Source organism: Arachis stenosperma, chromosome 7, assembly GCF_014773155.1.
Source record: "Arachis stenosperma cultivar V10309 chromosome 7, arast.V10309.gnm1.PFL2, whole genome shotgun sequence".
Taxonomy (NCBI): domain Eukaryota; kingdom Viridiplantae; phylum Streptophyta; class Magnoliopsida; order Fabales; family Fabaceae; genus Arachis; species Arachis stenosperma.
The window spans coordinates 78,776,121-78,848,209 of NC_080383.1; the positions used below are offsets into that span (position 1 = coordinate 78,776,121).

General features: G+C 40.7%; 1 protein-coding gene and 1 non-coding gene across 2 annotated transcripts in view; both read left to right on the forward strand.

The window, feature by feature from the left end:
* Positions 1-6,099, forward strand: part of LOC130939976 (uncharacterized) — a 16,439-nt gene extending 10,340 nt beyond the window's left edge. Inside the window, exon 2 of the mRNA XM_057868037.1 lies at positions 5,716-6,099. Within this exon, the coding sequence (XP_057724020.1) occupies positions 5,716-6,099 (384 nt within the window). The remainder of the gene's footprint in view (positions 1-5,715) is intronic.
* Positions 6,100-49,284: 43,185 nt separating this feature from the next.
* On the forward strand, positions 49,285-49,388 carry LOC130943166 (small nucleolar RNA R71). Its single transcript, XR_009071696.1, has one exon. It is a non-coding gene; the product is annotated as a small nucleolar RNA R71 (small nucleolar RNA).
* The last annotated feature ends 22,701 nt before the right edge of the window (positions 49,389-72,089 follow it).

Consider the following 72,089-nt stretch of genomic DNA (forward strand, 5'->3'; position numbering starts at 1 on the left):
TTGTTCTTATATATTTTCAACGGTGGAGTTTCTACACACCATAGATTAAGGTGTGGAGCTCTGCTGTACCTCGAGTATTAATGCAATTACTATTGTTCTTCTATTCAATTCAGCTTGTTCTTGTTCTAAGATATCACTTGTTCCTCAACTTGATGAATGTGATGATCCGTGACACTCATCATAATTCTCACCTATGAACGTGTGCCTGACAACCACCTCCGTTCTACCTTAGATTGAGTGGATATCTCTTGGATCCCTTAATCAGAATCTTCGTGGTATAAGCTAGAATTGATGGCGGCATTCAAGAGAATTTGGAAGGTCTAAACCTTGTCTGTGGTATTCTGAGTAGGATTCAATGATTGAATGACTGTGACGAGCTTCAAACTCCTGAAGGCTGGGCGTTAGTGACAGACGCAAAAGAATCAATGGATTCTATTCCAACCTGATTGAGAACCGACAAATGATTAGCCGTGCCGTGACAGGGTGCGTTGAACATGTTCACTGAGAGGACGGGACTGTAGCCACTGACAACGGTGATGCCCAACATACAGCTTGCCATGGAAAGGAGTAAGAAGGATTGGATGAAGACAGTAGGAAAGCAGAGATACGGAAGGGACAAAGCATCTCCATACGCTTATCTGAAATTCTCACCAATGAATTACATAAGTATCTCTATCTTTATTTTATGCTTTATTCATATATCATCCATAACCATTTGAATCTGCCTGACTAAGATTTACAAGGTGACCATAGCTTGCTTCATACCAACAATCTCCGTGGGATCGACCCTTACTCGCGTCAGGTTTATTACTTGGACGACCCAGTGCACTTGCTGGTTAGTTGTGCGAACTTGTGAAATTATGTTTAGACCATGGTATTGAGCACCAAGTTTTTGGAGCTATTACCAGGGATTGTTTGAGTTGTGAAAAGAATGAATCACAATTTCGTGCACCAATATCCCTCTTTTGTATAGTGTGTTGTTTATGATAGTGTAGTACTGTGCCTCCCTTTTCAGCCTCTTTGCCTCCTTTTCATCTGTAGGGAGTGCTTCTGTTTTGAGGTCATTTATTATGGGGGTCATCCATCCTTAATCCTGACCTATTATGGCTAGGACTTTTTCTTCTTCCGCTATTGACGGGTTCTGTAGTATCTCCTGGATGAGGCTTCTGTTGTTGTCCCCTGGTTTGGTGCTGGCTAATTTTGAAAGGGCGTCAACTCGGGCATTTTGCTCACGAGGTATGTGGTAGATCCTATATTCCCCAAGTTGTCCGAGCTGTTCTTTGGTTTTATCCAAATATTTTTTCATGGTCGGATCTTTGGCTTGGTAGCTTCCTGTTATTTGTGAGGTTATGACTTGTGAGTCACTGTAGATGTTGAGTTTCCGAGCTCCAACCTCCCTAGCCAGCTTCAAACCAGCTAATAGTGCTTCGTATTCTACTTGGTTGTTTGAGGCCGGGAATCCGAATTTAAGGGAGAACTCAAGTTGAGTTCCTTTGTTGCTTTCGATTATCACACCCGCACCGCTTCCTGTTTTATTCGAGGATCCGTCCACGTATATGTTCCACTCTATGGGGATTTCCAGGGTGTCTGTGAATTCTGTGATGAAGTCGGCCAGGTGTTGTGATTTGATGGCTGTCCGCGCCTCGTATTGGAGGTCGAACTCAGACAACTCGATTGCCCATTGTAGGATTCTTCCTGCTAGATCTGTTTTCTGCAATATCCCTTTTATGGGTTGGTTGGTCCGAACTTTAATGGTATGCGCTTGGAAATATGGGTGAAGCCGCCGGGATGTGAGGATCAGAGCGTAGGCAAACTTTTCTATTTTCTGGTAGTTCAGCTCAGATTCCTGTAGCGCTTTGCTAATGAAGTAGACGGGTTTTTGCCCATGTTCGTCTTCTCTGACTAGCACTGAGGCTATTGCCCGGCTCCCTACTGCGAGATATAATATGATCGGTTCTCCTTCTCGTGGCCGAGATAGGATAGGTGGCCGTCCTAAGAACTCCTTGAAGTCTCGAAAGGCTTGCTCACATTCTGTCGTCCATTCAAACTATTTTCCCTTTCTTAAAGTAGCATAGAAGGGAAGAGATCTTATCGCAGCTTCTGCTAAGAATCGGGATAGAGCGGCCAACCTCCCGTTGAGTTGTTGTACTTCTTTGACACAGGTTGGGCTCTTCATGTTGAGTATGGCTTGACACTTTTCTGGATTTGCTTCAATCCCCCTTTGCGTGAGCATGAAGCCTAAGAATTTGCCTGTTTCTACTGCGAAGGTGCATTTTGCGGGATTGAGCCGCATGTTGTGTTTCCTGATAGTGTAAAACACTTAAGTCAGGTCGGATAATAATGTATCTTCGCTTTGTGTCTTTATCAACATGTCATCTACAAAAACTTCCATGATTTTTCTGATGTGATCTGAGAAAACTTTATTCATTAGCCTTTGATAAGTAGCTCATGCGTTCTTGAGACCGAAAGGCATCACGATGTAACAGTAGTTTGCTTTTGGTGTTAGGAACGAGGTCTTTTCTTGATCTAGTGGATACATGGGGATTTGGTTGTACCCTGAATATGCGTCCATGAACGAGAGATACTTATATCCTGATGAAGCATCTACTAGAGCGTCGATGCTTGGGAGTGGGTAAGGGTCTTTTGGGCAGGCTTTGTTGAGGTCGGTGTAGTCGGTGCACATTCGCCACTTCCCATTTGACTTTTTCACCAAGACGACGTTTGCTAGCCATAGTGGGTATTTAACTTCCCTTATGAACCTGACCTCTAGTAGCGCCTGTACTTGTTCTTCTACAGCTTGAGCTCGTTCTGGTCCGAGTTTTCTTCGTCTTTGTTGTACCGGCTGGGATCCCGGGTAGACTGCCAATTTGTGGCTTATTAGTTCGGGATCAATGCCTGGCATGTCGGCAGCTTTCCATGCAAAGAGATCAACATTATCTCGTAGGAACTGTATTAGTGATTCCTTTGTGTCTCCTTTAAGGATCGTGCCAATACTAGTTGTTTTATCCGAGGTGTCTCCGATCTGGACTCTTTCTACTTCTCCTTCGGGTCGTGGTCGGAATTCTTCTCGCCTCTGAACTCCACTGAGCTCGATTGTGTGGAACTCTCCTCCTTCGCCTCGGAGGTTTAAACTTTCGTTATAACAGCGATGTGCCATCTTTTGATCTGCCTTTATTGTAGCTATCCCTTCCGCAGTTGGGAATTTCATACATAGATGTGGAGTTGAAACTATTGCGCTGAGTTGATTTAACATTGTCCGACCTATTAAGGCATTGTAGGCTGAGCTTACGTCGACCACGATGTAGTCTATCTTGAGTGTTCTGGATTGGTTCTCCTTTCCGAAGGTTGTATGCAGCGATACGTATCCCAACGATTGAACTGGGGCATCTCCTAGTCCAAACAGGCTGTTCGGGTACGCTCTTAGCTCTTTTTCTTCTAGGCCGAGTTTGTTGAAGGCAGTTTTGAATAAGATGTCGGCAGAGCTTCCCTGGTCAATTAGTGTACGGTGAAGGTTGGCATTTGCCAGTATGATCGTAATGACCATGGGGTCGTCGTGTTCCGAGATGATTCCGGATGCGTCTTCCTTGGTAAACGTGATTGCTGGGATGTCTGGGGCTTCCTTTTTTCCTTCGACGTGGTACACCTCTTTGAGGTGTTGCTTGCGGGATGATTTGGAGATTCCTCCTCCAGCAAATCCGCCGTGTATTACGTGAACGTGTCTTTCCGGTGTGCGAGGTGATCATTCAGATCGTCCGACATCCTCATCCCTTCTTCTTTTTCTTGGTTCGTCATCCCGATTAGCCAAAAACCGATCTAGCTTTCCTTCTCTTACTAGTTTTTCTATGACGTTTTTCAAGTCGAAGCATTCATTGGTGGAATGCCCTCGAAGTCGGTGATATTCACAGTATTCATTCCGATTTCCTCCTCCTCTTTTGCCTTTAAGTGGCCGAGCTGGAGGGATTTTTTCTGTATGGCTGACTTCTTTGTAAACATCTACCAAGGATACCCTAAGAGGAGTATAGTTATGATATTTTTTGATTTTCTCTCCAGAGCGATCTTCCTTTTTCTTGGATTCTTTATCTCGGTAGGCAGAACCGAACCTTGAGGCTTCGCCAAGTCGAGAATTTTCCTCCATGTTGATGTATTTCTGCGCCCGTTCTTGTACTTCGTCTAAGGATGTCGGGTATCTCTTTGATATAGATTGGCTAAATGGTCCTTCTCGCAGGCCATTTATGAGGCCCATAATAGCAGCTTCTGTTGGTAGACTTTGTATGTCCATGCATGTTTTGTTGAATCTTTCCATGTAGTTGCGAAGGCTCTCCCGATCTCCTTGCTTGATCCCTAGTAGGCTAGGTGCGTGTTTGACTTTGTCCTTTTGTGTGGAGAATCGGGCCAGGAACTTTTTGGCCAGGTCGTCGAAACTCGAGATGGATTTTGGAGGTAGGTTGTCAAACCATTTAATGGCTGTCTTGGTGAGAGTTGTTGGAAAGGCTTTGCAGCGAACTGCATCTGATGCATCAGTGAGGTACATTCTACTTCTGAAGTTGCTGAGATGATGGTTGGGGTCCGAGGTGCCGTCATATAGAGTCATATCCGGAAGTTTGAAATCTTTTGGAATTTTGGTCTTCATAATTTCTCTGGTGAATGGATCTTGATCTTTCTGAGAGCTATCCTCTGTGGATGGTCGAGTAGCTTTAGTTTTGAGATCAGCTTCGAGTTTTATAAGCTTATCTTCTAATTCTCGGCACCGCCTTATCTCCCGGCGTAGATCTTCTTCTTTTTCACGTCGATGTTGGGCTTCTTTCTCAAGTTGCTCCAATCGATTTTGAAGTGCTTCTATTACTCCTGGATTTGATGAATTTTTGTCTCCGTTGGTTTCTGGAGTATCTTTGAGTATTGTGTCTGCGTTTTTATGCGGCGTTCTGTCTTCCAAACCTGAATCGTGGTCGTTGTCATGGTCATCCGCCATGTTAATGGGATGACTTCCAGGTTCCCCGGCAACGGCACCAATGTTCCAAGGGTTACCTGAAACTGTAGGTCGATCTCGGACGAGATCTTCTCTGTTGGTCGGAGCCGACGTGTCTGGCAGGTGTACAGCGGCCAGAGCTGGTGTGTCCGACTTGTTGGACTTGGTGGTGGTGCTGATCCTTCGTCCCCGGAGGGTGGGGGGTACCTGCAAGGGACTCCGATGCTTAAGTTAGCAAGGGTATTAAGCAGGTATTGAGTAGAATCAGAGTATGAGTTATACTTGGGTGCTCAAGCGTATTTATAATGGTGAGATGTGGCCTCCTGTGGATAAGATAAGTTAATTTATCTTATCTTATCTTTTATCTTATCTTTAAGTGAGGTCATCTTTTAAGGGAACCGCCTTTATCTCTATGGGCTTGGGCTGCCCTTGGATTTGGGACGTGTTCCTCTATTTGGGCCCTTTTGTTTGGGCTTTTCTGTGGCTTGGCCGAGCTCTTTGAGAAGAGGTCGGGTTTGTCCTGACCTGAAGAGGTCGGTCGCTTTGTCTGTAGAACATCCCGGGTCGGACAGCTCGACCCAGGGTATGAACAGTTGCTGAATGAGGATTTTAGGAAGCACCTTACCACCAAGCCCGTGTAGACGATGTAAGAAATCCAAAATGTGGCGAGGGAGTATATCAATGATGAAGAAGTTAGCCAGGCCGTGGCGGCCAACAAGCGGCAACCCGCTTACAACAAAGCTTGACAGCCCGGTAGCGGGGAAAGGCCAAAGGAGCACTCCAAGGACGGAGCTCCGGCCAAGACCTTCAAGTCATTCCCTCAGGTAGGGAAGTTTACCAATTACACCCTCCTAACAGCCCCGATTGTGGAAGTCTATCAGCAGATTACCGACAAGGGCATCTTGTCGAAGCCCCGACAACTCAAGGACAGAACAGGAGAAAACAAAAACCTCTATTGTGACTTCCATAAGGGGTACGGCCACACGACCCAAGATTGTTTTGACCTGAAAGATGCTCTAGAGCAGGCAATCCGGGAAGGCAAACTAGTAGAGTTCTCTCACTTCATAAGGGAACCAAGGAGACAGGATCGTGATCGCAATGGCGATGACAAAGGCCGCGTAGTGAGGCAGTGACAAGAGCCCGAGGAGAACGGTGAGCGTGGTCTCACTATCGTGAATGTCGTGGTCAGTAGAGACGCGGCTCCTAGGTCCAAATCGGTGAGCAGAAAAGACGCCAAAGTATTAGCCGTGTCATCGTCCAATTCCACGCTTGCCCCAAGGAGGATACTGTCAATATCATTCAGCCCCAAGGACCAATGGTTTGACGAGCAGCCGAAGAACCCCCTCCCCCCCCCCCCATGGTGATCACAGCTAGAGTCTGGACCAGCTTGGTAAAGCGAATCCTAGTAGATACTGAAGCGGATTCGAACATCATGTTCCGTAATGTGTTTGATGCTTTGGGCCTCTAAGACACCGATCTAAAGACCCACCAGCACGATGTCGTAGGCTTAGGGGACAACTTCATCAAACTTGATGGGATAGTCTCCTTGCCAATATCGGTAGGAGAAGGACGAGGTAAGAGATCGATAATGGCGGAGTTCGTGGTCTTAAGAGACTCCACGACCTATAACCTCATCCTGAGAAGAAAAACTATAAATGAATTCGGTGCAGTGATTTCCACAAAGCTACTAATGATGAAGTTTGCTGCTGATGATGGGTTGGTGGGATCCATCAGGGGAGATTTGGAAACGGCGGTCGCTTGCGACAACGCCAGTCTCTCCCTAAGGAGGAAGTCCAAAGTAGCATCCAGGGTCTTCCTAGCCGATCTAGGGCTGCGAGTCGACGACAAACCGAGGCCAGAACTCGAGGGAGACCTCGAAAAATTCATGGTCGGCGACTCAGAAGGAAAGTTTACCTTCGTGAACAAAAACCCCTTTCACAATTTGAAGGAACTGTTCGTGGAGATGATCCGGGCAAACGGTGACCGATTTGCCTGGACACCATCCAACATGCCAGGGATTGACCCCCAGATCATGTCACACCACCTAGCGGTAAAGACGGAAGCTAAGCCAGTGGCACAGAGGAGGAGAAAAATGTCCAAAGAGAGAGCTGAAGAGGTGGCCAGACAAATAGCCGGCCTATTTGAAGTAGGATTCATATAGGAACTAGACTACTTGACGTGGCTATCGAATGTGGTCCTAGTTAAGAAGCCAAATGGGAAATGGAAAATGTGCGTGGATTATTCCGACCTCAACAAAGCGTGCCTCAAGGATTCCTTCTCCCTTCCCAATATTGATGCTCTTGTCGACGCGGCGGCAGGGTACCGGTATCTGTGTTTTATGGATGTGTACTCTAGCTACAACCAGATACCGATGAACCGGCTAGATGAAGAGAAGACGGCCTTCCTAACGCCAGGTGGAACATACTGCTACAAGGTGATGCCGTTTGGATTGAAAAACGCGAGTGCTACATACCAAAGGCTAATGAACAAAATATTTAAGGATCTTATCAGCAAGACGGTGGAGGTGTACGTAGATGACATCCTGGTAAAAACCACCAAGGCTAAAGACCTCATTAGCGACTTGGAAACTGTGTTTGCATCTCTTCTGCGGCACGACATGAAGCTTAACCCACTCAAGTGTGCCTTCGTTGTGGAAGCCGGGAAGTTTTTAGGCTTCATGATAACCCAGAGAGGGGTGGAGGCCAACCCGGAGAACTGTGAAGAAATCTTACAAATGAAAAGCCCGAGATGCATAAAAGACGTCTAGAGATTGGCAGGAAGTCTTACCGCACTATCTCGTTTTCTCAGAGCCTCAACCGCCAAGGCTCTGCCATTCTTCAACTTAATGAAAAAGGGAATGGCATTCGAATAGACCCCGGCATGTGAAGAGGCCTTCAAGCACTTCAAGAAGATAATTTCGGAACCACCTGTCCTCGAGAAACTTAAGAATGGAGAGGCCCTGTACCTGTAATTAGCAATAACTGAGGAGGCTTTGTCGGCAGTCCTGGTGCGAGAAGAGGGAAAGATCCAGCAGCCAATCTACTTCGTCAGCAAGGCGTTACAAGGGGCAGAACTGAGGTACAGCAAGTTAGAAAAACTAGCGTACGCACTCCTGACCTCCTCCCTAAATTGCGACAATATTTTCAAGGGCACCAGATAACCGTCAGAACGGACCAGGCAATCCGCCAAGTACTCCAGAATCCCGATTTAACGGGCATGATGATGACCTGGGCAATCGAACAATCCCAGTATGACCTGTAGTACAAACCCAGGCATACGATCAAGGCCCAAGCCATGGCTGACTTCCTGGTCGAGATAACGGGAAGCCTTCCCGAGGAACCGAGCACACAGTGAAAGCTCCATGTAGACGGAGCCTCCAACCAGACGTTCGGGGAAGCAGGGATCATCCTGGAAAGTCTAACCGGAGTCGTATATGAGCAATCGGTCAAGTTTGAGTTCCCGGTGTCCAACAACCAAGCGAAATACGAGGCCATTCTTGGCGGCCTAGTCCTAGCAAGAGAGGTCGGAGCTACCAGAGTAGAAGTGTGTAGCGACTCTCAGGTCATCACATCACAGATTAATGGAACATACCAGGCCAGAGATTCAGTATTACAAAAGTATTTGGAGAAGGTCAAGAAGCTGAGCCAGGAGTTTGACGAGGTCACGGTGCAGCACGTTCCGAGAGAGAGGAACACCCAAGCTGACCTCTTATCAAAGCTGGCAAGCACGAAGCCGGGAACGGGGAACTGATCTCTGATACAGGGTTTAGTGAAGGAACCAACGGTGGCCCTGCATATAACACAAGCAACCGACTCTGCCTCCTGGGTAGACCCAATCATAGATTACCTGGAAAGAGGTAATCTCCCTGGTGATGACAAGACGGCAAAGGAGCTACGAAGAGAAGCGGCCAAGTATACCATAATACAAGGCCAGTTGTTTAAAAAAGGGCTTAACCAACCCCTATTAGAGTGCCTGTGTCCCGACCAAAAGGACTACGTGTTACGTGAAGTCCATGAGGGGTGTTGTGGCCATCACATTGGAGGGTAGGCCTTAGCACGGAACCTCGTCAGGACCGGGTACTATTGGCCCTCGATGATGACAGAATCCAAAGAGTTCATGAAGAGATGTAGAAAAAGCCAGGAGAACGCCAACTTTCACAAAGCGCCGACAGCTGAACTGAGCCTGCTAATGGCCTCCTGACCATTCTCGCAATAGGGAGTCGACCTGTTGGGGCCTTTCCCGGTGGGACCTGGACAGGTCAAGTACTTGATAGTCACCATCGACTACTACACCAAGTGGCTGGAAGCCAAACCACTGGCTAGTATATTCTCGGCTAATTGCCAAAAGTTCACGTGGAGACAAGTGATAACCAAATTCGGCATCTCGGAGGTCATCATCTTAGACAATGGCACTCAGTTCGCTGACAAGAAGTTCGGAGAATTTCTAACCAGCTTGGGCATAAAGCAAAAGTTCTCATGAGTCAAACACCCCCTAACTAACAGCCAAGTCGAGGCTGCGAATATGGTAATCTTACATGGCCTCAAAAAGCGACTTGACTAGAAGAAGGGAGCATGGGTAGACGAGTTAGCCTCGGTCCTCTGGTCCTATCACACAACTCTGCAGTCGTCTACCGGGGAGTCGCCCTTCCGGCTCACCTACGGGGTAGACGCAATAATACCCGTAGAGATCAGTGAACCCAGCGCACGACTACTTTTGGGAGGAGTCGAGGAGGCCGTAGAAAACGACTTGGTGGATGAGGCTAGGGAGATGGCCCACTTCTCGGAGACGGCGTTGAAACAAAGGATGGCCCTGCGCTACAACGCCAAATTACTCAAGAGAGTGTTTGAACAGAATGACCTGGTCCTACGGCACAACGATGTTGGACTCCCGACGTCAAAGGAAGGAAACCTGGCGGCAAATTGGGAAGGCCCATACAGGGTGAAAAAGGTGCTCGGCAATGGTGCCTACAAACTAGAACGACTGGACGGCAAGGAAGTTCTGAGAACTTGGAATGCGAGTAACTTAAGGAGATCCTATTCCTAGCAGCTGAGGCACACTAGGTGAGCAAGCGTTCTACCGATTCATCTGGTTTTCGTAAGACCTGTATTGCTTTATGTTGGATTCTTTGCCCTTTGTTTATCATTACTTCATGATGATATTATTTGTCATTAGTTGTCTTCAATTAGCTGTTTATCGGTAATTCGTCATCTCTTGATTTCGTATTCAATATGTAAACTAATCAAAGTATTTTGCCAAGTAATTATCGCCAGAACGACACAGAATCCCGGGACTGATCACCCCGGGAACCTCTAAGCAACAGACAACACGGTAAATCACTTCTAAAAGGATAAAAGCCACGGCCTGGCTTCACTAATTACCAACAAAATGGTAAACAAGTATAAGCGAATAGCTAATTACAAACAAAACGGTAAGAAAACAACAAACGAGTTGATTGCCGATAAAACGGGAAGCAGTTAATTCATATACCGGCGAAATGACAATTGAGTTTACTAAAGATAATTGTCCAAAGATCTACATATTACAAAAAGCAAAAAACAAAAGACCACATCACGTTAGGCAACTATGGCAAATTTTATATCATATTGAAGCCCCGAATGTTAGCTTTTCAACGCAACTAAAACCGCCTCATTTGGACCTCTGTAGCTCAAGTTATGGTCGATTGAGTGCGAAGAGGTTAGGCTTGACAGCTTTACGGTTCCTTCATTTCTTCATGAGTTCTCCCACTTTGCATGCTTTTTCTTCATTCCTTCAATCCAATCTTTGCTTTCTAAACCTAAAACTACTTAACAAATATATCAAGGCATCGAATGGAATTAAAGTGAGTTAAAGTTAGCTATTTTAAGGCCTAAAAAGCATGTTTTCACATTTAAGCACAAATCAAGGGAGAATTGCAAAACCATGCTATTTCATTGAATAAATGTGGGAAAAGGTGATAAAATCTCCCAAATTAAGCACAAAATAAACCACGAAATCAGGATTTATCAAATCTCTCCACACTTAAACTAAGCATGTCCTCATGCTAAAATCAAGAAAAAAGCAAAGGGGTATCAACATTTATTCAATGCAAACTACCTAAATGCAACCTATCTACATGCAATCTATCTAAATGAATGCAACTACTTGGTCAAAATAGGTCAACTTCCAAGAACACATATATGAGTACAAGGGCTAAAGTCATAGCAATCAAATCAACCCACAATTGAATTGAATCATTGAAAGATTTTACAAACTTGCAAGAAAAGATGATCATGGGTGGAGACATGTAATTGAGCGATCGAACCCTCACCGGATGTGTATCCGCTCTAGGCACTCAAGTGTATAGGGTTGATTCACTCAATTCCCCCTTAATCATGCTTTCCAAGATTTGTTTTTCATCTAACAATCAACAATTATTTCATGTATGCATACAAATATCATGAGGTCTTTCCCATAGGTTGTAATGGGGCTAGGGTCAAGGTAAGGATGCATATGGTCAAGTGGACTAGAATTTGAATCTTTGATTAACCTAAGCTTCCCACCTAACCTATATAACAACCTATACAATTCAAAGCTAACCTAACTACCCATTCTTCACTTTTTCACACACTCATGCATTCTATTTTCGGTCACCACACATATACATTGATTTTTATTGAGCTTTACTTGGGGCATTTTGTCCCCTTTTTATTGCTTTTCTTTTTCTTTTTTTTTCTTTTGATATATATATATATATATATATATATATATATATATATATTTTTTTTCTTTTTGCAATAAAGTATATACAAAAGTATCAATGCATATGGTTTTGCCTTTAATTAACACATGAATATGTACCCAATTCCCAAATATGAAGATACAAAAACACCCTTTCGTCCCAACCAATGTTCCCAATTCTTCTCAAACTTGAATAATAAACACTCTCACTAGCCTAAGCTAATCAAAGATCCAAACAAGGGACATTTATTATTTTTCACTTAAGGCTTGTAATGTGCTAAAATTGAGAACAAGTGGGTTTAGCATAGGCTCAAAGTTGGTTAACAATAGAAAATAAAAGGTAGGCTATTTGGGTAAGTGAGCTAATGAAACAATGGCCTTAATCATATAAATGCATGTATACACAAAATAATGGGCATAAAGAATCAAACAAACTAAAGATCACAATCATAGAGAGAGAATAATGCACACAAGAATGAAAATAAGTGGTTATATGATGTAACCATACAATTAGGTTCAAATCTCACATGCTTGTGTTCTTAGCTCAAAAACATGATCCACAATTGTATAATTCAAGCAAGTTCTAAAAAAATTTTTTTTTAATCAATTGGGGTGCCCTATAGATAAAATCCTTGGAAAATATCATGATTCTGACTAAGCTTAATATATACATATGCAATGCAACCAAAAATCCTAAGAGACCTAAAAGTGAAATGCAAAAGTGTTGGGATTAGAAACTTGTTACCTAAAAACGCCAAGTGGTCGGATGACCTCCCTACACTTAAAAGTTTGAACCGTCTTCGGTGCATCCAAACATGAGCAAGGGGGTCCGGCGACTATCCTAGTTGCTACCTTCAGCTAGTAGGTCAACCGGTTGCTGTGTGTTCTTCCTCTTGCTTCCATTTTTGCTTATGGTGCATCAATCATGAAGAACAAAATAAACACTATAAGATGAGAAAATACAAAAGCAAGGAAGTGTGAATTGTTGGAATGAGGTAGATCACTAGAATTGAGTGGGTGAATTGGTGTGACATTAATGAGGGATAGGTGTGTGGGTTTTAAAATTGCGCGCGATTTAGAATACACACACACTAGTACAAAAATTTATGTCACAATTACACAAAAGAAAACATGCACTTCACTCATTCTAGTGTGCTTGAGATACTTTAAAAGACTTGTAGGTTAAGGCAAGCAAACAAGTAGTGAAGAAGCATAAAAGCATTCAAGCAAAAATCAAGCAATTGTGAAATTGGATAATGCATGGACATTGATTGATGTGTAAGTAAATTTGATGAACAAAATGGTATAGAGAGCTCACACATCAAACAATGACACATATTGAAGTTGTTGCAACACCTAAGTGACATAAAGGTGAAACACATGGATGCTATGGAGCTTAGGGAAAAGAATATAGGAGTCAAGATCAATCACATAGCAAACATGGTCTACAAAGCTTAGAAAGCTCAAAAATATGTCGCTAGACAAGCTTTCGATCCAATTTCATAATTCTACAATCTCAATGCATGAAATAGGTGGTATGAACAAAGGGTAGATCACAAACAAGCATCACCTAAAAAAAATGCAATGATAATATACAATTGCATAGCAATGGATGATGAATGCATGGTGGCCAAAACATGCAATTCAAAGAGGTAAGATGCATGAAGGCAATGTAACATGTACTTGGTGTTCACAAATGTTAAGCATGGAAAGTTCTAAACCAAGTAACCAAATATAACCTCAACAAAGAAATCCAACAATGACAATTAACAACAATGATGTTAAGATAACATCCTATTAAAAATGAGCAGCAATAAACAGTAGACAAGATTAGTAATCCAACACTTATAATGGAAAACAAAAATTAAAATAACTAACTAACTAAAAGAAGTGGTGTTACATGATATTTGACAGTATTGGATGATGTTTGAAGGGTGGAAAGAAAAGAAGAGAAGAGAGAAGAAGGGAAGAAATGAAAAGAAGAGAAGAAAAGAAGGTGGGTGAAACAGGGACAATCCACGCGTGCGCGTCATGTGCGCGTAAGCGTGTATTGATGAAATGGTAGCAACGCGTACGCGCAAGGTAAGCGTGCGAGTCGATGGGTTATTTCGCAAACGACACGTACGCGTGAAGTGCGCATACGCGTGCATTGGGCACAAAGTTGGCACACTTCAGGCACAACTCTCGGGTGAATGTATGGGAAGTGGAAAACTTCAATCCATGCGTGTGCGTGCATGACGCGTGTGCGTGGATGGTTGAAATTACTTGGGTCACGCGTACGCGTGGAGTGCGCGTGCGCGTGGATGGTGCTCTGTTTTTCAAAATTTTTCTATGTTTTTGCACCAAACCAAGCATTCCAAACCTCCAAACAACTACCAAAACATCATAAAACCTTATTTAACATACTAAACTCCCAAATAAACATATCTAACCAAACAAAACATAAAATTAAACTAATTATTAGCAATATTTACAAAAAGGAAAAAAAAGGAAAGATGTTACCATGGTGGGGTGCCTCCCACCTAGCAGTTTTGTTTATTGTCCTTAAGTTAGACTTATGGGGAGCTCTTATCAAGGTGGCTTGTGCTTGAATCTATCCTTGAACATCCACCAATGCTTGGACTTTTATTGTGCTTCATCATTCAAAGTTAATAACTCTAAGCTTTAATGGAGTTCTTCACAAACCATAAGCTCCCAAAGTTGATCTTCCTTGTGTGATCCGGGATCCCACACTTTGTTTTCACACCCGTCCTTGAGTTGATCATGGTGATTTCCTCCGGGTGGCAAGAGAGATGAATTCTCATGGAAGCACCAAACTATCCTCCTAGACCCATCAAATTGAGCACTAGTCCAACCCTTACTCCTTGAAGCTTCAACCATAATGAGCCTAGACTTACAACACCAACCACTAAACATCCTCCTCTTACGCTTAATTCCATAAAGCGCCCTAAGTTGGCCATCCGTCTCAAGCAAACCATATTCAAGTGGCATTACAAAGCTAAGAGTTAGAAGTTTTACCCACTCAAACGCAGGATTGGATGACAACTTAGGTGGAGGGATTCCCAACGGTCTTGATAAGGCGTGCTCTTCTAAAGCATGTTCCACTCCCTTCCATCCTCTTCTAAAGGCTTCCACCACTTGGCAAGGTTCTTCAAGCTTCACCACTTGCCTAGCTTCCTCAAGTTCCCATTCTTCTTCACCAATTCTTTCAATCTCTTCCCCATCACTCAAATCATAGATAGGAGGTTTAGTAAAATCTACCTCATCATCAATTCCAAGTATAGTGGGGAAGGACTCTTCAAACTCAAAAGGATCATATGTTGATGCAGAATCATCATAAATAGGAGGGCCTATTTATTGGGTTACTTTTTCCAATTCTCCAATCACGTTGTGCCTTGGAGGTTGTGCACTCTCCTCCTCAACATCAACTTCAAATTCCATGGAAGAAGGCTCTTCAACTTGTGATTCCTCTATGTACTCAACATATCCCAAGGTGCCAACCACTACTTCCCTTGGTTCAATCATCTCTACCTTCTCCTCTTGTTGCACTTCTTACTTTAACTCCTCTTCTTCACCTTTGAGCTTCAAGTTCACTCCCTCACTAAGCTCCTTGGTTGCTTCTCCATATTCAACAATGGGAGTGCCTTGATCGCGCAAGCTTAGGCGGGATGAGACTATGTTACCAATGGCTTTTACTATGATAGCCATTTTTGCTCTTAACTCCGCAAACTTCTTTTCATCCTACTCTTGTCACCTTATGAGATGAGATTCAAGATCTCTCAATTCTAGCATGGGGGCTTTATTGGGAGGCGATGGTGGAAGAGAGGATTCATTGTTTGAGGGAAGGTTGTCGTAATTAGAAGGTGGTTCATATTGGTAAAATTCTTGAGGTGGTGTGTATGGACTTTGTGGTTCATGAGAGTATGGGTATTGGAAAAGTGGTGATTCTAGAGATGGTTCATATGGTGGTTGGCATGGTGGATATGGGTTAGGATCATATGGAGGTGAATGGTGGTATGAGGCATGTGAGTATGGTGGAGGGCTATATTGAGGAGGGGGTCCATATGCATATGATGATTGTGGTTGACAACCACAATGAGGGTCATCACATACATTAGATTGGTATGTATCAAGATTTGAATTGTACCCATAAGAAGCTGGAGGAGGTTGTTGCCAAGAAGGTTGTCCATAAGCTTGGGGCTTCTCCCACCTTTGATCTCCAAATCCTTGATGTATGTTATCATTGTAAATTCCATCTCCTACAACATAGTTTGAACCACACTCATAGCCAAAGTCGTGAGAATTCATAGTGAAAGAGAAAATAAAAACAAAAGCTAACAAGAAACAGAGAGAACAAAATCCTACAACTAGCAAAAACTAACAAACAAACCAAAAATCAAGATATCCACAATATATACAATAGCCAATGACATAGCACCATTACAATCCCCGCAACGGCGCCATTTTGATTCATGAGATTTGCTCGATGGTATAAAATTTCCTCAAATGAAATCTTCGTTGCAAGTATAGTGCTAAACCAACAAACAATCCTCCCAATTAAAAATTTGGTTGTCACATGTACAAACCCCAAATAAGAATTAACCGTAATATTTGGACTCCGGGTCATCTCACGAGGATTGCAATGAAGTGAATGCTTATTGGCTATAAAGGAATAAGGGGGTTTGATTTATAAAAGGGGCAATAAAATAAATGGACAAGAAAAGTAAATCAAGCAAGTAACTAAAGAAGGCAAGTAATAAAAAAAGAGACATCCATGGCAAGGATTGAGAATATAGACTTTCTATCCTAGACATACAATGATTAATTCATCTTATTTAGTCAACTCCAATACATAGGGAGAAAGTCAAACGAGATTAATCAATCATATCACAATAATAAACAAGAATTTATCTTATTTCGTCATCTCCAACATTGGAAGAAGGTGTAAGTTATCTTCCATAAGAGAAAGTCAAACAAGACTAGCTAATCTCAATCCAAAAGTCCTAATCAACTCACTAATTGAATTAGCAAAAGATTAGCGTCAATGGGAATAATATTAGCTAGCAATTCTAGATCACCAACATGAGTTGGGTTTTCATGACTCAAGATTGCCTAATTACTCTTTCCAAGCCAAGAATGCTCAAGATCTACTCTAAAGCCCAACCAAGCATTTCGTCAAACACTTGGTGGGTACAAAAGGAAAGCATGGTAAATTGCAAGGAAAGATAAAATCTACCAACTATCAATTGCAAGAAAAGTAAAATCACAACTCAAATCAACAACAAAAGAACATCAAACATTAAATCTCATCAAAGAAAATCCAAATTCAACATGAGTGCATGAGCATAAAAAAGACATGAAAGTAAAATTAACATCACAAACTAAGAGAATTAAAGTGTAGAAACAAGAAATTATAGAGGAAACAAGATGAAAACGTAAAATTGGACCTAGATCTAAGATGGAAATACCCTAAGAACCCTAATTCTAGAGAGAAGAGGGAGCTTCTCTCTCTAGAAACTAAACTATATAATGCTAACACTTCAAACAATTGCTCCTCCCTTGCCCAAGCTTGAATTCTACATGAAATAGTATTAGAAATGAGTTGGATTGGGCCCAAAATGCACTAGAAATCGCTGGCCATGAGTTGCTTTTAGTAAATCATGTGCACCAATCGGTGTGCACGCGTACAGTGCGCGTGCGCATCCCTAGACATCAGGCAACTATGACAAATTTTATATCATTTTGAAGCCCCAGATGTTAGCTTTCCAATGCAACTAGAACCGCCTCATTTGGACCTCTGTAGCTCAAGTTATGTTCGATTGAGTGCGAAGAGGTCAGGCTTGACAGCTTTACGGTTCCTTCATTTCTTCATGAGTTCTCCCACTTTGTATGCTTTTTCTTCATTCCTTCAATCCAATCTTTGTCTTATAAACCTGAAACTACTTAACAAACATATCAAGGCATCGAATGGAATTAAAGTGAGTTAAAATTAGCTATTTTAAGGCCTAAAAAGCATGTTTTCACATTTAAGCACAAATCAAGGGAGAATTGCAAAATCATGCTATTTCATTGAATAAATGTGGAAAAAGGTGATAAAATCCCCCAAATTAAGCACAAAATAAACCACGAAATCGGGGTTTATCAGGGATTTGGGCCCATGCATGGTCACTTGTGTTATTAATGGTGTACAATTTTCTGACTGCATGTATGATTTAGGCGCGTGTGCGAGTATTATGAAGATAAGAGCATTATCTCAGTGGCTAAAATTGCTGAGGACGTACTAGTGAGCATTAATGGGCTAACATTTCCTATTGACTTCTACATTTTGGAGATGCCCCGTAATGAATCAGGAAGACCGTCATCCATCCTGCTTGGAAGGCCATTTCTGAAGACTTCAAGGTTCAAATTGGATGCCTTCTCAGGAACTTACTCTTTTGAGATAGATGGCAGAACAGTGAACTTCAACCTAGATGAAGCTATGAAGCACCCACCAGAAGATCACTCTATCTTCTAGTGTGACATTATTGATGAGACTGTGGCTGAGGTTCACCAAGAAGAGGTAGAAGAGACGCTTATGGAGTAAGAGGCAAGTGTGGGGACACCCCCTGAGCTTACTGAAGATACATTACCACCACAATTGGCTCCAGATGATCAAGAACCTAGCCATGAGTAGAAAATAGAGTTGAAGCCCCTTCCACCCCACCTCAAGTATGCTTACCTTGAGGATAATTAGAAGCTCTCAGTTATCATTGCAAGGGAACTTACTTCCCAATAGGAGGAGCAGTTGCTTAGTGTGTTGAGAAGCCACAAGAAGGCCATTGGGTGGAGCTTGGCAGATATAGTAGGCATCAGCCCTCAAGTCTGTGAGCACCGTATATTTTTAGAAGATGAAACAAGGCCTGCCCGTCAACCTCAAAGGCGGCTAAACCACACCATTCTAGAGGTGGTCAAGAATGAAGTAACCAGGTTGCTTGAAGCTGACATCATCTATCCAATCTCGGATAGTGAATGGGTCAGCCCAGTACAGGTGGTTCCAAAGAAATCTGAAGTCACAGCAGTAAAGAATGAGCATGGAGAGTTTATTACAACTAGAGTGCAGAATGCTTTGAGGGTTTGCATTGATTACAAGCATCTCAACCAAGCTACCCACAAGGATCACTACCACTTGCCCTTTATCGATCAGATGCTTGGTCGCCTGTCAGAAAAATCACACTACTGTTTTCTAGATGGTTACACTGGCTATTTTCAGATTCATATAGCTCCTACAGATTAGGAGAAAACTACTTTTACATGTCCCTTTGGAACGTATGTGTATAAGAAGATGCCTTTTGGCTTATGTAATGCACCGGCAACGTTCCAGAGATGCATGATGAGTATTTTCTAAGATCTTCTTGAGAACTGTATGGAAGTTTTTATGGATACCTTTAGTGTGTGTGGTGATTCTTTTAGCCTTTGCTTGGATAGTTTAGCTAGAGTATTAGACAGGTGTGTTAGTTCAAACCTTGTATTAAATTTTGAAAAATGTCATTTTATGGTCTAACAAGGTATTGTTCTAGGACATGTTGTTTCTAATACTGGTATTTCAGTTGATCCAGCAAAGGTAGACGTTATTTCTGGTTTACCTTACCCCTCCTCCGTGAGTGAAGTCCGTTCGTTTCTTGGCCATGCAGGTTTCTACCGGCGATTTATCAAGGACTTTAGTAAGGTAGCACTGCCCTTATCCCGACTGTTGCAGAAGCATGTTGAATTCGAGCTGAGTGCGGACTGCTGATAAGCTGAAGACCGCCATGACCCAAGCCCCTATTGTGAGAGGGCCTAATTGGAGTCAACCATTTGAGATAATGTGTGATGCCTCCAACTAAGCAGTAGGAGCGGCACTGGCTCAGCGCGAAGGTAAGGACCCTTTTATTATTGCCTATGCATTTAAAGTTTGGTGTTTTAATCTTAAAATTTTAAAGTTTGGTTTCTTTTGGTGTTTTCCTTTCAATTTTTGAAAATTTAGTGTCTTAGATCTAAAAATTTTAAGTTTGGTGTCTTTTGGTTGTTTTTCTCTTTCTTCTTTAATTCAAAAAATCAAAAAAATATCTTTTCTATCTTTATTTTACAATTATTTTCAAAAAATTCACTTAAAATTTCAAATTTTAATTTCAAAATTTTTATCTTATCTTATTTTGGTTTTAAATTTCAAAAATCAAATCTTTCAAAAATCTTATCTTTTTCAAAAACTTATCTTATCTTTTATCTTTCTTTAAAATTCAAAAATTTAAAATTCAAAAAGTCAAAAATCTTATCTTATCTTATTTCAAAATTCAAATTTTAAAATTCAAATTTAAAAATTCTAAATTCAATTTTCAAATTTGAAATTTCAAACTTCAAAATTCAAAATTTAAAATTCAAATTTCAAATTTTAAATTCAAATATTTTTAATTTTAAAACTTATCTTTTCTTAATTTCATTATATTATCTTTCTTACCTAACTTATCTTATCTTTCCTATCTTATCTTCTTTTAAATTTTAAAATTAAATCTTTTTCAAATCTTTTCAATTATTATCTTATCTTGTTGACCCTTTCAAATATTTTCAAAATCAAATCTTTTCTAATCTTCTATCTTATCTTGTTTTCAAATCTTTTTTAATTAGTTACTTGTTTTCTCTTCTTTTTCAAAACTTCCTAACTAATTCATCTCTCTTCTAATTTTCAAAATTTCTTCTTCTTTTTCTCTCTCTTTTTTTTCGAAATTTATTAATTAATTTTCAATTCTTTTTAATTAATTAACCTTTATTTTTGAATTTAATTAATAAATAAAACAAAAAAATATTTTAATCATAATTTACATCTTATATATTTCTTAATTCTTCTTCTTTTCCTACCTTTCTCCATCATGAACCCAAATGGGAATGAAGAGTTCAGAAGAACTCTGGGGTCCTACACAGATCCCACTGCTGACTTCTATGGAACAAGTATTAACATACCTCACATCAGAGCAAGTAGCTTTGAACTAAACCCTCAACTCATTACTCTACTGCAGTAAAACTGCCAGTATTCTAGACTTCCACAGAAAAAACCTACAGAGTAGATTGCTGACACAATACACAATAAGGAAGTAGACCAAGATGTCTACAGACTATTGCTCTTTCCTTTTCCTGTAAAGGACCAAGCAAAGAGGTGGTTAGATAACCAGCCCAGATCTAGCTTGAAAACTTAAAAACAGCTAGTGGACAAGTTTTTAAATCAATACTTCCCTCCAAGGAAACTGACCCAGCTGAGACTAGACATCCAAGGCTTTAAACAAGGAGATAATGAATCTCTTCAAGGGTGCTAAGAAAATGTTTTTCAAAATGGGTACAATTAGACACGAAAATGTCCTATTGAAATGTTTTTCAAAATGGGTACAGTTAGACATCTTCTACTATGGACTTTCAAACATGGCTAAAATATCTCTAGACCACTCTGCTGGTGGTTCCATACATATGAGAAAGACCATTGAAGAGGCTCGAGAGCATACAGAATGAGTCTTTAACTCAGCAGCTACACTCCCTTGCACAACAAATTTTGAAATTGCAAGAGATGCTGCAAGAAGCCCGAGCCTCTAACAGAACTATAGAGGCACAGTTGAGTCAAACTAGACAGCATTTATCTAAACAAATAAGAGAAATGTGTCTGGCACTCATTAGAACCATAGAGGCTGAGCCTCAAATGGTACTAGGGGTGCACATGGGGCCGGGTGAAGCCGGGTTCGCGTTGACCCGAACCCGACCCTAAATAATGACCGGGTCTATTTATGAGACCCTTACCCGGCCCTAGACCCGATGAAATCGTGTTATTTTCGGGCCACACTAAAGCCGGGTCTAGACCAGGTGAAGTCCGGGTCTTGATCAACTTTATCACGACATCACCAAAAGTTGGATTCTACATCTCTTAAACCTCTAAATTTTGGAAAATAATTATTCCATAACATCACAACATTCACATAATAACATAAGAATCAACCCTTCTTCAAAATTAAAGCATAACCACAATCAATACTAATATTGTCTAATAACACCAAATATTTAAATCAATACAAATAACATAATATTATGCATTCTAAACATAAAATAATAAAATATTAACTTATAGTCTTATAATGACTAATAACACAAAATATTAAGGTTTACAATACTTAAATTCCACATAAGAATAGCCCTAATCCATCACTAATAACACAAAATATTAATTGTGTATGATGACTGTTCATACCCTGGGTCAAGCTGTCCGACCCGGGATGTTTAGCGACAAGCCGACCGACCTCTTCAGGTCAGACTATCCGACCTCTTCTCAAAGAGCTCGGCCAACTCGCCAAAGGAGCCCAAAGCAGGCCCAAAACGAAGGAACACAGCCCAATCTAAAGGCAGCTAAAGCCCAGAAAGATAAAGGCGGTTCCCTTGAAGATAAGATGACCTCACTTAAAGATAAGATAAAGATAAGATAAGATAACTAACTTATCTTATCCACAGGAGGCCACATCTCACCATTATAAATACACTGGAGCACCCAGGTATAACTGATACTCTGATTCTACTCAATACCTGTTTAATACCCATGCTAACTTAAGCATCGGAGTCTCTTGCAGGTACCCCCCACCCTCCGGTGACGAAGGATCAGCAGTTCAGCCAGTCCAACAAGTCGGACACAGCAGCTCCGACCAGTACAGAAGATCTCGTCCGAAGATCGACCTACAGTTTCAGGTAACCCTCGGAACATTGGCGCCGTTGCCGGGGAACCTGGAAGTCATCCCACCACCATGGCGGACAACCATGACAACGACCACGATTCAGATCTAGAGGATAGAACGCCGCATAAAAATGCAGACGCCACCCCCAAAAGCACACCCCAAAATGGGGGAGATATGTAACCTACAAACACAGAAATCATGGAAGCACTACAAGCTCAACAAAACCACCTCCAACAACTCGAAAAAGAAGACGAGCATCAACGGGAAGCCAAGAAGGACCTCCGAAGGGAAACTAGGCGACGCCGAGAGTTAAAAGATAAGCTCTTAAAACTCTAAACTGATCTCAAAACCGAGACGGCTCGATCCAGTCACGAAGATAGCCCCCACAAGGATCAAGACCCATTCACCAAAGAGATCAAGAAAGCTAAAGGTCCCAAAGGACTTCAAAGCTCCCAACATGACTCCGTACGACGGCACATCAGATCCAAGCTATCATCTTAGCAATTTCAGAAGCAGGATGTATCTCACGGAGGCCTCAGATGCAATCCGTTTTTCTCCATCCAGAAGGACAAAGCCAAACACGCATCAAGCCTATTAGGGATCAAGCAAGGAGATCGAGAGAGCCTTCACAACTACATGGAAAGATTCAACAAAACATGTCTGGACATACAAAGTTTGCCAACAGAAGCAGCTATCAGGGGTCTCATCAATGGTCTACGAAAAGGACCTTTTAGCCACTCAATATCCAAGAAGCACCCAAACATCTCAGAACGAGGTACAGGAAACGGGCAGAGAAGTACATCAACATGGAGGAAAACTCTCGACTAGGAGAGATCTAAAAAACCGAACATTCCTACTCCTCTCGGGATAAGGATAAAGAGTCCAAGAAAAAAGAAGATCAACATGGAGAGAAGCCTACAAAATACCACAATTACACCCCCTTCAGGTGTCTGTTGTGGATATCTACCGAGAAATATGCAACATTGAGAAGATCCCATCAACTCGCCCAATCAAAAACAAAAGAGGTCGGACGCGTTGAAGGTCCACCTCACACCAAAGAGGTCGGACGCGTTGAAGGTCCACCTCACACCAAAGAGGTCGGACAAGTTGAAGGTCCACCTCACACCAAAGAGGTCGGACAAATTGAAGGTCAACCTCACACCAAAGAGGTCGGACAAGTCAAAGGTCTACCTCACACCAAAGAGGTCGGACAAGTCGAAGCTCAACCTCACACCAAAGAGGTCGGACAAGTTGAAGGTCCACCTCACACCGAAGAGGTCGGGCGAGTTAAGGTCCACCTCACATCAAAGAGGTCGGACACGAGTTTAAGGTCCACCTCACACCAAAGATATCGGGCGAGTTTAGGGTCCACCTCACACCAAAGAGGTCGGACAAGTTGAAGGTCCACCTCAAACCGAAGATACCGGGCGAATTGAAAGTCCACCTCACACCAAAGAGGTCGGACGAGTTAAACATCTACCTCACACCAAAGAGGTCGAACGAATTGAACGTCCACCTCACACCAAAGAGGTCGAACGAGTTGAAAAGGACAACGGAGTACGAACAAGCCTTCCGAGATTTCAAAATTCTTGGGGCAATCACCCATTCTTTCCAGACTACGGAAAAGTGAAGAACTCATTACACCTCGCAGTGGGAAGTCAGGCAATAGCCTCAGCACTAGTCAGAGAAGATGAAAGTGGGCAACAACCCGTCTACTTCATCAGCAAAGCTCTACAAAGGACCGAACTAAACCATCAACAGATAGAAAAAGTTTGCCTACACCCTCATACTCACCTCTCGATGACTCCACCCATACTTTCAAGCTCACACTTTCAGAGTTCGGACCAAACTAGCCCATAAAAGACATCCTACAGAAAACAAACTTAGCTGGAAGAATCCTACAGAGGACAGCTCGGATAATTCGGGAGACCCTGGACAAAAACAGAAAACAGCTCGGACAAATCGGGGAAAATGAAGTCCGACACATAGAAACATAGAATGCCCGAGCTAATGCACTTTCAAAACCAGCCAGCACCAATAGCTCAGAAAATTCGGGGATATGAGGTCCGACACATACCTCGGGAGCAGAATGCCCGAGCTGATGCATTTTCAAAACTAGCCAACACCAAACTAGGGGGCAATAACAGAAGCCTCATCCAGGCTACATTACAAGACCACAACAAGGAAGGAAAACAAACCCTCTCCTTAGGGTCCAGCGACACCAGCTCATAATTCTTCTCCACATCCCTATCCCTACAAATTCTACGGAACCTCCTAAGTCGCACACAGTACTCAGGGTCAGCCACAGTAACACGCATTAAAACTATGGAATCTAGTCAATCAGACATGCCGTCCGGTATCTTAGTAGACATCTTAGCAATATTTTTTCAAGAAGACATAGGTCAACCATGGGGTTATTACCAAACAACTCGGACAAATAAGGAAACAACTTGGACAATAACAGCAAAACATCAGATATCAGATACAGTAGTAAAAGAGAAACCCCAGGACTCACACGAAAGTCCAAGGGCACCCTTTGGAGGCAACAACAGGGCAAGAACACAGAGAAGAGAAGCCGACAATCTGTACCCAAACAGTTCGAACACCTCTCAAACAAAAGGTCAAAACAAAAGCTAGAACTTTTGTACAAAAGGAGTCAGGCAATGATGAAAAGAAACAGGAACAGTAGCCAAATCCTAAGCAAAGCACACATTCTCCTCAAAGGCGAATACGCAAACTTTTTGCAAAAAGAACCAAAGGTCTTCAGATCAAAAGGGAGCTTGGGTTGAAGAGCTCCCACAAGTCCTATAGGCATATCGAACAACTCCACACTTCACCACGGGGGAATCACCCTTCCGATTGACTCGTGGAGTGGAGGCAATGATCCCAGTAGAGATCGAAGAAGGATCCCCCAGAATGATCCTCTACAATAAAGAGGTCAACTCCCAAATCCAAAGGGAAGAGCTCGACCTACTTCCAGAAATCTGAGAAAGAGCTCGGACTAAGGAAGAGGTGTTAAAACGTCAAATAGCCTCAAGATACAATCGGAAGGTAACCTAGCAATGACGATCCCATCCTAATCTAAAATGACATCAGAATAGGTCGGTCTGGAGAAGAGAAGCTAGTAGCCAACTGGAAAGGATCATACCAAGTTGATCAGAAGAACTGGGAAAAGCTTACTACAAAGTGTCCAACCTCGAGGGGCAAGAGCTACCAAGGTCATGGCATGCCTGCAAAGGGCGCCAGGCCGAGATCCAAAAAGATTGCCCGACCTAGAAAGGTAAGTACTAACATGTACACACTCTTATCTTCATTTTATTAAAAATTTGCAGATTCCCTAAAAAGTTTCCTACCAAGACGCCCGATCACGACAAGGTCGGCAAGATGAGAACCAAACTCATCACCCGATCACGACAAAGTCGGCAAGATGAAAATCAAATTCATCGTCCGATTACAAAGCGACAAGTCGGCAAGGTGAAAACTAGCTTCACCGCCCGACCATGATGAAAACCAAATTCATCATTTGATTTTGACAAAGGTCGACAAAGTGAAAACCAAATTCACTGCTCTACAAACTCCCAAGACGCATTAATCTGAAGCATTCATCATCCGATTATAAAGCAACAGATCGGCAGAAAGTGAAAAATAATTTCACTGCACGATCACGATAAAGATAACCGTCCGATAAAGGTGAAAACACGATTCACCCAAAAGACGATCTAAAGATGCCAACCACTTTCTACAAATCGGCAAAGATGAACACAGAATAATGTAAGAAGTTATCGAAAGCAATCCAAAAAAGAATCTGACGAGGTCTTACGGATAGCTAAAATAATAACTTAAAGACTGGCCAACGTTCAGAAGTCGGACCAAGTCAACCCAAGTTATAAGTAAACCCTGGAAAGAGGTCTGGCCAACCCTATTAAAGAGGATTACTTTAACTTAGAAGGGCCTGACATAACAAAGTCAGCCCAAAACAAAAAGTTATACAAGTAAGTCCCTGAAAGAGATCTGACAAAGATCCAAGAAAGAGGACAACAAAAAATAACTTAAAGGAGACCGACATAACCAAGTCGGACTCCTACCACTAAAAAGTTATACAAGTAGTCCCTGAAAGAGATCTGACAAAGATCCAAGAAAGAGGACTACAAAAAATAACTTAAAGGAGACCGACATAACCAAGTCGGACTCCTACCACTAAAAAGTTATCAAAGTAATCCCTGAAAGAGACCTGAACAAAGGTCCAAGAAAGAGGATTACAGAAATAACTAAGGAGAGCCCGACATGACAAAGTCGGCCCAAACGACGAAAGAGTTATAAAAGCAATCCCTGAAAGAGACCTGAACAAAGTCCATGAAAGAGGATTACAGAAATAACTAAGGAGAGCCCGACATGACAAAGTCGGCCCAAACGATGAAAGAGTTATAAAAGCAATCCCTGAAAGAGACCTGAACAAAGTCCAAGAAAGAAGATTACAGAAATAACTCAGGAGAGCCCCGACAAAAAGAAGTCAGACCAACAAAAGCTACAGCTTGGACTGACAAGAGAAAGTCAGACCAGCAAAAGCTAAAAGCTTGGACCGACAAGAGAAAGTCGGACCAACAAAAGCTAAAAGAAGGGTCGACAGAAGAAGTTGGACCAATGACAGCTACAGCTTGGACCGACAAGAAGAAGTCGGACCAACAAAAGCAACAGCTTGGACCGACAAGAAGAAGTCAGACCAACGAAAGCTACAGCTTGGACCGACAAGAAGAAGTCGAACCAACAAAAGCTACAGCTTGGACCGACAAGAAGAAGTCGGACCAACGAAAAACGTGCACTAAAACGGACATAGCTCCGCCCAAAAAGCCACGGCTCCACGACAAAACTATCAAAATTGTTCAGACTGACTAAAAAGTGTTCTACGAGAACACTAAAAGGTCGTCGGACAAGTTAGCCCCAAGGACCACCTCGACCAAGCAGAAAGTGAACAAAACCAGAAGTGATCAAGAGAAGTCGGACAACAAAGCACCGACACTCTACAAAGATCCACAAAAGGGACAAAGACATCTCGCAAACAGCCAAGGAAAGGTCAAAAGACCAAAGCCAAAAGTGCTTCGCTGAAAAGTACGAAGTCTTGAAAAAAGACACTACTTAAAAAGCGAAAAAGCACGACCTCAAAGACGGAGCTAAAAAGTCATCCAAAACAAACTGTAAAAAAGGTTCCCAATCGGAACACTACCTAAAAAGTTGTTGGATTATGACTAAAAAGCCCGAACAGCGAAGACAAACAAGTCGGAAGAAGGCTGAAAAGTTCCCTCAACAAAGTAAAAGGGGCAATACCAGACTCGCACAAGGAGAAACTACTCAAAGATTGACCAAAGTCAGGATGCTTGAGCACGACTTCCCCGAATAGATCGAAACTCTGAAAGCACAGTCTCACAGAAAAGTCCGAACTCAAGCAGGGGGCAAAATCATACAGGTCAACGTCAGCTAAAGAAGAGGTGCAAGTATGATCTCAAAAAAGAACAAGCCATAAAGGTTCGAAAACAACCTAAGGCTCAAATGTGCTCAGCCAAAAGGGATACAACTCCACTCAAAGAAGGCACAAATCTCAAACAGAACTACGAACGTCATCCGAGACTAAAAAAGGTTTTACATAAAGAACACTAAAAAAGTCATTGGACAAATCACTAAAAGTCCGGATATCAAGCCGCAAGGACAACTTCGCCAAAGCAGAGGGTTGTCAACACAAACTTAAAGCAAGGCGTGATCCAGAAGGCAAGGGTAGAAAACCCACGCTACCACTCAAAAGAGGTTGGACTGTGAAGTACCAAACCTCTAGAAAATCTACAAAGATTGCAAAGCAATGAAGAAACAAGCCAGACAGATGCTCGAGCACGACTTCCAAAGAGATCGAAGCTCTGAAAAGCATGATCTCATGGAAAGATCGAACTCAAGCAGGGGCACTGTTCATACCCTGGGTCAAGCTGTCCGACCCGGGATGTTTAGCGACAAGCCGACCGACCTCTTCAGGTCAGACTATCCGACCTCTTCTCAAAGAGCTCGGCCAACTCGCCAAAGGAGCCCAAAGCAGGCCCAAAACGAAGGAACACAGCCCAATCTAAAGGCATCTAAAGCCCAGAAAGATAAAGGCGGTTCCCTTGAAGATAAGATGACCTCACTTAAAGATAAGATAAAGATAAGATAAGATAACTAACTTATCTTATCCACAGGAGGCCACATCTCACCATTATAAATACACTGGAGCACCCAGGTATAACTGATACTCTGATTCTACTCAATACCTGTTTAATACCCATGCTAACTTAAACATCGGAGTCTCTTGCAGGTACCCCCCACCCTCCGGTGACGAAGGATCAACAGTTCAGCCAGTCCAACAAGTCGGACACAGCAGCTCCGACCAGTACAGAAGATCTCGTCCGAAGATCGACCTACAGTTTTAGGTAACCCTCGGAACAATGACCGGGCCACCGGGCCGAGTTCGGGTGACCCGAGCTTTGGCCCGGACCTGACCCAAAATAATGACCGGGTCTATTTTTAAAACCCTTACCCGGCCCTAAACCCGGTAAAATCACACCAAATTAGTCCCTAAAGTGTTTGGGGCCGGACCGGGTCTTCGGGCCGGGCCGGGCCATGGGCACCCCTAAATGGTACACACTATTCAGGAACAAAATGAAGAAGGGACTCAAGAAGAACTCTGGGGTCCTTCACAGATCCCACTGCTGACTTCTATGGAACAAGTATTAGCATACCTCACATCAGAGCAAGTAGCTTTGAACTAAACTCTCAGCTCATTACTCTAGTGCAGCAAAACTGCCAGTATTCTGGACTTCCACAGGAAGAACCTACAGAGTTCTTGATGGATTTCTTAAAGATTGCTGACACAGTACATAATAAGGGAGTAGACCAAGATGTCTACAGACTATTGCTCTTTTCTTTTGCTGTAAAGGACCAAGCAAAGAGGTGGTTAGATAACCAGCCCAGATCTAGCTTGAAAACTTGAAAACAGCTAGTGGACAAGTTTTTAAATCGATACTTCCCTCCAAGGAAACTAACCCAGCTGAGACTAGATATCCAAGGCTTTAACCAAGGAGATAATGAATCTCTTCAAGGGTGCTAAGAAAATGTTTTTCAAAATGGGTACAGTTAGACACCAAAATGTCCCACTGAAATGTTTTTCAAAATGGGTACAGTTAGACATCTTCTACTATGGACTTTCAAACATGGCTAAAATGTCTCTAAACCACTCTGCTGGTGGTTCCATACATATGAGAAAGACTATTGAAGAGGCTCGAGAGCATACAGAATGAGTCTTTAACTCAGCAGCTACACTCCCTTGCACAACAAATTTTGAAATTGCAAGAGATGTTGCAAGAAGCCCGAGCCTCTAACAGAACTATAAAGGCACAGTTGAGTCAAACTAGACAGCATTTATCTAAACAGATAAGAGAAGTGTGTCTGGCACTCATTAGTACCAAAGAGGCTGAGCCTCAAATGCTACACACTGTTGAGGAACAAAATAAAGAAGGGACTCAAGAAGAGACTGGGAGCACATTGTTGCATGCCCCTCTTATGGGAAAAAAGCATGAAGTGCCACACCCTCAGATGCCCCAAAAGAAGACCAAGGATGAGCGATGCTCACAATCCTTGGAAGGCTCTGAAAAGATGCAAATCAATATTGCTTTTGTTGAGGTTGTGGAACAATGGTCTCTATCTACTGGAAGAAGCCTCTCTGATGCTGAGAGAGGCAAATTAGCGATGAGGTTATAGAAGGATTACATGGTTATCAAGTTCCTTCAACCTCCACTACCCCCTGAGAAAGGAGGTACTTCCATATAGAGTACAATACTGGAGCCTCCTCCCATGGTGAAAACTCATACAGTTTTCCCGGACATCAAACTTAAGTTTGGTGTTGGGTAGTTATTACCCACCAAGGAGGAAGGTCCCAAGAGGAAAATGCATAAGGGATGGAGAAACAATACAAGCCCTACCCTAACAAGCAAGGAGAATCAAGCTCATTACACTAAAAGAAAGCTTATTAGGAGAAATTCAAATCTGAGGGCACTAATCTCCTCCTCTCCTCCCATGGAGTCATTGCTGTTAACCAACTGAAAGAAGAGGAAGAAAGTCAGCAATCGAGTGTCAAGCTATTGACATTAAAGAAATGCTTGGTGGGAGGCAACCCAATCATGGTAGTCAGAACAGAGAACAAAAAGGTTCAGCAATGAAAACAGAACACTCTGGATGGAGTGTCTTGCTGGCGTTGAACGCCAATACCTAAATTGGCATGCTTGCTAGCGTTGAACGCCAGCCATAGAGCCAAGTTGGGCGTTCAACGCCACAATTGGGAGGAAAGCTAGCGTTGCATGCCAGCCATGGTGTAGTAGCTAGGCGTTCAACGCCCATATGGAGGGCAAGGAATTCAATTGCTCTAGCCTCTCAGGACCAGTATGTCCCACAGAATCTCCACCTACACCACCCTCTTCTACTCTATTCTTTCCTATTGTTCATATTTGCTCGTGGACGAGAAAAACTCTTAAGTTTGGTGTTGCAAAAGCTTTGCTTTTTTACTTCTACCACTCCTAAGTATGGCACCAAAGACTGGTGAAACCTCTTTGGGAGAGTTGAGCTCTAACATGAATCAGTTAAGGATAGAGCATCAAGAGCATTCCGCCATCATCAATGAAATTAGAGAAGATCAAAGGGCTATGAGGGGAGAACAACAAAGGCAAAGGAGTGACATTGAAGAGATCAAGCATTACATTGAATCCTCAAGGAGGAGCACTAGCCGCCACCATTAAGGTGGATTCTTTCTCTTTATCACCTCTCCTTATGCTATTTTTTTGTTTTCTGTTATGTTGTATCGTTTATTCTCTTGTTCTTATTGCATGATCATTTCTATCTATGTCTTAAATTTATAAAGTGTTCCATATATCTCTCACCTTGCTTAAAAGAAAAATTTTAATTGAAAAGAATTGAGAGATACATAAATTTCAAGTTATATAATAAGAATAGTTCAATCATTTTAATGTGGTAGCATTGCTTTAGTTTTTTGGATGTATGAATAAACAGTGCATATTTGAAGTTGAAAACTGTTGGCTTTGTGAATAATAAAACTACAACAGTTAAAAACCGTTGTCTATCAAGTTATGGTTTTAAATCGTTACGTCATGAAAGAGAACGGTTCTAAACCGTTGCCTATCTAGCAATGGTTCTAAACCGTTCTTTAAAAATTATTGTCAAAACTGTTGTCTATACTAGTAACTATGGCAACGGTTTTTTTTGTTGCTGTTGCCTTAGGTAAAAAACCGTTGCCTATGAGCATTGGTAACGGCCGCATATACCACAGGTCAAAAACCGTTGCCAAAGCGTTGCCTAAGGTTTTCGAAATGGTTTTTCGATCTATGGCAATGGTTTTTGACCGTTGTGAAAACCCTTATTTATTGTAGTGTAATTTAAAAATATAAAATAAAATCTTAAAACAAAATTTGTTTACAGATGCAGAATTTGATAGAAAAGTGCCTACAATATATATGAATAAAGATGAAGTTGTGAATATACTTTTGACCAGAGCAAGGATAGATCCTGGATTTACAACTCTAGGTATCCATCTTGAAATTTTCTATCATGCAATTTATGTTTTTCATCCTGCAACGTGTTTTTAACAGCCACTATTTTCTTCATTCTTCTTTCACTCAAATATGTGAACTGCATGAACTTAAATTTACTTTGCAGGTCTTAGATTAAAGCATTCAAAAACTGTATATACATAAACGCATAAATTTATATGGTTCATATAATTCACTATCTGGTATCCAGATCTGTGATGATGATGAGTCGCATAATTTTTAAGCAGTGATTAATTTTTTATTAAGCTAACATGTATATATAGCATGCATGGTTTGAAAGCTTTAATAATTAATTATTAGTGTTATTATATATGTGGCTATGAAAGATGGACAGAGCTTCAATACGTGGGGATGCAATTGAATATATGAAAGAACTTCTGAAAAAGATTAATGACCTTCATAACGAATTGAAATCAATGCCTCCTACGGCACCTGCTTCAAGCTTGCATCATCCTTTGACACCAACAAATAATAATACTGCTACTCTACCAGCAGCAGCTTCTCTTCCTAGCCGCATGATGATTAAGGAAACTACTTCTTGCCCCACTTCTTCATTGCCAACTCCCAATGACCATCCTGCCAGGGTAATATTAACTACAATTTAGCCGGTCTTTTATTTATAGTCCATTCATTATATTTTAGATAATTATTCTTGAAGTTATAATCTACCTTGAAAAAATTTATGCCCTTTACTAAGATATTTCATATAGAACATTTTCTGCACCTCTTAATTATTACATTCTTTTCTTCTACATGATCAATCTCTCCTCTTCAATTTCCCTAGTGGGCTATCAAAATTAAATTCACCTAATTGTAGCAATTTTCAATTCTATATTATTTCAATAACCTACTCTATCCCACATAATGGATCCATGATATGAGATGAAGATACATGCATCTCCTAGAATAGTTTTATAGCTAAGATAAGGTTTTATCTGAGATAAAGAAAAGCAATATAATCCCATGTCACTGTCCCATTCGAAATAGATATCGAATGCAGATTGCCCTGCTCCCAACGTTGGCAGTGAAGTAATAACCCTTCTAGGAACGCTTGCTTTCCCACTTTCCCTTTTCCACTTGCTGCATATTGCATATTTATTAATTAGTATAAGTGTTCTACGATGGAAATAATTAATAAGAAAATAGACTTTAAACAGAAATGTTATCTGCACAATCAAATTTAGTCATTAAATTGGTCGTTATGTATTTGAATATTGTAGATATTCTAGTGAAAACGATTCTATAAAAGTCTTCATGTGAAATATAATTCCAACATAAGGTTAAATAAATTATACGCTTTGTCAAAGAAGAAAATTCTAAGACTGAAATATTACTATAGGAACACAATATCATTTTGATGTCAAATTACAAGACTGAAACAGATCCTGCTGTTATTGCATTGCTAATTGAAAAAAGAGCCCCACATCTTGCTAAAAACATGGTAATTTTTTTTAATTTTATAACTTTTATTGTTTCGTTGTTTTAACAGTCTTTGTGTACATGTGTAACTGCTGAAGAAATTGAATTCTACCAATTGTTATACAGACCTATGTAGCAGGAGATATAGAGTTGTTACTGATCCTATGTGCAAGCCCTTCAGTATTGGTAGGTTTATTTTATACTTCTCTTTATTAAATTTAAAATATGCCCATATATTTATTTTAACAAATGTAGTTGACTTAATAATCTTTTTTTTTTATAGAAATTTGATTTGTGTATACTCTAAAAAGCACATGTTTGATGACCCCTCACAAATAGAAATGAAAAAAAAAGCAAATACATAAAGTTTGAAGGAGACGGCTGTGGTTTTAAAGTATATTTATTAGTGTAGAGTTAATAACTTTTTTTTTATAGATTCTAAATTCTGTAACTTATCAGTCTTAGTCCATGTTTTTTTAGAACCTGTAAGCTTTAAAATTTAAATATAATTCTTAAAAGAAAATATAAAAAGTAAATGCAGAGAAATTCTTCAATTAATTGTTCGTATTGGTTAGTCAAATGTCCATTATTTTGGCTTTCAACTATTAAAGTTCTGCTTTTTGGTATAGGGGTAGATCTCAGCTAATCTGGATTGCCTCAAGTGGTGGTGGTAGGGATCAAACAGATTCAAAAACTGGAGAATTTGAAGTTAACTTTTATGTTAAAATGAGATTTTAAAAAAGAGCATTACAGTCTTGATTATTTGAAGTTATCATATCATAAATATATCCTAGCTATGATATAATGCCCCCTCCAGCAACGATATGGTTCTTGTCTTGCCGAGTCCATTTTGGTTTATTGTTATTTGTTTTATTGATATCTTATATTAATATATGCGTGTACATTTATTGATATCTTATATTAATATCTCATAGGCTAATGATCTTGAAAGCGAGTCTATTTACTCTCTTTGATGTTAGGAGATAAGCCGATCATAGCAACGGACATTCAAGGACAAATATTTGAGATTTTATGTAATTAGATTTTATTGAAGTTGTTGTTTTATTTTATTTAAAAAAAAAACAGTAATAATTATGTAAAACAATATTATATGCAGTTATGTTTGAAATTATTGACATTGAAAATTTTTTTATATATGAAGTTATGTTTTATATTTAGAAATTGTGTTATAAAATATTTAATTAGTTTTTAAATTTTAATATTAAAAAATAAATTTTTAATTTGTGTATGTAAATAAGATAAGATTAATGAATGATTTAAAATTAAAAATAAATAAAAATTATAGGATTTTTGAAGGTTTGAAAATCTCATAATAGTTATTTTTTGTTAAATTAAAAAATCAATTTGGGGAATTTTTAAATGCCATAAAAAGTAATTTAAAATCGTCAAAAAAGTTCAATATAAAACTCTCACTAAACATACATAAAATCCTCATGGAATAGATTATGGAGGTTTTTAGAAATTCCCCACAAAAGACTTCGTGGCACCTTAAATTTTGGAAATTTTGAAAATTTTCACAAACTATTTGATGAAGTTTATAAACCTCCACAAATAAGAGAAAAATCTGTCACAAATAAACAAAATCCTTATAACGAATGTATGAAATTGTATTGTAAAAGTTTAGAATATATAATGTCCATAAGCTGAATTTTCAAAATGAGTAATAATAGCATCTCTCGAAAAAATTATATATTAGTTTATTTATTTATAAAGTTGATTTTTTTCTCATGAAAGGCATCTTTTAAAATAATAATAATAATAATAATAATAATAATAATAATAATAATAATAATAATAATAATAATAATAATAATAATAATCAAAGGTCATCAGTAAATTAAAATATATGAATTATATTAGGAAGATTGTTTGAGGATAATTATATAAGATTGAATATTTTTAATTGAACGTATTTATAATATAATATATTTTATATTTAACAATAAAAGAACTCCTTCTAATCAAACAATAAAGAGGAAAAAAAGATATTTTATATTTTAGTTTATGTATTGTTATATATTTTTGTTATATTAAAAAAAAGACTAAAATAAGATTAATATAAACACAAATTAAACATGAAAGACTCAATTTAAACCAAAGATATTTACAGTTTTAATTTTATGGAAAAGGAAAAAAAAAAAAAAAGAGAAGTTATTATATTCATCCACGGAAACACAAAATTAAATAATAGGTGAAAGTAACGAATACATTTGCAAACAAGAATGAAGTTGGTTAAATATTTTCGGTAATTGTGCTTCAATTGATCATTGACACTGTTTACTGTTGAGTTAAGTAATCATGGGTCTACATCTAGCATTTGCACCAATAATCTCATGTTACATGAAGATAGGAAGTATATCCCAAAATTAGTGTTGGGTACTAGAGAATCCACCAATATAAAATTTTTAAAAAATATTTTATAAGGATCAAACCTTGCTTATTAAGAGGATTAGTGTCTAATTATCATGTTCCAATTGAGTTGACACAATAACAATAATATTAGAGTTTTATCAACATGTATCCTAAATTTATTAAAGATGTTTATGTTGAAAAATTTTAATGATTTTATTTATTTTTCAATATATACATTGAAAACTTTAAAAAATTTTAGCATTCAAATAAAAAATTTATGACAAACATCTTAGTAAGTATTAACTTAAAATGCTGGTGGTTTCTGTCTTCTTTAGAATTCAGATCAGAGTTTAAATAAAGTATATTAAAAAATATAAATTTTTTGGACATTTCGTCGTTAAAAAATATAAAATTTTACGATATTATATTGATTACCGTAATTCAAAACCATGTTACACATATAAATCAAATCAACTCATTAGAATGAAATAGCAATTGATTTCAATGAAAAAGGTGAAATAGACCAATTGACGTATTGATTATCACTCCAAATTAAAAGGTTCTTGCAATAATAATTAGTTTAGTAGCTTGTCACTTCCTTGTGTGCTAGTTATATTGTTCAAAGTTGTTAATGATATCAATATAATCAATAACGTTAACCTCATTCGTTTGTCAACACATATCATATATATACACAAACATATACCTTTTTCCTTATTATATTATTAATTCTTTTGGATACATCCTAAATACTATTTATGACAAACCCCAATATATGAATATAAGGACAAATCTTCAATGAGTCACTTTCATGGAAATCCATTATTATGTAGATAATAATGCCTAAGGGGTCAACTTAGAGATAGAATGTTTTTGGTCACTATATATAGTGTACTAGTGCTTTCTTACGATTGTAAGAAGGCTTGCTTGTGACACCCATTTACTTTTTCCCCTCTTAAATTCAGACTATATATGAGTAGAACGAAATTTTTATATGCCAATTGAGCTACGCTTGCAATACATTTGTCTATTGATGCTCAAATTGGACTTGGTAGAAACTGCCATTGACTTTAAGCGCCAAATATTAACAACCTTATAACAATTTTAATTTTATTACAAGGACAATTTTGTTCTCTTCTTTTGTGTTAATAATTTTTGTTCAAGTGATGATGGACATTTATACATGATTTTAAACTGCAGTTTTGATCATGTATATATAGTCACAATAATTATGCATTGGCATTACACCACAATTGCAGTTTGATATTGTTCGGTTAGTCGGTTAGTTCCTAAACGGGTCGAAGATGCTGTGTGTACGACTGGCGACCTGGATGTGGGTTGGTCATGCATGATTAGACCTCCCGGGCACACGTTGGAGGGAGAGGAAAGGAGCTTCACGATCTCCTGGGTTGATGGAGTGGTGAGAGGGGGAGCCACCTGCAAAAGGGAATCCGAAGCTCAAGTCAGAATCCATACAAGGTAGCAGAAAAGGTGACGGTTAGGTGACATACCTCGGGGGAGGGGTAGGGCCCTCCCCTTATATAGTCTGCACCTAGGCTGGGTCCCACAGGAGCAGACCCACCTTCCAGAAAACTTCCTTTCCCCAGCTGTCATGTACCTCGTGGGAGGGGAGGAGGTGTTTCGGGTTTTCTACCGGTTCGGTTTTGTGTACCTGTCGGGTTGGCCAGCCGGGCCGGGGCATTAGACCAACTGGGCCAGGCCGGAACTCTTCCCCCAACGCGCCAGCTATGGTCGTAAGCGCCGTTGTTGGTGCGTTCTGTTCTACTTTCTCTTTGTTTGGATCCTTGCGGGGTCGGTCGCTTGTGATAGGGGCGTGCCCCTTATGCACGAGTGGGTTTCACCGTTACGAGGGAGTGTCATTCGTCGCCTCATTCTCTGCGCCTATCATTTATTGCCATTATGGTTTATTTGAAAGCTTGGGGGAAAAGTCAGTTCTACCCTTGACTTTCGTGCTTCCTTGTAGTGGCATTTATTTCTCAATGTTCACTTTCTTTCCCCCACTTTTAGGTTCCATCTTCTCATTTCTGCATCCCTTCTCATTTTCCTTTCCTACTTTCTAGATTCTACTGCCATTATCCGTTTCCAATTCAACTACATTCCCTCGGATTTTTCCAATTTTCCTTGACAGCAATCTTCCTAGTAAGCACCTCTTTCTCAATCCCCATGCTACTATTGTTGTTGTTGCCAATGCTTTGCTTTGCTAACAAAGTAGATCGGCTGTTAGATTTTTTCCTTTTCTCGTACCAAAACGGCCACCAAGGCTTCGTCCGTTACTGCCAAGTACAGGAATAGCGTCTCACCGTCCTTGGGCTTGCCAAGGACTGGGGGTGCCGAGAGTATGCTTTTGAAGTGGTTCAAAGCCTCTTCGCACACTGGAGTCCACTCAAAAGCTATTCCTTTTTTCATCAAGCTAAAGAATGGAAGGGATTTGGCCGCCGACGCACCAAGAAAACAAGATAGGGCCGTGAGTCTTTAGGCTAACCTATGCACGTCCTTGATTCATCCCGAGCTCGTCATTTGTAAAATTGCCTCGCACTTCTCAGGGTTGACTTCAACTCCCCTCTGGGTTATCATGAAACCCAAGAACTTCCCGGCTCCCATGGCAAAAGCGCACTTGAGGGAGTTAAGCCTCATATTGTGTCATCAGAGGGACGCGAACACAATCTTTAGGTCACCAACTAGGTCTTTCGATTGGCTGATCTTTACCAAGATGTCGTCCACGTACACCTCTACCGACCTCCCGATAAGGTCGCTGACAACTTTGCTAATCATCCTGTGATAAGTTGCTCCCTTATTCTTTAATCCGAACGGCATTACTCTGTAGTAGTAAGTGCCACTTGGTGTTATAAACGCCATTTTCTCCTCGTCTGGCCGGTGCATTTACACGCCTTGTTGAGGTCCGAGTAGTCTACATACATTCTTCACTTTCTGTTGGGCTTCTCAACCAGGACTACGTTCGACTGCCAAGTCAAGTAGTCTAGTTCCCAGTTGAATCCTGCTTCTAACAAGTTGGCCGTCTGCTTGGCCACCTTATTGGCTCTCTCCTGGGACATTGATGAGCGGATAATTTGTACGCTTTTTGGCATTGTTTTTAGTATGTTTTTAGTATATTTGGTTTAGTTTTTAGTATATTTTTATTAGTTTTTAGTTAAAATTCACTTTTCTAGATTTTACTATGAGTTTGTGTATTTTTCTGTGATTTCAGGTATTTTCTGGCTGAAATTGAGGGACCTGAGCAAAAATCTGATTCAGAGACTGAAAAGAACTGCAGATGCTGTTGGATTCTGACCTCCCTGCACTCGAAGTGAATTTTCTGGAGCTACAAAAGCCCAATTGGCGCGCTCTCAACGGCGTTGGAAAGTAGACATCCTGGGCTTTTCAGCAATATATGATAGTCTATACTTTGCCCAAGATTTGATGGCCCAAACTGGCGTTCAAAGTCACCTTCAGAAATTCCAGCGTTAAACACCGGAACTGGCACCAAAGTGGGAGTTAAACGCCCAAACTGGCACAAAAGCTGGCGTTTAACTCCAAGAAGAGTCTCTACACGAAAATGCTTCATTGCTCAGCCCAAGCACACACCAAGTGGGCCCGGAAGTGGATTTTTATGTCATTTACTCATCTTTGTAAACCTTAGGCTACTAGTTTTCTATAAGTAGGACCTTTTACTATTGTGTTATCATCTTTTGATCATGTTTTTATGATTGAACCCTCTTTGGGAGGCTGGCCATTCGGCCATGCCTAGACCTTGTTCTTATGTATTTTCAACGGTGGAGTTTCTACACACCATAGATTAAGGTGTGGAGCTCTGCTGTACCTCGAAGTATTAATGCAATTACTATTGTTCTTCTATTCAATTCCGCTTGTTCTTGTTCTAAGATATCACTTGTTCTTCAACTTGATGAATGTGATGATCCGTGACACTCATCATCATTCTCACCTATGAACGTGTGCCTGACAACCACCTCCGTTCTACCTTAGATTGGGTGAATATCTCTTGGATTCCTGATACACGATGCATGGTTGATCGCCTGACAACCGAGCACTCGCCTGACAACCGAGCCAGCCATTCCGTGAGATCAGAGTCTTCATGGTATAGGCTAGAACTGATGGCGGCATTCAAGAGAATCCGGAAGGTCTAACCTTGTCTGTGGTATTCTGAGTAGGATTCAATGATTGAATGACTGTGACGTGCTTCAAACTCCTGAAGGCGGGGCGTTAGTGACAAACGCAAAAGAATCACTGGATTCTATTCCGGCCTGATTGAGAACCGACAGATGGATAGCCGTGCCGTGACAGGGTACGTTGAACATTTCCACTGAGAGGATGGGAGGTAGCCACTGACAACGGTGAAACCCTTGCATAAGCTTGCCATGGAAAGGAGTAAGAAGGATTGGATGAAGACAGTAGGAAAGCAGAGAGACGGAAGGGACACAGCATCTTCATGCGCTTATCTGAAATTCCCACCAATGAATTACATAAGTATCTCTATCTTTATCTTTATGTTTTATTCGTATATCACCATATCCATTTGAGTTTGCCTGACTAAGATTTACGAGATGACCATAGCTTGCTTCATACCAACAATCTCCGTGGGATCGACCCTTACTCGCGTAAGGTTTATTACTTGGACGACCCAGTGCACTTGCTGGTTAGTTGTGCGGAGTTGTGTTTATGCCATGGTATTGAACACCAAGTTTTTGGGGTTCATTACCGGGGATTATGAGAGTTGTGAAAAATATTGTTCACAATTTCGCGCACCAAGTTTTTGGCGCCGTTGCCGGGGATTGTTTCGTGTATGGACAACTGACGGTTCATCTTGTTGCTTAGATTAGGTATTTTTCAGAATTCTTAAGAATGAGTTCTAGAGTTTCATGATGACCTGTTGAAATCTGGCTGGCTGAGAAGCCATGTCTAATCTTATTGGACCGAGGTTTCAACTGATCATCACAAGAGCTTATTGATCTCTATCAATCTTGCTATTGGAGCAATGATCTGCTAAGGCTTGGCTGGCCATTAGCCATGTCTAGTGTTTTGGACTGAAGCTTTCTTTGAAAGCTTGGCTGGCTGAGAAGCCATGTCTAATTCCTGGACCGGAGTCTTAGACTAGCATTGCAATGATTCCTGGAATCCAAATTAAGAATTCTGAAACCTTTATTTTCCATTTCCATATAATTTTCGAAAAATCAAAAAAAAAATTACAAAATCATAAAAAACCAAAAATATTTTATGTTTCTTGTTTGAGTCTAGTGTCTTATTTTAAGTTTGGTGTCTTGCATGCATTGTTTATTTGATCTTGGTTCTATTTTCAAGTCAATAGTACAGGAAACTGAAGATTCAGAACATGCAGCAGAGGAATTACACAAGAAAAAGCTGGGCGTTCAAAACGCCCAGTGAAGAAGGACAGACTGGCGTTTAAACGCCAGCCAGGGTGCCTGGTTGGGCGTTTAACGCCCAAAAAGGTAGTGCATTGGGCGTTAAACGCCAGAATGTGCACCATTCTGGGCGTTTAACGCCAGGATGGCACAAGGGGGAGGATCTTGTTTTCAAATCAATTTTTTTCAAGTTTTCAAAAGTTTTTCAAAATCAAATCTTTTTCAAATCATATCTTTTCAATCAAATGTTTTCAAAATCAATTTCTTTCCTTTTTCAAAGATACTTGCTATCAATTAATGATTTGATTCAACATTTCAAGTATGTTGCCTTTTCTGTTGAGAAAGGTTTAATGTTTGAATCATATCTTTTCTTGATAGCCAAGTTATTAATTTTTAAAATCAAATCTTTTTAAAATTGTTTTCAAATCATATCTTCTCAATCATATCTTTTTAATCACATCTTTTTCAAAACAGTTTTCAATCATATCTTTTTGATTTCTAATTTCAAAGTCTTTTTCAAAAATTACTTGATTTCTTTCCCACTCTTGATTTTCGAAAATCAATTAAAGTTTTTCAAAATTTTTTTTCTTTTTTTTTGTTTTTCTTAAAAAATCTTTTTAACTTAATTTTCGAAAAAGCTCTTCCCCTCTTCTCACATCCTTCTATTTATGGAGTACCACTCCTCCTCAATGCATAATTCGAACTCTGTCTGACTAAGTTCGAATTCTTCTCCTTCTTCCTTCTATTTTTCTTCTTCTCTGACACCTCAAGGAATCTCTATACTGTGACATAGAGGATTCCACATTTTCTTGTTCTCTTCTCTTTCATATGAGCAGGAACAAAGACAAAAGCATTCTTGTTGAAGTTGATCCTGAACCTGAAAGGACCTTGAAGCGAAAGCTAAGAGAAGCTAAAGCACAACTCTTTGTAGAGGACCTAACAGAAATCTTCAAAGAAGAAGACATGGCAGCCGAAAACAACAACAATGCAAACAATGCAAGGAAGGTGCTGGGTGACTTTACTGCACCTACTCCCGACTTCTATGGGAGAAGCATCTCTATCCCTGCCATTGGAGCAAACAACTTTGAGCTTAAGCCTCAATTAGTTTCTCTAATGCAACAGAATTGCAAGTTCCATGGACTTCCATTGGAAGATCCTCATCAGTTTTTGGCTGAGTTCTTGCAAATCTGTGACACTGTCAAGACTAATGGGGTTGACCCTGAGGTCTACAGACTTATGCTATTCCCTTTTGCTGTAAGAGACAGAGCTAGGACATGGTTGGACTCACAACCTAAAGAAAGCCTGGACTCATGGGAAAAGCTAGTCAATGCCTTTTTGGCAAAGTTCTTTCCACCTCAAAAATTGAGTAAGCTTAGAGTGGAAGTCCAAACCTTCAGACAGAAGGATGGAGAATCCCTCTATGAAACTTGGGAAAGATACAAACTATTGATCAGAAAATGTCCTTCTGACATGCTTTCTGAATGGAGCATCATAGGCATTTTCTATGATGGTCTCTCTGAACTGTCCAAGATGTCTTTGGATAGCTCTGCTGGAGGATCTCTTCATTTGAAGAAGACGCCTACAGAAGCTCAAGAGCTGATTGAATGGTTGCAAATAACCAATTCATGTACACTTCTGAAAGGAATCCTGTAAACAATGGGACTAATCAGAAGAAAGGAGTTCTTGAGATTGATACTCTGAATGCCATTCTGGCTCAGAACAAGATATTGACTCAACAAGTCAATTTGATTTCTCAAAGTCTGTCTGGAATGCAAAATGCACCAAGCAGTACTAAGGATGCTTCATCTGAAGAAGAAGCCTATGATCCTGAGAACCCTTCAATGGAAGAGGTGAATTACTGGTGCGCGAAATTGTGAACAATACTTTTCACAACTCTCATAATCCCTGGTCATGAACTCCAAAAACTTGGTGGTTCAATTCCATGGCATTACACAACTTCGCACAACTAACCAGCAAGTGCACTGGGTCGTCCAAGTAATACCTTACGTGAGTAAGGGTCGATCCCACGGAGATTGTTAGCATTGAAGCAAGCTATGGTCATCTTGTAAATCTTAGTCAGGCAAACTCAAATGTATATGATGATGAACGAAAATAATATAGAAGATAAAGATAGTGATACTTATGTATATCATTGGTGTAAGAGCTTCAGACAAGTGTATGAAGATGCCTTCCCTTCCGTCTATCTGCTTTCCTACTGCCTTCATCCAATCCTTCTTACTCCTTTCCATGGCAAGCTCGTGTAGGGTTTCACTGTTGTCAGCAGCTACCTCCCATCCTCTCAGTGAAAGCGATTGCATATGTCCTGTCACAGCATAGCGGAATTCAGCTGTCGGTTCTCGGTCAGGCCGGAATAATATCCATCGATACTTTTGCGTCTGTCACTAACGCCCTAGCCTGCTAGGAGTTTGAAGCACGTCACAGTCATTCAGTCATTGAATCCTACTCAGAATACCACAGACAAGGTTTAGACCTTCCGGATTCTCTTGAATGCCGCCATCAAGGTCCTGCCTATACCACGAAGATTCCGATTAAAGAATCCAAGAGATATTCACTAAGCCTCAGATGCTTGTAGAACAAGAATGGTTGTCAGTCACCTTGTTCATAGGTGAGAATGGTGATGGGCGTCAATCATCACCTTCATCATGTTGAAGAACAAGTGATATCTTGGACAAAGAACAAGCGGAATTGAATGGAAGAACAATAGTAATTGCATTAATACTCGAGGTACAGCAGAGCTCCACACCTTAATCTATGGTGTGTAGAAACTCCACCGTTGAAAATACATAAGAACAAGGTCTAGGCATGGCCGAATGGCCAGCCTCCCAAAGGTCTAAGATAGCATAAAACAAAGATAGCTACCAAAAGTCTCTATTACAATAGTAAAAGGTCCTACTTATAGAGAACTAGTACATAGATGAGTAAATGACATAAAAATCCACTTCCGGGCCCACTTGGTGTGTGCTTGGGCTGAGCAATGAAGCTTTTTCGTGTAGAGACTCTCCTTGGAGTTAAACGCCAGCTTTAGTGCCAGTTTGGGCGTTTAACTCCCAAAAAGGTGCCAGTTCCGGCGTTTAACGCTGGAATTTCTTGAGGTGACTTTGAACGCCGGTTTGGGCCATCAAATCTTGGGCAAAGTATGGACTATTATATATTGCTGGAAAGCCCAGGATGTCTACTTTCCAACGCCGTTAAGAGCGCGCCAATTGGGCTTCTGTAGCTCCAGAAAATCCACTTCGAGTGCAGGGAGGTCAGAATCCAACAGCATCTGCAGTCCTTTTGAGTCTCTGGATCAGATTTTTGCTCAGGTCCCTCAATTTCAGCCAGAAAATACCTGAAATCACAGAAAAACACACAAACTCATAGTAAAGTCCAGAAAAGTGAATTTTAACTAAAAACTAATAAAAATATACTAAAAACTAACTAGATCATACTAAAATTATACTAAAAAGAATGCCAAAAAGTGTACAAATTATCCGCTCATCACAACACCAAACTTAAATTGTTGCTTATCCCCAAGCAACTGAAGATCAAATAAGATAAAAGGAAGAGAATATGCAATGAACTCCAAAAACATCTATGAAGATCAGTATTAATTAGATGAGCGGGGCTTTTAACTTTTTGTCTCTGAATAGTTTTGGCATCTCACTCTATCCCTTGTAATTCAGAATGATTGGCTTCTTTAGGAACTCAGAATCCAGATAGTGTTAATGATTCTCCTAGTAAAGTATGATGATTCTTGAACATAGCTATTTCTTGAGTCTTGGCCGTGGCCCAAAGCACTCTGTCTTCCAGTATTACCACCGGATACATACATGCCACAGACACATAATTGGGTGAACCTTTTCAGATTGTGACTCAGCTTTGCTAAAGTCCCCAATTAGAGGTGTCCAGGGTTCTTAAGCACACTCTTATTTGCCTTGGATCACAACTCTTATTCTTTCTTTTTCTTTCTTCTCTTTTTTTTTTCTTTTTCGGTTTTTTTTTTTTGCTTTTTCTTGCTTCAAGAATCATTTTTAATGATTTTTCAGATCCTCAGTAACATGTCTCCTTTTTCATCATTCTTTCAAGAACCAACATTCATGAACCACAAGTTCAAAAGACATATGCACTGTTCAAGCATACATTCAGAGAACAAAAGTGTTGCCACCACATCAAAATAATTAAACTATTATAAAATTCAGAATTCATGCAATTCTTTCCTTTTCAATTAAGCACGTTTTTATTCAAGAAAGGTGATGGATTCATAGGACATTCATAACTTCAAGGCATAGACACTAAGACACTAATGATCACAAGACACAAACATGGACAAACATAAAGCATAAAAATCGAAAAACAGAAGAATAAAGAACAAGGAAATCAAGGAACGGGTCCACCTTAGTGATGGCGGCTCTTTCTTGCTCTTGAAGATCCTATGGAGTGCTTGAGCTCCTCAATGTCTCTTCCTTGTCTTTGTTGCTCCTCCCTCATGATTCTTTGGTCTTCTCTAATTTCATGGAGGAGAATGGAGTGTTCTTGATGCTCCACCCTTAGTTGTCCCATGTCGGAACTCAATTCTCCTAGGGAGGTGTTTAGTTGCTCCCAATAATTTTGTGGAGGAAAGTGCATCCCTTGAGGAATCTCAGGGACCTCATGGTGAGAGGGGTCTCTTGTGTACTCCATCCTTTTCTTGGTGATGGGCTTGTCCTCATCAATGGGGGTATCTCCCTCTATGTCAACTCCAACTGAATAACAGAGGTGACAGATGAGATGAGGAAAGGCTAACCTTGCCAAAGTGGAGGTCTTGTCCGCCACCTTGTAGAGTTCTTGGGCTATGACCTCATGAACTTCTATTTCTTCTCCAATCATGATGCTATGGATCATGATAGCCCGGTCTATGGTAACTTCGGACCGGTTGCTAGTGGGAATGATTGAGCGTTGTATGAACTCTAACCATCCTCTAGCCACGGGCTTGAGGTCATGCCTTCTCAATTGAACTGGCTTTCCTCTTGAATCTTGCTTCCATTGTGCGCCCTCTTCATATATGATTGTGAGGACTTGGTCCAACCTTTGATCAAAGTTGACCCTTCTAGTGTAAGGATGCTCATCTCCTTGCATCATAGGCAAGTTGAACGCCACCCTCACACTCTCCGGACTGAAATCCAAGTATTTCCCCCGAACCATAGTGAGATAATTCTTTGAATTCGGGTTCACACTTTGGTCATGGTTCTTGGTGATCCATGCATTGGCATAGAACTCTTGAACCATCAAGATTCCGACTTGTTGAATGGGTTGGTAAGTACTTCCCACCTCTTCTTCGGATCTCATGGCGGATCTCCGGATATTCACCCTTTTTGAGTGAAAAGGGGACCTCGGGGATCACTTTCTTCAAGGCCACAACTTTATAGAAGTGGTCTTGATGCACCCTTGAGAGGAATCTATCCATCTCCCATGACTCGGAGGTGGAAGCTTTTGCCTTCCCTTTCCTCTTTTTAGAGGTTTCTCCGGCCTTGGATGCCATAAATGGTTATGGAAAAACGAAAAAGCAACGCTTTTACCACACCAAACTTAAAATGTTTGCTCGTCCTCGAGCAAAAGAAGAAAGAAGAGAGTAGAAGAAGGAGAAATGAGGAAGAGGGGGAAGGTGGTGTGTTCGGCCAAGAAGGGAAAGAAGGGGTGTTTAGGTTGTGTGAAAATGAAGGGTTGAAGAAGGGTATATATAGGAGAGAGGGGGGTAATGGTTCGGCCATTATGGGTGGGTTTGGGAGGGAAAGTGGTTTGAATTTGAAGGGTGAGGTTGGTGGGGTTTTATGAAGGATGGATGTGAGTGGTGAAGAGAAAGATGGGATTTGATAGGTGAAGGGTTTTTGGGGAAGAGGTTTTGAGGTGATTGGTGAATGGGGGAAGAAGAGAGAGAGTGGTGGTGGGGTCCTGTGGGGTCCACAGATCCTGTGGTCAAGGAAAAGTCATCCCTGCACCAATTGGCACTCAAAATCACGTTTTGAGGCATTTCTGGCGTTAAACCCGGGCTGGTGCCCATTCCTGGCGTTTTAACGCCAGGTTTTGCCCTTTACTGGCGTTTAACGCCAGTCTGGTGCCCCTTTCTGGCGTTAAACGCCCAGAATGGTGCCAGACTGGGCGTTAAACGCCCAACAGCTAGCATTACTGGCGTTTGAACGCCAGCTTCTTCTCCTCCAGGGTGTGCTGTTTTTCTTCCTGTTTTTCATTCTATTTTTTGCTTTTTTCATTGTTTTTGTGACTTCTTATGATCATCAACCTACAAAAAGATAAAATAACAAAAGAAAATAGTTAACTATAAAACATTGGGTTGCCTCCCAACAAGCGCTTCTTTAATGTCATTAGCTTGACAGAGGACTCTCATGGAGCCTCAGAAATACTCAGAACCGTGTTGGAACCTCCCAACACCAAACTTAGAGTTTGAATGTGGGGGTTCAACACCAAACTTAGAGTTTGGTTGTGGCCTCCCAACACCAAACTTAGAGTTTGACTGTGGGGGCTCTGCTTGGCTCTGCTTTGAGAGAAGCTCTTCATGCTTCCTCTCCATGATGATAGAGGGATGTCCTTGGGCCTTAAACACCAAGGATCTTCATTCACTTGAATGATCAACTCTCCTCTATCAACATCAATCACAGCCTTTGCTGTGGCTAGGAAGGGTCTGCCAAGGATGATGGATTCATCCATGCACTTCCCAGTCTCTAGGACTATGAAATCAGTAGGGATGTAATGGTCTTCAATCTTCACCAAACATTCTCTACAAGTCCATGAGCTTGTTTTCTTGAATTGTCTGCCATCTCTAATGAGATTCTTGCAGCTTGCACCTCAAAGATCCCTAATTTCTCCATTACAGAGAGGGGCATGAGGTTTACACTTGACCCTAAGTCACACAAGGCCTTCTTGAAGGTCATGGTGCCTATGGTACAAGGTATAGAAAACTTCCCAGGATCCTGCCTCTTTTGAGGCAGTTTCTGCCTAGACAAGTCATCCAGTTCTTTGGTGAGCAAAGGTGGTTCATCCCCCCAAGTCTCATTTCCAAATAACTTGTCATTTAGCTTCATGATTGCTCCAAGGTATTTAGCAACTTGCTCTTCAGTGACATACTCATCCTCCTCAGAGGAAGAATACTCATCAGAGCTCATGAATGGCAGAAGTAAGTCCATGGAATCTCTATGGTCTCATTTTGAGCCTCAGATTCCCATTGGAACTCAGAGGAGATTGGTACACGCCCACTGAGGTCTTTCTCAGTGGCGTCCTCCTCCTCCCTTTTCTCTCCATATTCGGCCATGTCTATGGCTTTGCACTCTCCTTTTGGATTTTCTTCTGTATTACTTGGGAGAGTGCTAGGAGGGAGTTCAGTAACTTTCTTGCTCAGCTGACCCACTTGTCCTTCCAAATTTCTGATAGAGGACCTTGTTTCATTCATGAAACTTTGAGTGGTCTTTATTAGATCAGAGACCATTGTTGCTAAGTCAGAAGTATTCTGCTTAGAACTCTCTGTCTGTTGCTGAGAAGATGATGGAAAAGGCTTGCCATTGTTAAACCTGTTTCTTCCACCATTATTGTTATTGAAACCTTGTTGAGGTCTCTCTTGATTCTTCCATGAGAGATTTGGGTGATTTTTCCATGAAGAATTATAGGTGTTTCCATAGGGTTCTCCTAGGTAATTCACCTCTTCCATTGAAGGGTTCTCAGGATCATAAGCTTCTTCCTCAGATGAAGCTTCCTTAGTACTGCCATGTGCATTTTGCATTCCAGACAGACTTTGAGAAATCAAATTGACTTGTTGAGTCAATATCTTGTTCTGAGCCAATATGGCATTCAGAGTGTCAATCTCAAGAACTCCTTTCTTCTGACTAGTCCCATTGTTCACAGGATTCCTTTCAGAAGTGTACATGAATTGGTTATTTGCAACCATTTCAATCAGTTCTTGAGCTTCTGCAGGCGTCTTCTTCAGATGAAGAGATCCTCCAGCAGAGCTATCCAAGGACATCTTAGATAGTTCAGAGAGACCATCATAGAAAATACCTATGATGCTCTATTCAAAAAGCATGTCAGATGGACATTTTCTGATCAATTGTTTGTATCTTTCCCAAGCTTCATAGAGGGATTCTCCATCCTTCTGTCTGAAGGTTTGGACTTCCACTCTAAGCTTACTCCATCTTTGTGGTGGAAAGAACTTTGCCAAGAAGGCATTGACTAGCTTTTCCCAAGAGTCCAGGCTCTCTTTAGGTTGAGAATCCAACCATATTCTAGCTCTGTCTCTTACAGCAAAAGGGAATAGCATCAGTCTGTAGACCTCAGGGTTAACCCCATTAGTCTTGACTGTGTCACAGATTTGCAAGAATTCAGCTAAGAACTTGATGAGCGGATAATTTGTACGCTTTTTGGCATTGTTTTTAGTATGTTTTTGGTAGTTTTAGTTGAGTTTTTATTATATTTTTATTAGTTTTTAGTTAAAATTCACTTTTCTGGACTTTACTATGAGTTTGTGTGTTTTTCTGTGATTTCAGGTATTTTCTGGCTGAAATTGAGGGATCTGAGCAAAAATCTGATCCAGAGACTCAAAAGGACTGCAGATGCTGTTGGATTCTGACCTCCCTGCACTCAAAGTGGATTTTCTGGAGCTACAGAAGCCCAATTGGCGCGCTCTCAACGGCGTTGGAAAGTAGACATCCTGGGCTTTCCAGCAATATATGATAGTCCATACTTTGCCCAAGATTTGATGGCCCAAACCGGCGTTCAAAGTCACCCTCAGAATTCCCAGCGTTAAACGCCCAAACTGGCACAAGAATGGGAGTTAAACGCCCAAACTGGCACCAAAACGGGAGTTAAACGCCAAGAAGAGTCTCTACACGAAAAATGCTTCATTGCTCAGCCCAAGCACACACCAAGTGGGCCCGGAAGTGGATTTTTATGTCATTTACTCATCTCTGTACACCCTAGGTTACTAGTTTGCTATATATAGGACCTTTTACTATTGTATTTTCATCTTGGTTCTTCTGGTTCCCTCTCTGGGGCCGAAACCAATGATCACTTTTGTTCTTATGTATTTTCAACGGTGGAGTTTCTACACACCATAGATTAAGGTGTGGAGCTCTGCTGTACCTCGAGTATTAATGCAATTACTATTGTTCTTCTATTCAATTCCGCTTGTTCTTTGTCCAAGATATCACTTGTTCTTCAACTTGATGAAGGTGATGATTGACGCCCATCATCATTCTCACTCATGAACAAGGTGACTGACAACCACTTTTGTTCTACAAGCAACCAAGGCTCTAGTGAATATCTCTTGGATTCTTTAATCGGAATCTTCGTGGTATAGGCAGGACCTGATGGCGGCATTCAAGAGAATCCGGAAGGTCTAAACCTTGTCTGTGGTATTCTGAGTAGGATTCAATGACTGAATGACTGTGACGTGCTTCAAACCCTGAGGGCGGGGCGTTAGTGACAGACGCAAAAGAATCACTGGATTCTATTCCGCGCCTGATTGAGAACCGACAGATGAATTCCGCTATGCTGTGACCAGAGCATATGCAATCGCTTTCACTGAGAGGATGGGAGGTAGCTGCTGACAACAGTGAAACCCTACACGAGCTTGCCATGGAAAGGAGTAAGAAGGATTGGATGAAGACAGTAAGAAAGCAGAGAGACGGAAGGGAAGGCATCTTCATACGCTTGTCTGAAGCTCTTACACCAATGATATACATAAGTATCTCTATCTTTATCTTTATGTTATTTTCGTTCATCATCTATACCCATTTGAGTCTGCCTGACTGAGATTTACAAGGTGACCATAGCTTGCTTCATACCAACAATCTCCGTGGATCGACCCTTACTCGCGTAAGGTATTACTTGGACGACCCAGTGCACTTGCTAGTTAGTGTGCGAAGTGTAGTGATCACAATTTCGTGCACCAAGTTTTTGGCGCCGTTGCCGGGGATTGTTCTTGTGTATGGACAACTGACGGTTCATCTTGTTGCTTAGATTAGGTATTATTTTTCTTCAGAGTTCTTAAGAATGAATTCTAGTGTTTCAAAGTGATGTTCTTATCATCACCAAAGCTGATTGATTCTCATCAATTTAGCTCTTGAATGCAATGTCCTGCTGAAGCTTAGCCGGCCATGTCTAATTCCTTTAGACTAAAGCTTTAGACTAACATTGCATGATTCCTGGAATTCTCATTAAGAAATTTGATACCTTTATTTTCCTTTTCACTTAATTTTCGAAAAAACCCAAAAAAATTACAAAATCATAAAATTCAAAAATATTTTTTGTTTAAGCCTAGTGTCTCATTTTAAGTTTGGTGTCAATTGCATGTTTCTGTTCTTCTTGCATTTTCGTTTTTATGCATGTGTCCTCATTGATTTTCAAGTTGTTCTTGATGATTTTCTTGTTTTGATCTTTGAATTCTATTGACTTGAGTGTTTTGTGCATTCTCATGTAGTTAGTGTCAATAGTATACAAACTGCTAAGTTTGATGTCTTGCATGCATTGTTATTTGATTCTTGTTGCATTTTAATTATTAAAAATCCAAAAATATTTTTTAATTTGTGTCTTTTCAAGTCAATGATACAAAGAATTAAAGATTCAGAACATACTGCAGAGGAATTATACAGAAAAAGCTGAGCATTCAAAAATGCCCAGTGAAGAAGGCAGACTAGCGTTTAAACGCCAGCCAGGGCACCTGGTTGGGCGTTTAACGCCCAAAGAGGTAGCATTTTGGGCGTTTAACGGGCGTTTAACGCCAGGATGGTGCTAGGGGGAAGATTTTGTTTTCCAAATCAATTTTTTTCAAGTTTTCAAAGTTTTTCAAAATCAATCTTTTTCAAATCATATCTTTTCATCAAATGTTTTCAAAATCAATTTCTTTCCTTTTTCAAAGATACTTACTAACAATTAATGATTTGATTGAACATTTTTGCCTTTTCTGTTAAGGAAGGTTTTATGTTTGAATCATATCTTTTCTTGTTAGGCAAGTCTTAATTTTTAAAATCATATCTTTTCAAATTGTTTTCAAATCATATCTTTTAAAATTGTTTTCAAATCATATCTTTTCAATTACATCTTTTTAAAAACCATCATATCTTCTTAACCACATCTTTTTCAAAATAGTTTTCAATCAAATCTTTTTAATTTCTAATTTCAAAATCTTTTTCAAAAATCACTTGATTTCTTTTCCACTTTGAATTTTCGAAATTATCAAACAGTTTTTCAAAATGTTTTCAAACTTTTTAATTTAATTTTCGAAAATTCTCTTCCCTCCTTCCCACATCCTTCTATTTATGGACTAACACTATCCCTTAATGCAAAATTCGAACTCCATCTTCTTGGACAAGTTCGAATTTTCTACTTCTGTTTTCTACCTTTCTTTTCCTCTGACACCTCAAGGAATCTCTATACTGTGACATAGAGGATTCCATATTTTCTTGTTCTCTTCTCTTTCATATGAGCAGGAACAAAGACAAAGGCATTCTTGTTGAAGCTGACCCTGAACCTGAAAGGACCTTGAAGAGAAAGCTAAGAGAAGCCAAAACACAACTCTCTTTAGAGGACTTGACCAAATTCTTCAAAGAAGAAGAACACATGGCAGCCGAAAACAACAACAATGCCAACAATGCAAGGAAGGTGCTGGGTGACTTTACTGCACCTACTCCCAACTTCTATGGGAGAAGCATCTCTATCCCTGCCATTGGAGCAAACAACTTTGAGCTTAAGCCTCAGTTAGTTTCTCTAATGCAACAGAATTGCAAGTTCCATGGACTTCCAATGGAAGATCCTCATCAGTTTTTAGCTGAGTTCTTGCAAATCTGTGACACAGTCAAGACTAATGGGGTTGACCCTGAGGTCTACAGACTGATGCTGTTCCCTTTTGCTGTAAGAGACAGAGCTAGAATATGGTTGGACTCTCAACCTAAAGAAAGCCTGGACTCTTGGGAAAAGCTAGTCAATGCCTTCTTGGCAAAGTTCTTTCCACCACAAAGATGGAGTAAGCTTAGAGTGGAAGTCCAAACCTTCAGACAGAAGGATGGAGAATCCCCTCTATGAAGCTTGGGAAAGATACAAACAATTAATCAGAAGATGTCCCTCAGACATGCTTTCTGAATGGAGCATCATAGGTATTTTCTATGATGGTCTCTCTGAACTATCCAAGATGTCTTTGGATAGCTCTGCTGGAGGATCTCTTCATTTGAAGAAGACGCCTGCAGAGGCTCAAGAGCTGATTGAAATGGTTGCAAATAACCAATTCATGTACACTTCTGAAAGGAATCCTGTGAACAATGGGACTAGTCAGAAGAAAGGAGTTCTTGAGATTGACACTCTGAATGCCATATTGGCTCAGAACAAGATATTGACTCAACAAGTCAATTTGATTTCTCAAAGTCTGTCTGGAATGCAAAATGCACATGGCAGTACTAAGGAAGCTTCATCTGAGGAAGAGGCTTATGATCCTGAGAATCCTTCAATGAAAGAGGTGAATTACCTAGGAGAACCCTATGGAAACACCTATAATTCTTCATGGAGAAATCACCCAAATTTCTCATGGAAGAATCAAGAGAAACCCCAAAAAGGTTTCAATAACAATAATGGTGGAAGAAACAGGTTTAGCAATGGCAAGCCTTTTCCATCATCTTCTCAGCAACAGACAGAGAGTTCTAAGCAGAATACCTCTGACTTAGCAACAATGGTCTCTGATCTAATCAAAACCACTCAAAGTTTCATGAATGAAACAAGGTCCTCCATCAGAAATTTGGAAGGACAAGTGGGACAGCTGAGCAAGAAAATTTCTGAACTCCCTCCAAGTACTCTTCCAAGTAATACAAAAGAAAATACAAAGGGAGAGTGCAAAGCCATAAACATGGCCGAATATGGAGAGGAAAGAGAGGGGGTGGACGCCACTGAGGAAGACCTCAATGGGCGTGCACCAATCTCCTCTGAGTTCCCCAATGAGGAACCATGGGAATCTGAGGCTCAAAATGAGACCATAGAGATTCCATTGGAGTTACTTCTGCCTTTCATGAGCTCTGATGAGTATTCCTCCTCTGAAGAGGATGAGTATGTCACTGAAGAGCAAGTTGCTAAATACCTTGGAGCAATCATGAAACTAAATGACAAGTTATTTGGAAATGAGACTTGGGAAAATGAACCTCCCTTGCTCACCAAAGAACTGGATGACTTGTCTAGGCAGAAATTACCTCAAAAGAGACAAGATCCTGGGAAGTGCATGGATGAATCCATCATCCTTGGCAGACCCTTCCTAGCCACAGCAAAGGCTGTGATTGATGTTGATAGAGGTGAACTAATCATTCAAATGAATGAAGAAATCCTTTGTGTTTAAGGCTCAAGGATATCCCTCTGTCACCTTGGAGATGAAGCTTGAAGAGCTTCCCTCAAATCAGAGACAAATAGAGCCCCCAAAGTCAAACTCTAAGTTTGGTGTTGGGAGGCCACAACCAAACTCTAAGTTTGGTGTTGAACCCCCACATTCAAACTCTAATTTTGGTGTTGGGAGGTTCCCACATTGCTCTGATCATTTGTAAGGCTCAATGAGAGCCATCTGTCAAGCTAATGACATTAAAGAAGCGCTTGTTGGGAGGCAACCCAATGTTTTATAGCTAACTATTTTCTTTTGTTATTTTATCTTTTTTGTAGGTTGATGATCATAAGAAGTCACAAAAACAATGAAAAAAGCAAAAACAGAATGAAAAACAGGAAGAAAAACAGCACACCCTGGAGGAAGAAGCTGCTGGCGTTTAAACGCCAGTAAGCCTAGCATTTGGGCGTTTAACGCCCAGTCTGGCACCATTCTGGGCGTTTAACGCCAGAAAGGGGCACCAGACTGGCGTTAAACGCCAGAAAAGGGCTAGAACCTGGCGTTAAACGCCAGGAATGGGCATCAGCCCGGCGTTTAAACGCCAGAATTGGCTCAAAACGTGGATTTTGATGCCATTTGGTGCAGGGATGACTTTTCCTTGACACCTAAGGATCTGTGGACCCCACAGGATCCCCATAAACCCCACCACTCTTTCTCTTCTTCTTCGCCCATTCACCAATCACCTCAATACCTCTTCACCACTCACATCCATCTCCTCCATTTCTTCTTCTTCTACTCTCTTCTTTCTTCTTTTGCTCGAGGACGAGCAAACCTTTTAAGTTTGGTGTGGTAAAAGCATTGCTTTTTGTTTTTCCATAACCATTTATGGCATCCAAAGCCGGTTCAACTGAGAAAGCATGACCTCAAGCCCATCACTAAGAAGAAGATGGAGCAAACAAGAGACCCCTCTCATCAAGAAATCCCTGAGATACCTCAAGGGATGCACTTTCCTCCACAAGACTACTGGGAGCAAATTAACACCTCCCTAGGAGAATTAAGTTCCAACATGGGACAACTAAGGGTGGAGCACCAAGAACACTCCATCATCCACCATGAAATTGGAGAAGATCAAAGGAGCAACAAAGACAAGGAAGAGACATTGAGGAGCTCAAGCACTCCATAGGATCTTCAAGAGAAAGAAAGAGCCGCCATCACTAAGGTGGACCCGTTCTTTAATCTCCTTGTTCTTTATTCTTCTGTTTTTCGAAAATTTATGCTTATGTTTATCCATGTTTGTGTCTTATGATCATTAGTGTCTTAGTGTCTATGCCTTAAAGCTATGAATATGAATCCATCACCTTTCTTAAATGAAAACTGTTTTTATCACAAAAGAACAAGAAGTACAGGATTTCAAATTCATCTTTAAAACTAGCTTAATTAGTTTGATGTGGTGACAATACTTGTTGTTTTCTGAATGTATGCTTAAACAGTGCATATGTCTTTTGAATTTGTGATTCATGAATGTTAAAATTGTTGGCTCTTGAAAGAATGATGAAAAAGGAGACATGTTACTGAGGATCTGAAAAATCATTAAAATGATTCTTGAAGCAAGAAAAAGCAGTGAATACAAAAAAAAAAAAAGAGAAAAAGAAGGAGAAAAACGAAAAAAAAGGGAGAAAGAGAAAAAGAAAGAAAAAGAAAGAAATAAAGTTGTGATCCAAGGCAATAAGAGTGTGCTTAAGAACCCTGGACACCTCTAATTGGGGACTTTAGCAAAGCTGAGTCACAATCTGAAAAGGTTCACCCAATTATGTGTCTGTGGCATGTATGTATCCGGTGGTAATACTGGAAGACAGAGTGCTTTGGGCCATGGCCAAGACTCAATAAGTAGCTGTGTTCAAGAATCATCATACTTAACTAGGAGAATCAATAACACTATCTGGATTCTGAGTTCCTAAAGAAGCCAATCATTCTGAACCTCAGAGGATAAAGTGAGATGCCAAAACTGTTTGGAGGCAAAAAGCTACTAGTCCCGCTCATCTAATTTGGAGCTAAGTTTCATTGATAATTTGGAGTTTATAGTATATTCTCTTCTTTTTATCTTATTTGATTTTCAGTTGCTTGAGGACAAGCAACAATTTAAGTTTGGTGTTGTGATGAGCGGATAATTTGTACGCTTTTTGGCATTGTTTTTAGTATGTTTTTGGTAGTTTTAGTTGAGTTTTTATTATATTTTTATTAGTTTTTAGTTAAAATTCACTTTTCTGGACTTTACTATGAGTTTGTGTGTTTTTCTGTGATTTCAGGTATTTTCTGGCTGAAATTGAGGGATCTGAGCAAAAATCTGATCCAGAGACTCAAAAGGACTGCAGATGCTGTTGGATTCTGACCTCCCTGCACTCAAAGTGGAGTTTCTGGAGCTACAGAAGCCCAATTGGCGCGCTCTCAACGGCGTTGGAAAGTAGACATCCTGGGCTTTCCAGCAATATATGATAGTCCATACTTTGCCCAAGATTTGATGGCCCAAACCGGCGTTCAAAGTCACCCTCAGAATTCCCAGCGTTAAACGCCCAAACTGGCACAAGAATGGGAGTTAACGCCCAAACTGGCACCAAAACGGGAGTTAAACGCCAAGAAGAGTCTCTACACGAAAAATGCTTCATTGCTCAGCCCAAGCACACACCAGTGGGCCCGGAAGTGGATTTTTATGTCATTTACTCATCTCTGTACACCCTAGGTTACTAGTTTGCTATATATAGGACCTTTTACTATTGTATTTTCATCTTGGTTCTTCTGGTTCCCTCTCTGGGGCCGAAACCAATGATCACTTTTGTTCTTATGTATTTTCAACGGTGGAGTTTCTACACACCATAGATTAAGGTGTGGAGCTCTGCTGTACCTCGAGTATTAATGCAATTACTATTGTTCCTCTATTCAATTCCGCTTGTTCTTTGTCCAAGATATCACTTGTTCTTCAACTTGATGAAGGTGATGATTGACGCCCATCATCATTCTCACTCATGAACAAGGTGACTGACAACCACTTTTGTTCTACAAGCAACCAAGGCTCTAGTGAATATCTCTTGGATTCTTTAATCGGAATCTTCGTGGTATAGGCAGGACCTGATGGCGGCATTCAAGAGAATCCGGAAGGTCTAAACCTTGTCTGTGGTATTCTGAGTAGGATTCAATGACTGAATGACTGTGACGTGCTTCAAACCCTGAGGGCGGGGCGTTAGTGACAGACGCAAAAGAATCACTGGATTCTATTCCGCGCCTGATTGAGAACCGACAGATGAATTCCGCTATGCTGTGACCAGAGCATATGCAATCGCTTTCACTGAGAGGATGGGAGGTAGCTGCTGACAACAGTGAAACCCTACACGAGCTTGCCATGGAAAGGAGTAAGAAGGATTGGATGAAGACAGTAAGAAAGCAGAGAGACGGAAGGGAAGGCATCTTCATACGCTTGTCTGAAGCTCTTACACCAATGATATACATAAGTATCTCTATCTTTATCTTTATGTTATTTTCGTTCATCATCTATACCCATTTGAGTCTGCCTGACTGAGATTTACAAGGTGACCATAGCTTGCTTCATACCAACAATCTCCGTGGGATCGACCCTTACTCGCGTAAGGTATTACTTGGACGACCCAGTGCACTTGCTGGTTAGTTGTGCGAAGTTGTAGTGATCACAATTTCGTGCACCAGAACTGATGAGGATCTTCCATTGGAAGTCCATGGAACTTGCAATTCCGTTGCATTAGAGAAACTAATTGAGGCTTAAGCTCAAAGTTGTTTGCTCCAATGGCAGGGATAGAGATGCTTCTCCCATAGAAATCAGGAGTAGGTGCAGTGAAGTCACCCAGCACCTTCCTTGCATTGTTGGCATTGTTATTGTTTTCGGCTGCCATGTGTTCTTCTTCTTTGAAGAATTCGGTCAGGTCCTCTAAAGAGAGTTGTGCCTTGGCTTCTCTTAGCTTTCTCTTCAGGGTTCTCTCGGGTTCAGGGTCAGCTTCAACAAGAATGCCTTTGTCTCTGCTCCTGCTCATATGAAAGAGAAGAGAACAAGAGAAATGTGGAATCCTCTATGTCACAGTACAGAGATTCCTTGAAGTGTCAGAGGAGAAGAAAAATAGAAGAAAAGAAGGTAGAAGAATTCGAACTTGATTAGTTAGATTTCGAATTGTGCATTAAGAAGGAGTAGTACTCCATAAATAGAAGGATGTGAGAAGGAGGGAAGAGGATTTTCGAAAATTAATTAGAAAGATGTCAAAAACATTTTAAAAATTGATTGATAATTTTCGAAAATTGAAAGTGGGGAAGAATTAAAGTGATTTTTGAAAAAGATTTTGAAATTAGAAGTCAAAAAGATTTGATTGAAAACTATTTTGAAAAAGATGAGGTTAAAAAGATTTGATTGAAAAGTTATGGTTTTAAAAAGATGTGATTGAGAAGATATGATTTGAAAACAATTTTAAAAGATATGATTTGAAAACAATTTGAAAAGATATGATTTTTTTTTTAAAAAAAAATATTAATGACTTGCCTAACAAGAAAAGATATGATTCAAACATAAAACCTTTCTTAATAGAAAAGGCAAAAAATGTTCAATCAAATCATTAATTGTTAGTAAGTATTTTGAAAAAGGAAAGAAATTGATTTTGAAAACATTTGATTGAAAAGATATGATTTGAAAAAGATTTGGTTTTGAAAAGCTTTGAAAACTTGAAAAAAAAAATTGATTTTGAAAACAAAATCTTCCTCCTAGCACCATCCTGGCGTTAAACGCCCAGAATGGTATACATTCTGGCGTTTAACGCCCAAAATGCTACCTCTTTGGGCGTTAAACGCCCAACCAGGTACCCTGGCTGGCGTTTAAACGCCAGTCTGCCTTCTTCACTGGGCATTTTTGAATGCTCAGCTTTTTCTGTATAATTCCTCTGCAGTATGTTCTGAATCTTCAATTCTTTGTATCATTGACTTGAAAAGACACAAATTAAAAATATTTTTGGATTTTTAATAATCAAAATGCAACAAGAATCAAATAACAATGCATGCAAGACACCAAACTTAGCAGTTTGTGTACTACTGACACTATATGAGACACAGAAACACTCAAGCCAAAAGAATTCAAAGATCAAAACAAAGAACTATATGCATGGATTCAAAAAAATATAACAAAAACATGCATTTGACACCAGACTTAAGATGAGACACTAGACTAAAGTAAGAAACATCAAATATTTTTGGTTTTTATGATTTTGCAAATTTTTTTTTTGGGTTTTTCGAAAATTAAGTGAAAAGGACAAGGTGTCAAAATTCTTAATGAGAATTCCAGGAATCAGTGCAATGCTAGTCTAAGACTCCGGTCCAGGAATTAGACATGGCTTCACAGCCAGCCAAGCTTTCAAGGAAAGCTTCGGTCCAAAACACTAGACATGACCAAAGGTCAGCCAAATCTTAGCAGATCACTGCTCCAAAAGCAAAATTGATGAAAATCAACACGCTCTTGTGGTGATAAGTTGAAACCTCGGTCCAATCAGATTAGACATGGCTTCTCAGCCAGCCAGATTTCAGCAAATCATCATGAAACTCTAGAATTCATCTTCAAGAATTTCGAAAAAAAAATAAATACCTAATCTAAGCAACAAGATGAACCGTCAGTTGTCCAAACTAGAACAATCCCAGGCATTGTTACCAAAAGCTTGCTCAAAACTTGAACAATCCCCGGCAACGGCGCCAAAAACTTGGTGCGCGAAATTGTGAACAATACTTTTCACAACTCTCATAATCCCTGGTCATGAACTCCAAAAACTTGGTGGTTCAATTCCATGGCATTACACAACTTCGCACAACTAACCAGCAAGTGCACTGGGTCGTCCAAGTAATACCTTACGTGAGTAAGGGTCGATCCCACGGAGATTGTTAGCATTGAAGCAAGCTATGGTCATCTTGTAAATCTTAGTCAGGCAAACTCAAATGTATATGATGATGAACGAAAATAATATAGAAGATAAAGATAGTGATACTTATGTATATCATTGGTGTAAGAGCTTCAGACAAGTGTATGAAGATGCCTTCCCTTCCGTCTCTCTGCTTTCCTACTGCCTTCATCCAATCCTTCTTACTCCTTTCCATGGCAAGCTAGTGTAGGGTTTCACTGTTGTCAGCAGCTACCTCCCATCCTCTCAGTGAAAGCGATTGCATATGTCCTGTCACAGCATAGCGGAATTCAGCTGTCGGTTCTCGGTCAGGCCGGAATAATATCCATCGATACTTTTGCGTCTGTCACTAACGCCCTAGCCTGCTAGGAGTTTGAAGCACGTCACAGTCATTCAGTCATTGAATCCTACTCAGAATACCACAGACAAGGTTTAGACCTTCCGGATTCTCTTGAATGCCGCCATCAAGGTCCTGCCTATACCACGAAGATTCCGATTAAAGAATCCAAGAGATATTCACTAAGCCTCAGATGCTTGTAGAACAAGAATGGTTGTCAGTCACCTTGTTCATAGGTGAGAATGGTGATGGGCGTCAATCATCACCTTCATCATGTTGAAGAACAAGTGATATCTTGGACAAAGAACAAGCGGAATTGAATGGAAGAACAATAGTAATTGCATTAATACTCGAGGTACAGCAGAGCTCCACACCTTAATCTATGGTGTGTAGAAACTCCACCGTTGAAAATACATAAGAACAAGGTCTAGGCATGGCCGAATGGCCAGCCTCCCAAAGGTCTAAGATAGCATAAAACAAAGATAGCTACCAAAAGTCTCTATTACAATAGTAAAAGGTCCTACTTATAGAGAACTAGTACATAGATGAGTAAATGACATAAAAATCCACTTCCGGGCCCACTTGGTGTGTGTTTGAGCTGAGCAATGAAGCTTTTTCGTGTAGAGACTCTCCTTGGAGTTAAACGCCAGCTTTAGTGCCAGTTTGGGCGTTTAACTCCCAAAAAGGTGCCAGTTCCGGCGTTTAACGCTGGAATTTCTTGAGGTGACTTTGAACGCCGGTTTGGGCCATCAAATCTTGGGCAAAGTATGGACTATTATATATTTCTGGAAAGCCCAGGATGTCTACTTTCCAACGCCGTTGAGAGCGCGCCAATTGGGCTTCTGTAGCTCCAGAAAATTCACTTCGAGTGCAGGGAGGTCAGAATCCAACAGCATCTGCAGTCCTTTTGAGTCTCTGGATCAGATTTTTGCTCAGGTCCCTCAATTTCAGCCAGAAAATACCTGAAATCACAGAAAAACACACAAACTCATAGTAAAGTCCAGAAAAGTGAATTTTAACTAAAAACTAATAAAAATATACTAAAAACTAACTAGATCATACTAAAAATATACTAAAAACAATGCCAAAAAGTGTACAAATTATCCGCTCATCAATTACCTAGGAAAACCCTATGGAAACACCTATAATTCTTCATGGAGAAATCATCCAAATTTCTCATGGAAGGATCAATAGAGACCTCAACAAGGTTTCAACAACAATAATGGTGGAAGAAACAGGTTTAGCAATGGCAAGCCTTTTCCATCATCTTCTCAGCAACAGACAGAGAATTCTAAGCAGAACCACTCTGACTTAGCAACCATGGTCTCTGATCTAATCAAAACCACTCAAAGTTTCATGACTGAAACAAGGTCCTCCATTAGAAATTTGGAGGCACAAGTGGGACAGCTGAGCAAGAAGATTACTGAACTCCCCCCTAGTACTCTTCCAAGCAATACAGAAGAAAATCCAAAAGGAGAGTGCAAGGCCATCAACATGGCCGAATTTGGAGAGGAAGGAGAGGAGGTGAACGCCACTGAGGAAGACCTCAATGGGCGTGCACTAGCCTCCAATGAGTTCCCTAATGAGGAACCATGGGAATCTGAGGCTCAAAATGAGACCATAGAGATTCCATTGGACTTACTTCTGCCTTTCATGAGCTCTGATGAGTATTTTTCCTCTGAAGAGGATGAGTATGTCACTGAAGAGCAAGTTGCTAAATACCTTGGAGCAATCATGAAGCTAAATGACAAGTTATTTGGAAATGAGATTTGGGAGAACGAACCTCCTTTGCTCACCAAAGAATTGGATGACTTGTCTAGGCAGAAATTACCTCGAAAGAGACAAGACCCTGGGAAGTTTTCACTACCTTGTACCATAGGCACCATGACCTTCAAGAAGGCTCTGTGTGACTTAGGGTCAAGTGTAAACCTCATGCCTCTCTCTGTAATGGAGAAGCTAGGGATCTTTGAGGTACAAGCTGCAAGAATCTCACTAGAGATGGCAGCCAATTCAAGAAAACAAGCTTATGGACTTGTAGAGGATGTTCTGGTGAAAATTGAAGACCATTACATCCCTGCTGATTTCATAGTCCTAGAAACTGGGAAGTGCATGGATGAATCTATCATCCTTGGCAGACCCTTCCTAGCCATAGCAAAGGCTGTGATTGATGTTGATGGAGGTGAACTGATCATTCAAGTGAATGAAGAATCCTTTGTGTTTAAGGCTCAAGGATATCCCTCTGTCACCATGGAGAGGAAGCATGAAGAGCTTCTCTCAAATCAGAGTCAAACAGAGCCCCCACAGTCAAACTCTAAGTTTGGTGTTGGGAGGCCACAACCAAACTCTAAGTTTGGTGTTGAACCCCCACATTCAAACTCTAAGTTTGGTGTTGGGAGGTTCCAACATTGCTCTGAGCATTTGTGAGGCTCCATGAGAGCCCTCTGTCAAGCTACTGACATTAAAGAAGCACTTGTTGGGAGGCAACCCAATGTCATATTTTATCTATTTTTCTTTGTTATTTTATGTTTTCTGTAGGTTGATGATCATGAGAAGTCACAAAATCAATTGAAAAAGCAAAAACAGAATGAAAAACAGGAAGAAAAATAGCACACCCTGGAGGAAGAACCTACTGGCGTTTAAACGCCAGTAAGGCTAGCAGATGGGCGTTTAACGCCCAGTCTGGCACCATTCTGGGCGTTTAACGCCAGAAAGGGGCACCAGACTGGCGTTAAACGCCAGGAAAGGGCAAGAACCTGGCGTTAAACGCCAGAAATGGGCACCAGCCCGGCGTTTAACGCCAGAATTGGCTAAAAACGCAATTTTGCATGCCATTTGGTGCAGGGATGACTTTTCCTTGACACCTCAGGATCTGTGGACCCCACAGGATCCCCCCTACCCCACCACTCTCTCTCTTCTTAACCAATCACCTCAACACCTCTTCCCCAAAAACCCTTCACCTATCAAATCCCATCCTTCTCTTCACCACTCACATCCATCCTTCATAAAACCCCACCTACCTCACCTTCAAATTCAAACTACTTTCTCTCCCAAACTCACCCTCCCATAGCCGAACCATGACCCTTCCCCTCACACCTATATAAACCCATCTTCACTCCTTCATTTTCACACACCCTAAACACCACTTCTCCCCCTCTTTGGCCGAACACAAAGCCATTCCCTTCTTCCTCATTTCTTCTTCTTCTACTCTCTTCTTTCTTCTTTTGCTCGAGGACGAGCAAACCTTTTAAGTTTGGTGTGGTAGAAGCAGTGCTTTTTGTTTTTCCATAACCATTTATGGCATCCAAGGCCAGAGAAACCTCTAGAAAGAGGAAAGGGAAGGCAAAAGCTTCCACCTCCGAGTCATGGGAGATGGAGAGATTCATCTCAAGGGTGCATCAAGACCACTTCTATGAAGTTGTGGCCTTGAAGAAGGTGATCCCCGAGGTCCCTTTTTCACTCAAAAAGAGTGAATATCCGGAGATCCGACATGAGATCCGAAGAAGAGGTTGGGAAGTTCTTACCAACCCCATTCAACAAGTCGGAATCTTAATGGTTCAAGAGTTCTATGCCAATGCATGGATCACCAAGAACCATGATCAAAGTGTGAACTCGGATCCAAAGAATTGGCTTACTATGGTTCGGGAAAAATACTTGGATTTTAGTCCGGAAAATGTAAGGTTGGCATTCAACTTGCCTATGATGCAAGGAGATGAACATCCTTACACTAGAAGGGTCAACTTTGATCAAAGGTTGGACCAAGTCCTCACTGACATTTGTGAAGAGGGCGCCCAATGGAAGAGAGATTCAAGAGGGAAGCCAGTTCAACTAAGAAGGCATGACCTCAAGCCCGTGGCTAGAGGATGGTTGGAGTTTATCCAACGCTCAATCATTCCCACTAGCAACCGGTCCGAAGTTACTCTAGACCGGGCCATCATGATTCATAGCATCATGATTGGAGAAGAAGTGGAAGTTCATGAGGTTATAGCCCAAGAACTCTATAAGGTGGCGGACAAGTCCTCCACCTTGGCAAGGTTAGCCTTTCCTCACCTCATCTGTCACCTCTGTTACTCAGTTGGAGTTGACATAGAAGGAGACACCCCCATTGATGAGGATAAACCCATCACTAAGAAAAGGATGGAGCAAACAAGAGACCCCTCTCATCATGAGATCCCTGAGATGCCTCAAGGGATGCACTTTCCTCCACAAGACTATTGGGTGCAACTGAACACCTCCCTAGGAGAATTGAGTTCCAACATGGGACAACTAAGGGTGGAGCACCAAGAACATTCCATCCTCCTCCATGAAATTAGAGAAGATCAAAGAATCATGAGAGAGGAGCAACAAAGACAAGGAAGAGACATTGAGGAGCTCAAGCACTCCATAAGATCTTCAAGAGGAAGAACAAGCCGCCATCACTAAGGTGGACCCGTTCTTTAATCTCCTCGTTCTTTATTTTTCTGTTTTTCAAATTTTCATGCTTATGTTTATCCATGTTTGTGTCTTACGATCATTAGTGTCTTAAGTGTCTATGCCTTAAAGTTATGAATGTCCTATGAATCCATCACCTTTCTTGAAAAAAAAAAAGGTTCTTAATTGAAAAAGAAAAAGAATTGCATGAATTTTGAATTTTATAACAGTTTAATTATTTTGATGTGGTGGCAACACTTTTGTTTTCTGAATGCATGCTTAAACAGTGCATATGTCTTTTGAATTTGTGATTCATGAATGTTGGCTCTTGAAAGAATGATGAAAAAGGAGACATGTTACTGAGGATCTGAAAAATCATCAAAATGATTCTTGAAGCAAGAAAAAGCAGTGAATACAAAAAAAAACGAAAAAAAAGAGAAAAGAGACGAAAAAAGAAAAAAAAGGAGAGAAAGAAAAAGAAAAGAAAAAGAAAGAAATAAAGTTGTGATCCAAGGCAAAAAGAGTATGCTTAAGAACCCTGGACACCTCTCATTGGGGACTTTAGCAAAGCTGTGTCACAATCTGAAAAGGTTCACCCAATTATGTGTCTGTGGCATGTATGTATCCGGTGGTAATACTGGAAGACAGAGTGCTTTGGGCCACAGCCAAGACTCAATAAGTAGCTGTGTTCAAGAATCATCATACTTAGCTAGGAGAATCAATAACACTATCTGGATTCTGAGTTCCTAAAGAAGCCAATCATTCTGAGTTTCAAAGGATAGAGTGAGATGCCAAAACTGTTCAGAGGCAAAAAGCTAAAAGCCCCGCTCATCTAATTAATACTTATCTTCATAGATGTTTTTGGAATTCATTGCATATTCTCTTCTTTTTATCTTATTTGATTTTCAGTTGCTTGAGGACAAGCAACAATTTAAGTTTGGTGTTGTGATGAGCGGATAATTTGTACGCTTTTTGGCATTGTTTTTAGTATGTTTTTAGTATATTTGGTTTAGTTTTTAGTATATTTTTATTAGTTTTTAGTTAAAATTCACTTTTCTGGACTTTACTATGAGTTTGTGTGTTTTCCTGTGATTTCAGGTATTTTCTGGCTGAAATTGAGGGACCTGAGCAAAAATCTGATTCAGAGACTGAAAAGGACTGCAGATGCTGTTGGATTCTGACCTCCCTGCACTCGAAGTGAATTTTCTGGAGCTACAGAAGCCCAATTGGCGCGGTCTCAACGGCGTTGGAAAATAGACATCCTGGGCTTTTCAGCAATATATGATAGTCTATACTTTGCCCAAGATTTGATGGCCCAAACTGGCGTTCAAAGTCACCTTCAGAAATTCCAGCGTTAAACGCCGGAACTGGCACCAAAGTGGGAGTTAAACGCCCAAACTGGCACAAAAGCTGGCGTTTAACTCCAAGAAGAGTCTCTACACGAAAATGCTTCATTGCTCAGCCCAAGCACACACCAAGTGGGCCCGGAAGTGGATTTTTATGTCATTTACTCATCTTTGTAAACCTTAGGCTACTAGTTTTCTATAAGTAGGACCTTTTACTATTGTGTTATCATCTTTTGATCATGTTTTTATGATTGAACCCTCTTTGGGAGGCTGGCCATTCGGCCATGCCTAGACCTTGTTCTTATGTATTTTCAACGGTGGAGTTTCTACACACCATAGATTAAGGTGTGGAGCTCTGCTGTACCTCGAAGTATTAATGCAATTACTATTGTTCTTCTATTCAATTCCGCTTGTTCTTGTTCTAAGATATCACTTGTTCTTCAACTTGATGAATGTGATGATCCGTGACACTCATCATCATTCTCACCTATGAACGTATGCCTGACAACCACCTCCGTTCTACCTTAGATTGGGTGAATATCTCTTGGATTCCTGATACACGATGCATGGTTGATCGCCTGACAACCGAGCGCTCGCCTGACAACCGAGCCAGCCATTCCGTGAGATCAGAGTCTTCGTGGTATAGGCTAGAACTGATGGCGGCATTCAAGAGAATCCGGAAGGTCTAACCTTGTCTGTGGTATTCTGAGTAGGATTCAATGATTGAATGACTGTGACGTGCTTCAAACTCCTGAAGGCGGGGCGTTAGTGACAGACGCAAAAGAATCACTGGATTCTATTCCGGCCTGATTGAGAACCGACAGATGGATAGCCGTGCTGTGACAGGGTGCGTTGAACATTTCCACTGAGAGGATGGGAGGTAGCCACTGACAACGGTGAAACCCTTGCATAAGCTTGCCATGGAAAGGAGTAAGAAGGATTGGATGAAGACAGTAGAAAAGCAGAGAGACGGAAGGGACACAGCATCTTCATGCGCTTATCTGAAATTCCCACCAATGAATTACATAAGTATCTCTATCTTTATCTTTATGTTTTATTCGTATATCACCATATCCATTTGAGTTTGCCTGACAAAGATTTACGAGATGACCATAGCTTGCTTCATACCAACAATCTCCGTGGGATCGACCCTTACTCGCGTAAGGTTTATTACTTGGACGACCCAGTGCACTTGCTGGTTAGTTGTGCAGAGTTGTGTTTATGCCATGGTATTGAACACCAAGTTTTTGGGGTTCATTACCGGGGATTATGAGAGTTGTGAAAAATATTGTTCACAATTTCGCGCACCAGACATCTTCCTTCGTCTTTGGGCTACGGGCTTGGCATCTGCCTTCACAGCCATGTGATGTGACATGAACTGGGGGTCGATCCACGGCATGTTGGCTGGTGTCCAGGTAAACAAGTCACCATTTGCTCGAATCATCTCTATCAGAGGCTCTTTCAGGTTGTGGGGGAGGTTTCTGTTCACGAAAGTGAACTTGTCCTTCGATTCCCCGACTCTGAACTTTTCCAGATCTCCTTCAGGCTCTGGTCTTGGTTTGTCATCAATCCTAGCGTCCAAATTGGCTAGGAAGACTCCAGACACCTCCTTCGACTTCTTCCTTAGGGAGAGGCTGGCATTGTCGCACGCGACTGCCATTTCCAGGTCTCTCCTGATGGATCCCACCGATCCATCGTCGGCTACAAACTTTATGATTAGCAACTTGGTACATATTACCGCACAGAACTTGTTGATTGTTTTCCTACCCAAGATAAGGTTATATACCGTGGAGTCTCTCAGAATGACAAACTCTGCCATTAGCGACCTCTTTCCTTGACCTCCCCCTATGGAGACCGGGAGGGAGACTATCCTGTCATGTTTTATAAAGTTATCTCCCAGGCCGACCACCCCGTGCTTATGAGTTTTTAAGTCGGTTTCTTGGAGGCCTAGAGTGTCAAACACGTTTCGGAACATAATGTTGTAGTCGGCACCGGTGTCAACGAGAATTCGCTTGACCAAACCTGTTTCCACTCTTGCCATGATTACCATGGGAGGGTTCTCCAATATGTCGTGGAACCATTGGTCCTTTGATCCGAATGATATCGTTGGGGTTCTCCTTGGGTGGGGGCTGGTCCATGGTTAGTTGATGATACGGCCAGAACCTTAGTGTCTTTCTTTGCTGCTGAATTTGATCTCGGTGCTACGTCCCTTCCGACTACGACATTTACGACAGTGAGGCTGCGGTCGTTGTCTTCTTCGGGCTCTTATGTTGGCTTCACAACATGGCTTCTGTCGTCGTCAGACCAGTCGAGCTCTCGCCTCCTGGGTTCTCTTATGAACTGTGAGAAGTCTGCCAGTTTGCCTTCACGAATTGCCTGTATCAAAGTATCCTTTAAGTAAAAGCAATCTTGGGTTTTATGGCCGAAACCTTTGTGGTAGTCACAGTACACATTCTTGTTTCTACCAGTTCTGTCCTTGAGCTGGCGAGGCTTCAATAAGATGCCTTTGTCGGCTATCTGTTGGTATACCTCAATAATCGGGGCCGTGAAAGGGGTTTAGTTCGTGAATTTTCCTACTTGATGGAACGGTTTGAAGGGTTTAGTCGGCCATCCATCCTTGGAGTGCTCTTTAGGCCTTTCCCCGGTACCGGGCTAGCGAGTAGGAAGATGGGCGGGCTATCGTTTGTTGGTCGCCACCACTTGGCTGACCTCCTCATCGTTGATGTACTCTCTCATCACATTCTAAGTTTCCTGCATGGTCCACAGAGGTTTGGTAGTGAGGTGTTTCCTGAAGTCTTCATTCAACAGCCCGTTTGTCAGACACAGGCTGGCCTCCGAGTCGGTCACGCCATCAATCTCTAGGCATTCATCGTTGAACCTCTCAAGATACTTCCTGGTCGGTTCCCCGCTTCTTTGGGTCACCCCTAGAAGGTTGATCGGGTGATTGGCTTTGGCAATGCACGTGGTAAATTGTGATAGAAAACCACGGGTTATGTTAACGAAAGTCATCACAGACCCTTGAGGTTGAACCATCGGATTGCCGGTCCTGCCAGGGTCATAGGAAAAGCGACATGTCACCTTTTCGCCCACACCCTCTAGGTTCATCCTGGCCTCAAAGGCTATTAGGTGTTCCTGGGAGTCTTGGGTTTCGTCGTATCTCATGTCTGTTGGCTTGTCCAAATGTTTCGGCAGCCGGATCTTGAGAATAAAGTGGTGAAAAATGATTGCAACCATGATTATAGGGTTTCGTTGCCTTCTCAGTCTCTCCCTATTCTCTTCTCGGTTTTCCTCCTCAGCGAGTCTCGCTAAGGGCCGAGTATAGATTATGTGGTCTTGTCGTCTCCTCGGTATTTCCCTGATTTTCCCTTGGCCTTCCGACACTGTGCGGGTCGGCGAAGATCGGGAGCCAGTTGTACGCCTAGCGTGGTTCCTCCAAGGGCTTCTTCCTCAGGCTTCCCCTTTCCTTTAAGGACACCAGAAACGAGGTTGACTCGGGCCTAGTGAAAGAGCATTTTTGTATGGTTAGGAATTTCACACAAAATAAGTCTCGTTGATAGTATAGTTTCCAATTGACAAGCAATGCTCAATCAAAGCTTTAATAGTGGTTGGCTGTCACAAGTACAAACCCCAATCAAAATTAACCGAAGTATTCAAACCACGGGTTGTCTCACAAGGAATTGCAATGAAGTGATCAATTATTGGCTATGAAGAACAAGGGGTTTTGATTTGTAATTGGCAAGGAAATATAAAAGCAAGAAAGTAAATAACAAGAACTAATAAAAGAAAGGAAAATAACTCTTGGCTAAACATAGAAAATTGAGATCACCATCCTTGTCTACAAACCATATATTGACAATTATGAGGGACCAACCCATTAAGTGAACCTCTATGCTTGAAGTATGTCAAATATGCTTGGTCAACATCAATTCATAAGTCCTAACCTAGCTACCAATTGACTTAGTAGTAGGCTAGTGTCAATGGTTATCAAATTGACCATGAAGGGTTCTCAAATCACTAATTCAATGAGACCCAATGACTCAAGGTCACTCAATTACCTTAGCCTAGGCTAAGAGTAAAGAAAACTACTAAAAAACTAGAGAAACCATTTCATCAAACACCTAGAGTGCAATAAAAATAAACATCACAAAATGCAAGAATTAACAAAACCCATAACTATCATAAGCAAGAAATCAACAATAGCAATGAAGATAACATAAAAGAAGACATGGAAACATAAAATTGCATTAGAAGAAATCAAGATCCAACAATGGTTCATCAACATAAAAGAGAGCAAAATAAGAAATTAACAAGAGAAGTGACTAAACTAAAATTCTAGAACAAATAAAAGTAAAAGAAAACTAAAATGAAATAAAATTAAAATCTATATCAAAAAGGAAATGGAAATAAGAACCCTAAATCTAGAGAGAGGAGAGAGCCTCTCTCTAGAATTCTACCCTAAAACATGATGGAAACTCTTCTATGACTACTTGGTTCATTCCTCCCTCAATCCCTGGTTCAATAGCATCAGAAATGAGTTGGATTGGGCCTAAAATGAGCTAGAAATCGCTAGCCACGAGTTGCTTAAAATGGCCAATGCTAATCCTGCGACGAGCACGCATAAGTGATGCGTGCGCGTCGCCTAAACCCCAAGCAACTATAACAAATTGTATATCATTTTAAAGCCCCAGATATTAGCTTTCCAACGCAACTAGAACCGTTTCATTTGGAGCTCTGTAGCTCAAGTTATGAATGACTAACTACGTAGAGGTCAGGATTGACAACTTTGCAATTCCTTCATTTCTTCATGAGTTCTCCATTTTTACATGCTTTTTCTTCATTTTGTCAACCCATTCTTTGCCTTCTAAACTTGAAATCACTTAACAAACATATCAAGACATCGAATGGAATCAAGATGAATTAAATTTAGCTATTTTAAGACCTAAAAAGCATGTTTTCACACTTAAGCACAAATAAAGGAGAATTTACAAAACCATGCTATTTTAGTGAATAAATATGAGAAAAGTTGATAAAATCCTATAAATTCAACACAATATAAACCCTAAAAATGAGGTTTATCAACCTCCCCACACTTAAACAATAGCATGTCCTCATGCTAAACCAAGAAAGACAAGAAAAGGGGTATGAATATATGCAAATAACCTAAACGCACCTATCTATATGAATGCAACTAAATGCAAAGTGATTCTACCTAGTTGATTAAAAGTAAATCAATCTCCAAGAACATATATGAGCAAGTAGGGATAATGTAGTATGATGATTCATGAATCCTACCAATTCAAATATCAAAATTGATGTTCAAATAGACTTGCAAGAAGAAAGCTCATGAAAGCCGGGAACAAGAAATTGAGCATCGAACCCTCACCGGAAGTGTATCTGCTCTAGTCACTCAAGTGTATAGGGTTGATTCACTCAATTCTCCTCTAATCATGCTTTTCAAGATTTATTTTTCATCTAACAATCAACAATTATTCCATGGATGAAT